This window comes from Pinus tabuliformis, chromosome 2_2 (assembly GCF_031772625.1).
Source record: "Pinus tabuliformis cultivar Carrire ecotype Pingquan chromosome 2_2, CPIR1, whole genome shotgun sequence".
Classification (NCBI taxonomy): Eukaryota; Viridiplantae; Streptophyta; class Pinopsida; order Pinales; family Pinaceae; genus Pinus; species Pinus tabuliformis.
In genome coordinates, this window is record NC_142300.1 from 160880351 (window position 1) to 160952439 (window position 72089).

Consider the following 72089-nt stretch of genomic DNA (forward strand, 5'->3'; position numbering starts at 1 on the left):
AATACTATTGTAGCCCTATATTGTTATTGTTGTGCCCCACAGAAACCCACTATTGTTATTGTTAATCCCTTACATTATTATTGTTATGTAGGTCCTGTTGTAACATTATCTAGTTTTGATAAGTTAGCATATTAGTCAAATAATTTTGAAAATGTTAAGATAGGATATGGATGCAAAAGAATGAAAAGTTAAAATGCTAGGAAAAATTGATGTTTTATAAGCATCCATATCAATAAAATGTTAGGTGTTAGCTGCCCTAAATAAAAAAGGCAAAGGAAAATAAAATGTTAGGGAAGCAAAAGAAAATGAAAGCTTCATTTTATGTTTTTGAAAATGCACAGGCTGCTAGTCTAAATGCGCCATAATCAAACATCCATTGTGTTTTCATGTGTAGAAGAAATTCAAAGAAGAGTGAAGGTTACTTTAAGGTTTATATGCTTATTTTGGATATTAACACTATCCTAAGTTTTTAAAACCCCATAACCCAAGTATTAATCCCATATTGCCCCTCTGCCAATCCATTCCCTTCATATCATTTCCCTAAGTTCATACCCCCTTATATTTCATATTTCCTGACATCACATTAAATGTCGATTCCCGACCCCACCAATCCATCCCGTTACATCACGTTAATTCTCTGCCATATCACTCTCCATATCCGCCTATCGCCTCTAATCCAACAGCGCTCATGCCATTTCGGCCCCCTTCGCCATCTAAGCTTTACCGGTGGGGGGTGTCCGAAATGGGCGGTATACCAAACTATGCCTGCCCCTACGTGGCAGATCCACAGCGTTTCGGACCCCCCATGAGCAAAACCACAAATTGCTCACCCCCCCTCCGAAAAGTTGAATTCCTCATTCCCGATACCACTTACCTGACCATTGAGCATCCGCCATTCCTCTAGTGCCACCTCATCCGCCTGTTAACCACACCAAATCATATTCATTCCCTCCATAATCAATCTGTTAAGCATTTAATTTGCTTAGTCGTTAACTCAATGGACCCGTGCCACCAACGGAAAACTAGAACTCCTATATAAAACTTCTTCTTATCGGTCTACAGGTTACAGAATTCTTGTTTTATTACTGCCATTGATTCGATTACAGGTTTCTCGCCAAATCCACACATTGTCAACTACCAGCGACACTACCTGTCTGATCATTTTCCAATTATTCCTTTTGTTCCTGGCCCAAAAACTTTTTGTCTGTCCGTGAATTGTCTCATTTCCAAATCAAATTTGCACTATTAGCCTTAGCAATCATGCCTCCCAAGGACAAAGGACTAGAGGAAATTATCAATCCTTTGATCTATCCTCCTATAGATCTTTACCATATCCCTATGGCTAATAGAGACTACAAGATCCACGAAAAACTCTATGAGCTCAACCTCTTCGAGATGTACCGTCGGCTCAAAGATAAATACATTGATAAATCATATGATATCCAGTTGTGGGAGTCAAACCTACCTCATTACATCTTTCCTCATACCCATAGCAAACCTGATTTCATTAGAAAATGCCATGCCTCATATTTGCCAAGCCAAAGGGCCATAGTCAATCTTAATGGACAAATTTTATTCACCATAACCCCTCAGGCTATTTATTAAATGATGCAAGCCCCCACAGTCAACAATGCTACCCCATTTTCCTATGAAGCTTTGGTTGAAATATACCAGAAATTAGACTTTTCTAAGAGAGCTCAAACTCTTGAATTATCCTTAACACAAGACGCTACATTACCAAAGAAAAATCCTCCTTATCCCTCATCCATATTCCCTGAGAGAGCCAAGCAGATAATCACTATCATTTCCTACCTCCTTGGCTACTACTCTGACCAATTGGTAGATGAGGCCATTATAGGATTTTTTTTCATCTTTTCTAATGATGCTAAGCCCTCAATTGTGTTCAATTTCAGCCATTTCCTTGCAGAGTCTATTCATCAACAGTTGGTCAAGTTTCCCACAGAGGAGGTATTCAAATATGTCTTTGTCTTAGTCTACATGTTCCTATACTTTCAAGGGGGACAACATGAACTTGTCATTTCAAAAGTTGGATGAGAAAGGAAACCAGCAGTCAGTCATTTTCTAGACCACTCTGGTTATGAAAGAGCAGAAAGAATATACTTACAAACAATTTACTAAGATGTTTGTTCATCCAGTGATAAGCCTCCTAAGTATCAGAATTGAACAAAGGATCAATGAAAAAATCAAAAAGGTCTTGCAATTGTCATAACAGGTACAAACAGGAGACTAGTACTTATATGAGAATTACACAGAGATAAGGATTTTTGGATGTGAGCTGCCACCATATAAGCTACCAAAATTCCTCCCAATGAGGATTTTTGCATTAGAATACATCAGTCAGATGACCAACATGGATGAATTCCATTTTGTTGTTGCTAAGAAAAAGTCTCAGTTTAAGATAAAAACGCAGGTTGGTCCATACATTTGCAATAGCAAGGCAGCAGGTCAAGAGGCTGATAAACTCCTCAGGAAATGCAGTTTAATCTTAGTTTTAATTGGTCCTATGATCCATTAGGGATAATTTCTAAATTAAGGGTAGAAACCAAGTCTACTCCTTATTTTCACACATCTAGGCCAGAGATAGAAAATATAAGAATGAGATAGAGTGGGTTGAGAACACATTATAGGAGGCAAAAGAACAACTAGTCTCCTCATCAACAGTGTAGACCTACAATGCAAGAGAAGACAGCCAAGAGGAGTAGAGAGGAAGAGTCTCCTTTAGGGACGGATATATTTAGTGAGAGATTTAAAATCATGTATAGAAAGAAGGCTAAGCTTAGCTCTAGTCTAAATCTTAGCAAAGAGTCACAGAAGCAAGCTCTCATCACCACTAATGAGCCTCTTGTATCTTCATTAGTGGGTGATCAGTCTACACAATCTCTTACCACCTCCACGACGTCACAAGATGCTTCATCTCATCACCACTAAAATCAAACAAAATATTTTAGATGCTTTGGCATAATCAATTGACCTTAGGTTATCTCAAAGGACAACATCAGAATGGCGTCGTTGCCGAGGAGAGAAGCACTGAAAGTTAAATTTTCCCTGGGGCAACGATTTTCCCTTTCCTTTAAGGTGAATAAAGGATAAGGTCATAGGTCAAAATCTTTCACCTGGCGATTCCACTGGTTCAAGATGGCTCCCTATAAGCATACAAGATCACGTTCTGATTCTGAGATTGTTAATCCTCTGCCAGACCCAGAAAGACTCATTAGGGGAGCCTCTTCAAGGAGAAGACGTAGAACACCTTCTTCTTCTTTAGCTTTACACCCTGAAGACATTCCATCTATAGATCCATTCTCATTTATACCAAATCACCCTAATTGGACTGAACTACCTCCTAGCATCTCTGATCTTATTTCTAGAGGATTCGACCTTCCATCAGCCTTTTTGATACAGTCACTTGAAACATATCAAGTTTCATCCATTCCTATCAAATCACCTTCATCTAAGGAAGAATTGGGTTTACATTTACGTGAATTCAAAACTCAAGATTTCATTACTCCAACTCCTTATTCTATTCCATCATCCTCAACTAATTTTGAAAGACATTTTCTGTCTACTCGAATCCTTTATTTGAAAATAAGGAAGACTTCACACCAGGAGCTCGGAAATTGGTTATTAAAACCCATTTCAAACCCTTAAATAGGTATCCTCCCTCTCCTCCACACATTAATACACCTACTGACTCATTTTCATCTCCTTCATCTTCATCGTCTTCCTCTTCCTCATCAACATCCACCCAGACACCCCATACTACTCATGTTGTCATGGATTTTCGACCCATTGTTCAAGCTAGTTATATTGCCCTAGTTCTCCCTACAAACTTGGGAAATTTTCTTGATGGATACTTAAAGCATTTGCCAAGATTTAATGGAGAAACAAGACCCCCAACAAAAGATCATGTGTTAGCCTTCTTAGATTTTGCTAAAAATATGAACATAGAAGAGGAAAATGTTTATATGAGACTATCTGTACAATCCCTAGAAGGAAATGTTAGGATCTGGTTTAGGCAGCTCGGAGATGACTCTATCAGAACTTAGAATGAACTCATAACCATCTTAAAAAACCAATGGGGGGTAAAGAAGGACATGTTTACTTCCTTACTGAATTTGAGGAATTAAAGAGAAACCCAGTAGAACCAGTTGTTGAATTCATTAAAAGAGTCAACAAACTCTCTCATAAAATGTCTGCTAATTGTAAACCACCAGTAGCAGCTGCAAAGGTCAGATTCTCTAAAGCATTTGATGATGACTTTGTAGTCATGCTAAGGGAAAGAGTTTCTAACACTTTATAATACATGCAAACAAATTCTATAGAGGTTGAAGCCAATAGGTCATCTTCTGGTAAACTTAAGGCTAAAGCAGAAAAAGAAGAAAGGAAACTAAAAGCTAGGATCGATGATTCATGCCCTTCCAAATATAAGCTTGAAGATCAAAAAGTTGATGAAATTACATCTTTGCTTAGTAACCTTTCTAATAGAGTTTCAAATATTGAAACTCAGCGTAGAGCTCCTCAACAAATTGTTGTTAGACCTCAAGCTCAAACTCAATTCAGAAGAGCTCCTCAAATGCAAATTTTTCAGAGACCAGGTTCTGACCAAAACATTCAACCACCGTTGCTTATTGATCATCAACAGTCACAAGACTCAGGCCCTTTAATAACTGAAGATATAAATAATATTGATTCGTCAACAATACAAATGGCCATAGTTCCTTCATCTTCATCTCAATCTTTTGAATTAGAAGTAGGAGATACTCAAATTTCCAGATGCCAAGCATTCTCTAAATTTTTAATTGCAGAATTGAATAAGAGGTATGATCTAAGACCTAAATCAGGTCTTGGTAGACCTCTAAAATCCACCACCATAATCGAACCTGCAACAAAAACCATTCAAACACAAACTCCAACCTCTCATATTACAGAATCATCCATTGAAACCCTTCCATTTGATAAGACTGTTTTGACTACTTCTAATATTGAAAAGGAATTGGAAAGGGTCAAGATTTCTATACCTTTAGATGAACTTTCCAAAAATCCTGGTTACAAAAATCAAGTGTATAAATGGATACAGTCTTTTAGTGTAGATGCTGAGGGAGATATTATTAGTTTGCATGATGAAAAACCCTCGGTTGTATTTGGCCCTAGTTCTGATATAATCGATGAAATTGTTCCACCATTTTATGTAACATTAAATGCTCATGATTTTCTTTTGTATAACTGCATGTCGGATTCTGGAGCCTCTCATAACCTTATGCCAAAGGTAATAATGGACCAGCTTTAGTTACAAGTCACCCATAACTATCATGACCTTTACACCTTTAACCAAAAGAAAGTACCATGTCTAGGATTGATCAAAGACGTAGTTGTGACCTTGGCTCAAATATCTGTCAAAAGTATAGTTCTAGACATAGTTGTCACTGATATTCCTACCAAGTTTGGCATGCTTCTATCTAGATCATGTTGTGCTAAAATTGGAGGGTCACTTCAGATGGACATGTCTTTTGCTATTATCCCAGTCTATGGAGATGAGCACTTAAGGCTATATAGGGAAGTCTATTTCCTTCATACTGTTTGTAGGTTTGATCAAGCCAAGAACCACCCTATCTATGCAATAGATCAGGATTTTGGTTGTTTTCACTTGTCTTCACAAAATGCATCAAACACTCAACTTTCCATTGAAAATATTGTTTCCCAGCCTAAAATTGTAGAATCATATATCTGGAAACTTTATTTTGATGGATCTTGCTCTATGGAAGGAGCAGGAGCAGGGATTGTTCTTATATCACCAAATAAAGAAAACATAACTCGGTCATGTAAATTTGAATTTCAAGTCACTAATAATGTGGTTGAGTATGAGGCTTTTCTTCTTGGTCTTGAGCTAGCTAGGAGTCTAAAGGTCCAATACTTGAGTGTCTTTTCTGACTCTGAGCTTATAATAAACCAGGTTAGAAATTTATGTCAAACTAAACACCTGAGGCTTAGATCCTACAGAAATGAAGCTTGGGACACAATTGAGAATTTCTTCCAATTTTTTAACATAAATTCTATTCCCAGAGATGAAAACATGCATGTTGATTCACTAGTTGTCTCGGCAAGCTCCTTCAAAATCCCTGAGCCAGTATCGTTAGAATACCAAATCCAAGTTAAGTATCAGCCATCAATTCCTGATAACCTTAAACATTGACATATTTTTGAAGATGATGAACAATTAAAATCTTTTCTTCAAGTCATTGATGAATTCTCAAATATGCAATTCGAAGAAGATCAACAAGTTGTCAAAGAATTGGATGAACAGAATCCAGAAACTTCATTCAGTCCTAAAATTCTTGATCATGATATCATCTAGTTATCTAATAATTTTATCCCTAAAGGATTAGTCCCATTGGAAAAACTATTCGATAATAATGATGTCTCTAAAAATCCTTTGTTTCACTCACCAAAAGAGGAAATCGAAGAATGTAATATTGGGACTTTGGATGGTGTGAAAAATGTTAAACTGTCTTCAACTTTACCTTCGGATGTTAAAGTCAAATACCTGAATTTTCTTAAGAACTATAAAGAAGTTTTTGCCTGGTCTTATAATGAATTGAAAACTTATGACACATCTTTGATTGAGCATAAGATTCCTTTGAAACCAGAATCAAAACCCTTTCAGCGAAATTTAAGAAGAATTAATCGCATGCTATTGCCAACCATTGAAAAGGAACTTAAAAAGATGCTTGATGCTCATATCATAGTGCCTTTAAGGTATTCTAATTGGGTAGCCAACCTAGTTCCTATTAGGAAGAAGAATGGTGAGATTAGGCTATGTGTAGATTTCTAAAACCTGAACAAATCGTCCTTAAAAGATAACTATCCATTGCCTAAAATGGACCACCTACTTCAAAAGTTTCAGGTGCCAATAGGATATCTATGCTAGATGGATTTTCTGGTTATAATCAGATCATGGTAAGTGAAGCTGACTAAGACAAAACTGCTTTCACCACACCATGGGGTACATTTATGTATGCCAGAATGCCATTCGGGCTAACCAACATTGGAGCAACTTTCCAGAGAGATATGGATTTAGCATTTGTAGGTAAAACATCTGAATTTACTATTATTTATTTAGACAATTTAACTGTTTTCTCTTATTCTGATGAAAGTCATGTATAACACTTGGGCAAGGTTTTTGACAAGTGCAGGAAATTTGGCATATCCATCAATCCGAAGAAATCTTTGTTTGTTGTGAAGGAAGGAAAATTACTAGGGCATATTATCTCCAAGGAGTGAGTTATAATTGACCCAAAGAGAGTTTCAACTATTCAGACCCTATCTCTGCTAAGGAATAAGAAAGAGATTCAAACCTTCCTTGGAAAGATCAATTTTCTTAGAAGGTTCATCCCAAATTATGTTGAGATAGTTAAAGATATAACAGATATGCTTAAGAAAAATAATGAAGTGAAATGTACAGTCCCTACTAGGTATGCTTTTGACTAGATGAAAAAGGCTATATATGAGGCCCCTACTTTAGCTAGCCCTGATTATTCTTCACAATTTAGCATATTTTCTTTTGCATCTGAGACAACCTTAGTTGTTGTACTTTTACAGAAGAATACAAATGGTGATAACCAACCCATAGCCTTCTTTTCAAAAGTAATGAAAGATTTTGAACTCAGGTATGATATTATTGAAAAACAAGCTTATGCCTTAATTCAAGCCCTCAAATCCTTTAGAACCTATGTCCTTCATTCACACATCACAGCTTATGTCCCTAATCATGTTGTTAAAACTATCTTGTCAACTTGATACTGATGGGAGATGAGGGAGATGGATTGCTAAAATCCTTGAATTTGACCTTGAAATAAACACCACAAAGCTGGTAAAAGGCCAAGGCCTGGCCAAATTGTTAGTTGAATACAATTGTAGAGTATTGAGAATAAATTTGGTTTCTGAAATGTCATCAGGGGAGAATCCACAAGAACCTTCCTTAACAACAGAGGAGAATCCACAAGAATCTCCTCCTCTTAGGGAAGGGGAGAATCCACAAGAACCTCTTCCTTCAGATCAAGCCATTCTTGTTCACATAGAACACAAATATCTACTCTCTGATTGGTATTATGATATTGTGCAGTTTCTTAGAAATTTTCAATGTCCAGTTGGGCTAAATTTGAAACAGTGCAAAGCCCTGAAGCTTAAAGCAGTGAAACAATGAACTATTAATGCTAATCTGTACTGGAAATACCCTCTTAATATTCTTCTTCTGTGCTTAACTGAAAATGAAATAGAAGGTATTATAGACCAGTTCCATGTAGGATTTTATGGTGGACACTATGCCTAGAGAGCAACAACCTACAAAATTCTAAAAGCATGTTTTTATTGGCCCACACTTTTCAAAGAAGTTGGAGCAAGAGTAAGAAGTTGCAAAGAATGCCAATTGTTTGCAAGAAAACAGAAACTGTCAGCACTTCCCTTGGTTCCAGTATCAGTTGATGCTCCTTTTCTTCAATGGGGACTAGACTTTATAGGGGAAATTCATCCACAGTCAAGCAATCAACAAAGATATATTTTAACTTCCACAGATTATTTTACCAAGTGGGTAGAAGCCATACCGTGAAAAATGCCACTGATACTGTTGTAATTAAATTTCTTGAAAAAAACATCTTGTCAAGATTTGGATGTCCTCAACGAATTGTTACAGATAATGCAGCAGCGTTAAAATGATTGAATTATGTCAAAAATATTCAATCCTTTTACACCATACTATCCACAAGGTAATGGGCTAACAGAGTCTTCAAACAAGAGCTTAGTTAAGGTCATTAAGAAGACTCTTGAAGACCATAAAAAGATTTGGGACAGCTATCTTATTCATTCCATTTGGGCAAATAGAGTTTCTCCTAAAAGAGCATAGGCAAGTCTCCTTTCCAATTAGTTTATGGAAAGGAAGCAGTTTTCCTACTCATTTAGCTTTGTCTGTTATGAGGTTCCTCCAAGAATATTATGAAGAAAAAGATGATTTCTCAAGAATGATTAATCAAATTATTGAGTTGAATGAAGACAAGGATGAAATTCAGTACAAGCTAAGGAAATACCAGAACAAGATGAAAGAGTTGTTTGACAAAAAGGCTAGAGAGAGAAATTTCAAGAAAGGTGACCTAGTGCTCAGATGGGATACAAGGAGAGAAGACAAAGGTAAACATGCAAAATTTGACAACCTCTGGTTTGGTCCATTCAACATTGCAGAAGTCAAAGGGAACAATACATTTATCCTACAGAATTTTGAAAGAGAGTATTCCTCATTGCCAGTTAATGGGCAATACTTGAAACACTGCATTTAGTATTGATTCTTCATTCATTTGTCATCTGTAAATATTCGGAGAGTTTATTTATTTTTGAAAAAAAAAAAAAAAAATATATATATATATATATATATATATATATATATATATATATATATATATATATATATATATCAGCAAAGATTCCATAGCCCGAGGAGAAGACACTTGGATCTTCTTGTTCTTTGCATCCCACAGGGGGAAGCAATCCCCAGCTGGAGTCGACGTTGTAACATTATCTAGTTTTGATAAGTTAGCATATTAGTCAAATAATTTTGAAAATGTTAAGATAGGATATGGATGCAAAAGAATGAAAAGTTAAAATGTTAGGAAAATTTGATGTTTTATAGGCATCCATATCAATAAAATGTTAGGTGTTAGCTGCCCTAAATAAAAAAGGCAAATGAAAATAAAATGTTAGGGAAGCAAAAGAAAAGGAAAGCTTCATTTTATGTTTTTGAAAATGCATAGGTTGCTAGTTTAAATGTGACATAATAAAATATCCATTGTGTTTTCATGTGAAGAAGAAATTCAAAGAAGAGTGAAGGTTACTCTAAGGTTTATATGCTTATTTTGGATATTAACACTATCCTAAGTTTTAAAAACCCCATAACCTAAGTATTAATCCCATATCACCCCTCCGCCAATCCATTCCCTTCATATCATTTCCCTAAGTTCATACCCCCCTTATATTTCATATTTCCTAACATCACATTAAATGTCGATTCCCGACCCCACCAATCCATCCCATCACATCACGTTAATTCTATGCCATATCACTCTTCATCTCCACCTATCGTCTCTCATTTGATGGCCCTCATGCCATTTCGGCCCCCCTTCACCATCCCATCTTTACCGCCGGGGGGGTCCGAAATGGGCAGTATACCAAACCGCGTCCACCCCTACGTGGCAGCTTCATAGCGTTTCGGACCCTCCATGAGCAAAACCACAAACCGCTCAACCCCCCTCCGAAAATTTGAATTCCTCATTCCCGATACCACATACCTAAATCGTTGCGCATCCACCATTCCTCTATTGCCACCTCATCCGCCCATTAACCCCATCAAATCATATTCATTCCCTCCATAATCAATCCGTTAAGCATTTAATTTGCTTAGCCGTTAACTCAACGGACCCGCGCCACCAATGGAAAACTAGAAATCCTATATAAACCTTCTTCTTATCTGTCTACAGGTTAGAATTCTTGTTTTATCACTGTCATTGATTCGATTACAGGTTGCTCGCCAAATCCCAACATTGTCAACTGCCAGCGACACTACCTATTTGATCATTTTCCAATTATTCCTTCTGTTCCTAGCCCCAGAACTTTATGTCTGCCCATGAATTTTCTCCTTTCCCAATCAAATTTGCACTATCATCCTTAGCCATCATGCCTCCCAAGGACAAAGGACCAAAGGAAATTGTCAATCCTATGATCTATCCTCCTGTAGATCTTCACCATCTCCCTATGGATGATAGAGACTACAAGATCCACGAAACACTCTGTGAGCTCGACCTCTTCAAGATGTACTCTTGGCTGGGAGTCAAACCTTCCTCATTACATATTTCCTCATACCCACAGCACTCCTGATTTCATTAGAAAATGCCATGCCTCATATTTTTCAAGCCAAAGAGCCATAGTCAATCCCAATGGAAGCCCCCACAGTCAACAATGCTACCCCATTTTCCTATGAACCTTTGGTTGAAATATAACAAAAATTAAACTTTGCTAAGAGAGCTCAAACTCTTGAATTATCCTTAACACAAGATGTTGCATTACCAAAGAAAAATCCTCCTTATCCCTCATCCATATTCACTGAGAGAGCCAAGCAGATAATCACTGTCATTTCCTACCTCCTTGGCTACTACTCTAACTAATTGGTAGATGAGGCCATTATAGGATTTTTGTCCATCTTTTCTAATGATGCTAAGCCCTCAATTGTGTTCAATTTTAGCCATTTCCTTGCAGAGTCTATTCATCAACAGCTGGTCAAGTTTCCCACAGAGGAGGTATTCAAATATGCCTCTATTTTAGTCTACATGTTCCTATACTTTCAGGGGGACAACATGAGCTTTTCATTGCAAACGCTGGATGAGAAAGGAAAACCTGCAGTCAGTGATTTTCTAGACCACTCTAGTTATGAAAGACAAAAAATAATATACTTACAAACAGTTTACTAAGATGTTTTTCCATCCAGCTATAAGCCTCCTAAGCAATAGAACTAAACAAAGGATCAGTGAAGAAATCAAAAAGGTCTTGCAGCTGTCAGAATAGGTACAAATAGGAGACTAGTACTTGTATCAGAATTACACAGAGACAAGGATTTTTGGATGTGAGTTGCCACCATATATGCTGCCAAAATTCCTCCCAATGAGGATTTTTGCCTTAGAATACATCGAGCAGATGATCAACATAGATGAAGTCCATTTTGTTGCTACCAAGAAAAGGTCTCAGTTTAAGATAAAAACGCAAGTTGTTCCATTCATTTGCAACAGCAGGGCAGTAGGTCAAGAGGTTGATAAACTCCTAAGGGAAATGCAATTTAATCTTAGTTTTACTTGGTCCTATGATCCATTAGGGATAATTCCCAGATTAAAGGTAGAAACCAAGTCTACTCCTTATTTTCACACACCTAAGCCAGAGAAAGAAAAATATAAGAATTAGCCAGAGTGGGTTGAGAACGCATTACAGGAGGTAGAAGAACAGCAGGTCTCCTCATCAACAGTGCAGACTCCTACAATGCAAGAGAAGACAGCCAAGAGGAGTAGAGAGGAAGAGTCGCCTTTAGGGACTGATATATTTAGTGACGGATTTAAAATCATGTATGGAAAGAAGGCTAAGCTTAGCTCTAGACTAAGTCTTAAAAAAGAGTCAGAGCAACAAAGTCTCATCACCACTAATGAGCCTCTTGTATCTTCATTAGTGGGTGATCAATCTACACAGTCTCCTACCACCTCCATGACCTCACAAGAGCAGCAGCAGATTATGCACACAGGTACATCTACTTCAAGCGAGCCAGAGAAGAGCATCATGGATATCTTCAAGGAAATAAAGGTCAGAAATGAAGCCTTGAAGATAAACACATACAACCAATTTTGGAAACAAACCTATAGTGCCCAAAGCAGGCTATTGTCAGCCTTTGACTCAGAGAAGGGGAAAATGCAGATGGCATTCCTTCAGGCACAAATTCCTCAGCCCAAAGGAGCATCAGATTATAAGAAGACATCTTTTGAGTTTGATGTCAAGGACATACATCCCATTGACCAAATGGAGATGCATAAACAGACTGAAAAATTATTTTCTCTACTGTAACTAGCACAACTATGACCTTATCCAAATTCCACGTCACACTAGCAAATGTTCAGTCACAACTAAAGATGGAGAAAGTTTCAGCTCTTGCCAAAGATACCAAGATTAAAACCTTGGAAGATTTGGTAATCAAACTGGGTTATGATCCTGCAAACATCAATTTTGCAGAGGAGTTGATCAAAAATAAGAATTTGGATATAGCAACACTAAGGAAACAGTTGAAACTCCCAGCCACTGAAGATCCTCTAACCAAGGATATTGTAGAAACAGAGACTGAAAAGGTAGACATCATGGAGCAGACTACTCAACTTAAGCAGATGGAGACAGAGATGGAGAAATTAATCAAGGAAAAGGAGAAGTCTGCTAAATGGATTGCTCCTTTAGAAGCACTTTCTATCACAGCCATTCCGACTACCATATCAGCTACCACCAGCGCAGGAGAGGCTGCAGACTAGTTGGCCAGTGCAGTTCAAAATAAGTCCCTGCAAACTGAAGAGATTAAGAAACTGCATAATCAAGTAAAACTACTAGAGGATCATCAAAAGAAGTGTGACATTTTTCATGCAGCAGAGCTTCAAAGAGCTCAGAATCAAGTTGAAGAATGGAAGAAGTCAGCCACTGAGTCTTCTATTGGCTACACTCTTGGTAGTGTCAAATAAATTATCTGGAACAACATCATAGAGGAGATTGATGAAATCTGGCCATCTATCCAGATTATTTTTTAGCAGAAGGAGTTAATGGAGAAGGCCAACCAGAGAATTGCCAATATAAATGCTCAACTGGGAGAGATGCCTTCTATAGCCAACAGCGTAATAAGGGTTCTCAATTCTAAGAATAGGTATGAACTGGATGATCTAGGAGTTGACGACAGGACTAAAACCATTTTGGAGGTAAAGAAAGTCTAACTAAAAATAACTTGGTAGTGCAGTTAACTGAGAAGTGTCACACTCTGGAAATTGCAGTCAACAGATTTTTCACAAGAATTGATGCATTAAACAAGAAGGGTCTTCCTTCACTGTTTGTCATCAATGATAATTTAATGACCAGGGAGGATTACTTGAAGAAGCTATAGGATATTGCCAAGGACACAACCAAGTCCTCCAACATCAAAGGTTCCATGATAGGCAGAGCATTCTACGAGGCCATCAGTAACATATGTTTTATTCAAAATGAGATAAAACATATTTTTACTGTAAAACCAACTTTTGCCAAATATACTAAGGTAGATGAGATCTACCGTAGAGTAACTAAAATATCAATTCTAGATGAAGAATGGTGGGAAAAGTTGTGTGAATATCAGGATTAGAGGACATATCAGTTTTTTCCAGCGCAGCACCAGAATAGTGGCCACTCAGCGACAGCTTTCCATCAAAATAGGACCAGATGTGCAAATTCATTCTTTTTTATTGAATTCCTTCCCTCTCTGTTAGTTTTAAGAAATAATAACATGCCTTCTCACTCAGGGATTTATTGTAATATTTTGTATTTTATTTAAATACTTCATTATGTCGAAGTATTCAGGGTTGCACCCTTGAACTAGTTACCAGACAGATTTGTACTAAGCTGGGGCATATTTTATTGAATAAAAGATTCTAGATTTACTTCATATGGCTTGTTTCTCTGTGAGTTATTGTCTTATGTTTTTTTTCATTATGTATTCCTCATATAATTTATTTCATTTACAGTCATCCGATTGAAAATTTAATTGAATTTCAATTTCATTTTGAATCCGTTGTGAAGTTGTAGTTTAATTAAGAGATTAATTTACAGAACTATCTGTTATTGTAAATTCTTCTTTGAATTTAAATTGCATAAGATTTTTGTAATGACTTGATTATACTTTGTTGCTTAAGAAAACACAGTTTTCTTAATTTCTGCTTGTAAATTGTTTCATACTCTGTCTGAATATTAATTCATTTATATTCCTCAATATTCTTCTTATTCATCCCACTTGAAATCAAAATAGCCATATGTATTTAAAGAACAGTCTTTTGTTTTATTAAAGATCTTTCTAAGTTTAAGGCACCTGTTAAAAAGCAATTCACTGGTCATCCAACCATTAAAATCAAAAAAAAAAAAAAAAGATGCTTTGGCATAGCCAATTAACCTTAGGTTATCTCAAAGGACAACATGTCCTAATTATATTTTGACTCTTTAGACTCATATATAGACCAAGGAGGTCGTGTCATTTATGTAATGTAAAAAGAGGTTGCCCCCTCGAAGAGGCTTATTTTTTCAAGTCGTTGATCTATCTTTTCTTCTGCTTTTGTGATCTGGTTACATAACATTTAGTATCAGAGATTTTGATCTTAGGGTTTGGCTGCTTCAAATAAGTCATCTTCGAATTTTCACTATTACTTTTTCTTTGCGAGGATTCAGAAGCTAAAAATTTCACTGCGTGGAGTCAAAATATTGGTTAAGTTCATGTAAAAATTTCGGATCTTGGTTCGCTATATCTTCAAATATATGGTCCAAAGAAATTAGGGTTCTGCATGTTCAGGAATTCAGTCTCAAACAGGTGACATAGGGAAAATCATCATAACCCTCTCTTTGAGCATCAAATTTGAATTCCATAAGAAATGACTGATATTGCATGAGATGTAGTTTATTGAGGATGAATTTCAGGGCCGAAGTTCAAAACATTGATACATGGCAGTCTGTAAAAGTTTGTTATACTGAATCAGTCCATAAATAGGGCATCATGGGAGATTTCGTGCAACTTTATCTTGAATAATCCAATTTCGCGTCTAACTTGTGGGGTTGGAAAGAAGATGCAAAAAGCTACCTCAGGACAAAGTTTCAGACCTTGGGAGGCCGAAATTACAAATAATAGTTTCAATATTGAGCTCTTGAAAGCAAGAAAAAGGAGTGTATTTTTTAAATTGGCAGAACTTTTGTTTGAAAAAACAGCGTGAAGTGATTCAAAGGGTGTTGAAGCATAGATTTCATTATTTAGTTCTAAAATGTTTTAAAACAAAAAAAATGGATACGCCTAGTAAGCCAATAGATAGCTCTACTATGACGCATGAAGAAGAGAAAGAAATGCAACATGATATATCAAGATTACGAGACTAAGTGCAACAAATTTTACTTTTGCAAAAAGTAACCAAAAATGAATTAGAAGCGATGATGAATGTTAAGATGGATGGTTTAAAAAGGGACGGGGACTGTTTGAATGATGGTTTAAAAGTAGAGATGGAAGGTTTGAACGAAGGTTTGACAAAGTTGCTACAAAAAATGCTTCCTAATGACAATAAAGTATTACATGAAACTCATGATGAGAACAAAAAGAATGTGAATCATGATTTTCAAGACTCTAACTTTGGGTTGAAGACAAACCACATTCGAAAGATCGATATGAATAAGTTTGATGGCAAAGATCCAGTAACATGGATACTACAGATGGAATAGTTCTTTAATCTACATGATGTGCAGCACACACAAAAGGTACACATTGCATCTTTATATTTAGATGCCAAATCAATTTGTATGGTATCGATGGCTTTGTTCTCGTAAGGCACCAATCACTTAGACAATTTTTATGAAGGAATTGATAGCACATTATGAAGATACAAAGAGCAACACCTTTTTTAGCCAAATGATAAATCTCAAACAAAAGGGGTCTGTTGGGAAGCATATTGAGGACTTCCAAAGATTGAATATCAAGGTAATTGTATTCTAGAGAAGTATCTAATTGATGTTTTCACAAGGACTTTTAAAGATAACATACAACATGAGATTCATCTTTGGGAACCTAAGTCATTGGAGAATGCATTCAGGTTGTAAAGAAAAGTTGAAAGCAAAATTATGGCAACAAGGAGACCTACCACTCACAACTATAAATATGGAAGTATTGTCGCTCCTAGCTTCCCACAACCTACAAGGTTGACACCACAACTGGAAGAAAAAAAGATAAAAAAAGACTTTGTTATAGTTGTGATAACAAATACACTAAGTGTGCTAAGAAAAAAATTATTTTACATAGATTGCGAAGAGGGAGAAGAAAATGAACAAGAAACATCAAAAGAGGAAGACCTACACCAGGAACCAACCACACGGGATGAAAAGAAAGAAATAAATATGACCATATCTTATAATGCATTGGTAGGAATTACCACTCCTCGAATTCTCAAGATAGAAGGATATATCAAAAAGAGAAGGGTAATAGTATTGATTAATTTAGGTGGTACCCATAATTTTATTCATTGTAAGATAGTCAAAGATTTGAATTGCTTTCTATATCCAGCACCAGAGTTTGAAGTGATGGTTGCAAACGGAGGAACTATAAATTGCTCAGGGAAGTGTCATAATATTAATCTAACCATGGGGGAATATGTATTGAATAGTCCAATGTTTTCCATTCCAATGAGTGGTGTTGATATTGTATTAGGAGTTCAATAGTTACAATCTTTGGGAACGATATCTTTTAATTTTCAAGTATTTCTCTTAAAATTTTTAAGAGAATGAAAGGAAATTGAATTAAGGGGTATCGCAGGGAAACCTAGGAAGAAAATCAACTCTAATGGCATGACAAAGCTTTTGAAGAATGAACAACGAGATGTAATTACACAATTATGCTCACTAGATGTTCAAATATCTAAGTCATCCATTTCTCCAGATCTCCAAAGAGTCCTTGACAATTATTCCAAAGTATTTGAGACTCCCAAAGGTCTCCCACATATTCGCGATCATGACCATCTTATTCACTTGATTCTAAGAAGCGTTCTCCAAACATTAGACCTTGTGGATATTCCTATGCCCAAAAGAGTGAAATTTAACGTATGGTTACAGAAATGTTAATGGCATGTATAACTCAACCTAGTCAAAGTTCTTTCTCTTCTCCAGTGGTATTGGTGCACAATGATGGACCATGGCATATGTCTCTGAATTATAGAGAGCTCACTATTAAAGATAAATTTCTCATTCCCGTCATTGATGAATTGTTGGATGAACTGCATAGAGCAACTTACTTCACCAAGTTGGATATTCGCTCAGGATATCATCAAATTAGAATGAAGATAGAAGAAATTTTGAAAAAAACATTCAAAACTCATGAAAGTCATTATGATTTTTTGGTCATGCATTTTTGACTTACTAATGCACCTTCCACATTTCAAGGTTTGATTAATTCCATTTTCAAACCCTTTCTTAGAAAATTTGTGTTAGTATTTTTTGATGATATACTAATCTATAGCAAGTCTTGGAAAGATCATGTTCAACATGTCGATATGGTGCTCCAACTATTAGAGAAACAATTGTATGCAAAACCCTCCAAATGTTTCTTTGGGGTACCAGAAGTGGAATATTTGGGTCATATTGTATCTCATGAGGGTGTTAAAGTAGACCTTAAAAATTAAATCCATAAAGGAATAGGAAATGCCCACAACCTTAAAGGATCTTTGAGGATTTCTCAAGTTGACAACTTTTATCACAAGATCAAAAAGTATGGAAAAATAGCAGCACCACTAACAACATTATTGAAGAAGGATGCATTTTTGGGACTCCAGAAGCAATTGAGGCTTTTGAACATCTTAAAGAGACAATGTGCTGAGCTTCGGTCTTAGCTACATCAGACTTCACAAAAAAAAATATTGCAAAATGTGATGCCTCATGAAATAACATTAGTGTTGTTTTAATGCAAGAAGGATGACTCGTTGCTTTTGAAAGTCGTTCAATCAAGGGAAAGTATTTACACACTTATTTATGAGAAGGAAATGTTGGCAATACTACATGCCCTGAAGCAATGACACCCTTACCTAATGGAAAGACGCTTTAAGGCAAAAACAGATCATGATAGTCTTAAATAATTTTTGGAACAAATATTGTCTTCATAAGAGCAACAAAAATGGGTCACAAAAATGTTGGGTTGTCACTTTGAAATCATCTACAAAAAAGGGAAGCAAAATGTCGTTGCAAATACACTATCAAGAAGGGATGAGGATGTGGAAGCATTGCTCTATGTCATTTCTATTATCCAACCCGATTGGATAATTGAAGCAAGGGATGAATGGAACAATGACAATGAGGTGTAGACACTCATTCGAAAGTTGCAGCAAGATCACAATACATCTGATACATTTATCTAGAAAAATTATTCATTATGGTACAAAAATCGATTAAATCTATGTAAGAACTCCCAACTCAAAAAAAAGGTTCTTTTGGAATTGCACATCTTTCTTATAAGAGGGCACTCAGGATTTTTAAAAACCTACCACAGATTCAAGAGAGAAACTTTTTGGGATGCATTTAAATATGATATTCAGAGGTTTATGCAAAATGTTTGGTCTATAAACAAAATAAAGTTGAGACAATTAAGATCTCAGGTCTTTTACAACCATTATCCATTCCAAGAGAGCATTGGGAGGATGTCTCAATGGATTTTATCACAAGTTTACCCAAGTCTAAAGGAAAGTGTGTCATCATGGTGGTAGTTGGTAGACTTACCAAGTATGCACACTTTTGTGCATTAACTCATCATTTCAAAGCTTGTAGTCGTTACTACATTTGTGGAAACAATTCAAAAGCTAAACGGAAACCCCAAGATTATTGTAAGTGACAGAGATCCCATTTTCACTAGAATTTGTTTAACATAATTATTTTATTGTCTTGGTACTCGAGTAGCTCATAACTCATCCTATCATCCTCAATCTGATGGGCAAACTAAGATACTAAACAAATATTTGGAAGGATATTTTTGTTGCTTTGTATATGATAAACAAACACAATAGGTCAAGTGATTACTTCTAGCAAAATGGTGATATAACACTTCCTTCCATACTGCAACTTTATGGCACTTTATAGATATCATCCACCATCCATCATATCATCTTTAAGAGACAATTCTAAGTTTCAAGCAGTGGAAGATCACATCAAACATCAACAAGGAGTTCTCCAAATCTTAAAGGATAACTTAACTCTGGCACAGAATCGAATGAAACAACAAGCTACAACTACAACCATACAAACAAATGTCCCTCGAGCAAACTAAGAATGATAATAAATTCATCACCCAAGTATTATGGCCCTTAGAAGGTGTTGCAAAAGATTGGTACTATAGCATACAAATTGGAGTTGCCTACATCTTTGTGAATACACCAGTTTTCCATGTTTCATGCTTAAAGAAGGTTATAGGTGACAAGCTCCCAATGCAAACTATATTGTCAGAACTTGACGAGGAAGCAAAAAGCATATTGGAGCTTGAAGCAATCACGGAAACAAAAATCTAACAGCTACAAAATAGATCAATTTCATAGTATCTCATCAAGTGGAAGAACTTAGCTGTTGAAGATTCCACATGAGAGAATGAGTATTTCATACAGAAACATCTATAATTTCTCAAGTGTTGAAGACAACACTTTTTTAAAGGAGAAGAGCATGTTAAGTCCCTATAATACTAGTACAGCCCTATTCAAGTGTTGAAGACAACACTTTTTTTAAGGAGAGGAGCATGTTAGGTCCCTATAATACTAGTGTAGCTCCATATTGTTATTGTTGTGCCCCATATAAACTCACTATTGTTATTGTTGAGCAATTACATTATTATTGTTATGTAGGCCTAATTACATTTTGACCCTTTAGACTCCTATATATACCAAGGAGGTCTTGTTATTTGAATGATCCAAGATTTGTTCATTTATGTGATGTAAAAAGAGGTTTCCCCTCAAAGAGGCTTATTTTCAAGTCATTGATCTATCTTTTGTTTTGTTTTTGTGATCTATATAACAAGTTGTCATAATAAATGTGGAGAAAATACTGAAATTCGGTATGAATAATGTGTAACCTATAAAAAATCATTTAGCCTCCATTTTAAGTTTTCTTCAATTTTGTCCTAGTAGTAAAAAAAATTATATGTTTGCTCTACCATATGCTAATGCAGTAGGAAGTTTGATATATGTGATGGTATGTACTAGACCAAATACTCAACATGCAATTGATGTTGTCACAAAATGGATGGAATATCTAAGAAGAGAGCATCGAAAAGTAGTGAAATGGATGCTTCAATATCATAAAGACACAAGTGATTATTGCCTCAAACAATGTAAACTTTGAAACGGGAACTGTAAACTCAAAACGAGAACTCTAGCCAAAAAACCCCTTAAAAACATCAAAAACAGTGCTAAAAACAAAAAGTGTTGATGTTGGAATAACACTTATTTTTTTCTAGGGTAAATTTTGAACATATTTTAAAAATGGCAGTGAAAACCAATTTTTTATGCAAAAATTGTCCCAAAAATGCCCTCAAAACAAAAAGTGTTAACGTTGGGATAACACTTTTTTTTTCCTTTTTTTTCAAGGGTAATATTTTAACATTTCGAAATAATAGCGTAAAATATTTTATCATGACCCTGAAAAAAATTAAAATTTCAAACAAATAATGAAGACATAAAATAAAATTAAAAATTAAAACAATGAAAAAACACAAAACAAAAAAAGTTTAAAAATTAACAAAACCTAAATTAAAGCATATACTAAAAAGAAACATTAAAAAATAAATAAATAAATAAAATAAAATAAAATCACAAAAATGTCCAAAAAAAACTAAAAAACACTTAAAAATTATAAACAAATAAATAGTAAAAAAACATATTTAAAAAAAAAAAAAAATAAATAAATAAATCTTGTAAACAATAAAAAAGATTGTCAAAAGAAAAGAAATATATATATATTTATATATGGAAAAGAAAAAAAAATTAAACAAACTATAAAATTTAGGTAAAAATAGAAAAATTTAAAAAACATTATCAAAAAACTAAAAAAAAAAAATGAAAATTAAAAACAAATTTAATTTAATAAAAACATAGAAAATTAACCAAAAAATAATAATTTAAAAACTACTAAAATTAAGATTAAAATGTTAATTACTTAAAAATATATATATTAAAAAAAAATTATCTCATAAACCATAAAAGAATTAGGAAAAAAAAAATATATATATATATATATATAATTAAATAAATAAAAACATTAAAAATAAAAAACAAAAACAAAAAATCCATAAAAATAAAAATAAAAAACTAGTAAAATTAACATCAAGAACATTTTAAAAAAACTAAAAAAATAAAAATACAATGAAATTAAAAAATTAAAAATATGCCTTTTCAAAAAAAAAAATTAAAATTTTTAAAGGAACATTTATTTATCTATTTGCAAAAAAAAAAGAAAAAAAATTAAAATCTTTTAATACATATTGTTTTTTTTTATTTAGAAAAGTATAGATTAGAAATTTTTAAATTAATTGATAAACAAATTTGTTTTTTTTATTATTTAAAAAAAAACAATTATTACGCCGTAAGGCGTTTCCCTCTGAGATCGATCCCCCATTTTGCCTACGTGTCCTCCTCTGACGCCGTACGATGAAATGTTAGACGATTACAAACACCAGAACCGTCGATCAAAAATGTCACTGAGACGGTCGGGGTAATGAAGAGCGCGGAGTGCCAATCGCCATTCCACATACCGATATTTCTTCCTCTGTTACTCCGGTTTATTGTGTAAATAATATATTCTTCCACATTCTGCGCTGAAAATGGTGTCAAACGACAAGGCCTCCGTCACGAAGGAGCTCAACGATAAGCACAGAAAGGTAAAGCTTCAAGGTCTCATGTTTTTTCTTTGAATAGTTCTGAAAATGTAGTGTGGATTTTGATTTATCTGTAAATGGGCCGAAAGCCCTGGAATTTGCCATCTTATGAAGGATTAATCGGCTGGGTTTATTAGAAATCAAGTATTTTATTGTCGCCGACCGTAATTTTGAACGGTCTTTGTCGAATTTCGATAATTTAGGCCATAGATCTTCTCTTAGATTCCCGGTCTCGACGATCCTGGGCTCAAATTCTTCTTTTTTGGGAGGATTTCTGTTATCTAGGGCCTGAAATTGTGTTGTTAGGGTTTCTTCTCATTTAGGTTTGTTTCTGTCGATACGCGCACTTCCACGGAGATTGCTTTTGTGCCAAAGTAATCCGAATAATATTTCATTGGAATATTAGGTGGTCGTCGTCATCTTTTTAATTGTTGGTTTTGGGGTATGCATTTCCGCCATGAGTTGTCCCTTTGATCACCCGCGTGATCCGTCTCTCTTATGACTTTCTTCTTGGTTAGTTGGACGAGGATCAATTTAAGTCATAAACTTAATTTCAAGTGTAAGCGTGGTTGGGAAATTGACAACTTTTGACTGGAAAATTTGTTGGTCAAAATGTTGAGTTTATCGGAACGATTTCATGGCAAAAAATGTCGCTGGAGAGCGGGTTAAGTATACATCTCAGAAGCTGTGCCCTGACAGGATTTTTACACATTTTGGAATCTGATTCCTTTGGACAAAGCATGAAGAATTGTAAAGTTCCATTTTAAAGAAACGCTTCAGGTCATTCTTTTTTCTTTCAATGGAATCAATCAATTTTTATTTGCTAAGCGAAACAATTTTGTTCTGTTTTCATACGATTTTAAGGCAATTTCAATTCTTGTTCTTGGCAACTGTTTTAAGGCAATTTCAATTCTTGTTCTTGGCTCTTGACAAATACTTATACCTCTGGATTTTGAGTAGACCATACTCTTCAGATCATAAAAAAAAATACTTTTAACAAATACTTATGCTTCTGGATCTGGAGTGACTTACGTATTTAGAAAAATAAACTCTTAACTCATATTAACCAATCAGAAGCAAAATCAAAACCTATTCTGGGCGTACTCGAGTTTAGGGAATTCGTGGAATAACATTTATATGTGTTTATTTATGAAATTTTAGAAACACATACTTCAGCCATTTCTGGCTTGTGGCATACCATACAACATCCATTTTTCTTTACAGTATGAAGCTTGATCGCCCTTCTCATAGCATAAACATCCATACATCATACTTCAGAAATCAGAAAGATTTATTTTTTGGAAATATGAATAATATTAGTTATCACTTGTGTTATTTGGGAATGTAGGTGAAATAATCACTATATACCAAGAAAACCATACCATTTTGAATTATCTGCTGTGATAAATGGTTGATAATGGTGTGTAAGAAGCTGAGTTTTAACTCTGCTGATGATTTACAGTAAGGAGTTAGGCTTTAACTCTTGACAAATACTCATACCTCTGGATGTTGAGTAGACCATACTCTTCAGATCATAAAAAAAATACTTTTAACAAATACTTATGCTTCTGGATCTGGAGTGACTTACGTATTTAGAAAAATAAACTCTTAACTCATATTAACCAATCAGAAGCAAAATCAAAACCTATTCTGGGCGTACTCGAGTTTAGGGAATTCGTGGAATAACATTTATATGTGTTTATTTTTGAAATTTTAGAAACACATACTTCAGCCATTTCTGGCTTGTGGCATACCATACAACATCCATTTTTCTTTACACTATGAAGCTTGATCGCCCTTCTCATAGCATAAACATCCATACATCATACTTCAGAAATCAGAAAGATTTATTTTTTGGAAATATGAATAATATTAGTTATCACTTGTGTTATTTGGGAATGTAGGTGAAATTATCACTATATACCAAGAAAACCATACCATTTTGAATTATCTGCTGTGATAAATGGTTGATAATGGTGTGTAAGAAGCTGAGTTTTAACTCTGCTGATGATTTACAGTAAGGAGTTAGGCTTTAACTCTTGACAAATACTTATACCTCTGGGTTAGGCTTTAACTCTTGACAAATACTTATACCTCTGGATGTTGAGTAGACCATACTCTTCAGATCATAAAAAAAAATACTTTTAACAAATACTTATGCTTCTGGATCTGGAGTGACTTACGTATTTAGAAAAATAAACTCTTAACTCATATTAACCAATCAGAAGCAAAATCAAAACCTATTCTGGGCGTACTCGAGTTTAGGGAATTCGTGGAATAACATTTATATGTGTTTATTTTTGAAATTTTAGAAACACATACTTCAGCCATTTCTGGCTTGTGGCATACCATACAACATCCATTTTTCTTTACAGTATGCAGGTCATTTCAAAAGTGTCTATTGCAGGAGTTGCTATTAAATCTATTGTGTTTCCTTGCAGATTTTATTAGATGACAGTCACTGGAATATAGCCACAGGAAAGCGTGTAGGCCTGCAAACTGTATTGGTAAGACTATATCTTTCTAAATGGGATATGAGGCTTTTGTAAGATCGTTTAATTGGTCCAATCTTCTCCAAATTCAATATTGGTGTTCACTGTCATCATCAGGTGTGAACTTCAGTCCGAACAAAGGAATCATGTTTTTCCCTTGAAAGTATTCACAACAACATTAGAGAAGCCCTGCCTGAGATATGGGAAGAAAAAGATGTAGAGAGCACCAAAAATGTTGTGCGTTCAAGACTAGCAAGTGCAACTATTGAAACTGTTGTCACTGCATAATCCATACCCTCATTGAATAAGGGAATGGTCGACTCGACTAATCCCTTTGGAGCGTTTGTCTCTGGTTAGAGGAAACTCCAATTATCGGTAGTCTTTAAGTTTAAGATTAAACCAGACCCTGTGCTGAAGAACTTGTTATTAAGCATGCCTGAGAGGAAAATTGTAAGATCATATGGATCCCTTCAAATTCTTTATATGATGATAACACATGATGAAGTCGTAGTTTTATTTGGAAATATATAAACATACTTCTCAACCTTTTGTAACTTTGTTGTGTAAAACAGATATTTACAAACAATGAAAAAGTTCATGTTAAAGGTCCTTAACAAGCTAGGGTTGGATGATTACTTTGAAGGCATAATATGCTTTGAGACACTTAACCCTCCTTCAGAAATTACTGAAAGCAATAACGACTTGGATATGCCCACTCATAACTCTACAACCCGGAAGGCACCCATAATTTGTAAGCCCTCAAAAGAGGCCATGAAGCAGGCTCTTCACCTTGCAAATGTTGATCCACAAAGAACGGTATGGGACTAAATATTTTGATGGCCATTTTCTTTCAGCTATCCCTCTTTTCATGAAAATGAATTATATAATCCATTAGCAATCAATATAGGTCTAAATTAAGATTGACTCATCTAGGTAAAATAGAAATTTTATACCAAACCTCCCTTGGTACACAAATAAGGATAGCTAGCATCTGTGCTTTGGCCCAGTGTGAGGGCCCAGGGTTATCTATATGTTTTTTAAAATGGCCATCTTGGCTAAGATCTGCTTTCAACAATTACCACAGAGAGTGGATACACCATCGATTATGTTAAAGACAAATGGATTGAAATGAAATACAAAACAAGGAAGCTTGATCGCCCTTCTCATAGCTTAAACATCCATACATCATACTTCAGAAATCAGAAAGATTTATTTTTTGGAAATATGAATAATATTAGTTATCACTTGTGTTATTTGGGAATGTAGGTGAAATTATCACTATATACCAAGAAAACCATACCATTTTGAATTATCTGTTGTGATAAATGGTTGATAATGGTGTGTAAGAAGCTGAGTTTTAACTCTGCTGATGATTTACAGTAAGGAGTTAGGCTTTAACTCTTGACAAATACTTATACCTCTGGATGTTGAGTAGACCATACTCTTCAGATCATAAAAAAAATACTTTTAACAAATACTTATGCTTCTGGATCTGGAGTGACTTACGTATTTAGAAAAATAAACTCTTAACTCATATTAACCAATCAAAAGCAAAATCAAAACCTATTCTGGGCGTACTCGAGTTTAGGGAATTCGTGGAATAACATTTATATGTGTTTATTTTTGAAATTTTAGAAACACATACTTCAGCCATTTCTGGCTTGTGGCATACCATACAACATCCATTTTTCTTTACAGTATGCAGGTCATTTCAAAAGCGTCTATTGCAGGAGTTGCTATTAAATCTATTGTGTTTCCTTGCAGATTTTATTTGATGACAGTCACTGGAATATAGCCACAGGAAAGCGTGTAGGCCTGCAAACTGTATTGGTAAGACTATATCTTTCTAAATGGGATCTGAGGCTTTTGTAAGATCGTTTAATTGGTCCAATCTTCTCAAAATTCAATATTGGTGTTCACTGTCATCATCAGGTGTGAACTTCAGTCCGAACAAAGGAATCATGTTTTTCCCTTGAAAGTATTCACAACAAAATTAGAGAAGCCCTGCCTGAGATATGGGAAGAAAAAGATGTAGAGAGCACCAAAAATGTTGTGCGTTCAAGACTAGGAGTTTTAACTCTGCTGATGATTTACAGTAAGGAGTTAGGCTTTAACTCTTGACAAATACTTATACCTCTGGATGTTGAGTAGACCATACTCTTCAGATCATAAAAAAAAATACTTTTAACAAATACTTATGCTTCTGGATCTGGAGTGACTTACGTATTTAGAAAAATAAACTCTTAACTCATATTAACCAATCAAAAGCAAAATCAAAACCTATTCTGGGCGTACTCGAGTTTAGGGAATTCGTGGAATAACATTTATATGTGTTTATTTTTGAAATTTTAGAAACACATACTTCAGCCATTTCTGGCTTGTGGCATACCATACAACATCCATTTTTCTTTACAGTATGCAGGTCATTTCAAAAGCGTCTATTGCAGGAGTTGCTATTAAATCTATTGTGTTTCCTTGCAGATTTTATTTGATGACAGTCACTGGAATATAGCCACAGGAAAGCGTGTAGGCCTGCAAACTGTATTGGTAAGACTATATCTTTCTAAATGGGATCTGAGGCTTTTGTAAGATCGTTTAATTGGTCCAATCTTCTCAAAATTCAATATTGGTGTTCACTGTCATCATCAGGTGTGAACTTCAGTCCGAACAAAGGAATCATGTTTTTCCCTTGAAAGTATTCACAACAAAATTAGAGAAGCCCTGCCTGAGATATGGGAAGAAAAAGATGTAGAGAGCACCAAAAATGTTGTGCGTTCAAGACTAGCAAGTGCAACTATTGAAACTGTTGTCACTGCATAATCCATACCCTCATTGAATAAGGGAATGGTGGACTCGACTAATCCCTTTGGAGCGTTTGTCTCTGGTTAGAGGAAACTCCAATTATCGGTAGTCTTTAAGTTTAAGATTTAAGTTTAAGCTAAACAGTTTTTGATAAAAGAAAAATTACAATAAATTCCATTGATTTGACTTGCATTGTTTACGTTGTTTGGAATACCATATATTGCTTTTGGTAAAAAACAGTGTCTTTCTTCACCCACTGGAATCAAATATTTCTTATACAACTTTTTTCATGGAGGATTTCCATATGAGAATCTTAAACCAGACCCTATGCTGAAGAACTTGTTATTAAGCATGCCTGAGAGGAAAATTGTAAGATCATATGCATCCCTTCGAATTCTTTATATGATGATAACACATGATGAAGTCGTAGTTTTATTTGGAAATATATAAACATACTTCTCAACCTTTTGTAACTTTGTTGTGTAAAACAGATATTTACAAACAATGAAAAAGTTCATGTTAAAGGTCCTTAACAAGCTAGGGTTGGATGATTACTTTGAAGGCATAATATGCTTTGAGACACTTAACCCTCCTTCAGAAATTACTGAAAGCAATAACGACTTGGATATGCCCACTCATAACTCTACAACCCGGAAGGCACCCATAATTTGTAAGCCCTCAAAAGAGGCCATGAAGCAGGCTCTTCACCTTGCAAATGTTGATCCACAAAGAACGGTATGGGACTAAATATTTTGATGGCCATTTTCTTTCAGCTATCCCTCTTTTCATGAAAATGAATTATATAATCCATTAGCAATCAATATAGGTCTAAATTAAGATTGACTCATCTAGGTAAAATAGAAATTTTATACCAAATCTCCCTTGGTACACAAATAAGGATAGCTAGCATCTGTGCTTTGGCCCAGTGTGAGGGCCCAGGGGTATCTATACGTTTTTTAAAATGGCCATCTTGGCTAAGATCTGATTTCAACAATTACCACAGAGAGTGGATACACCATCGCTTATGTTAAAGACAAATGGATTGAAATGAAATACAAAACAAGGAAGCTTGATCGCCCTAGGAAGCTTGAAATACAAAACAAGGAAGCTTGAAATGAAATACAAAACAAGGAAAGCCCCAGGTGTGATTACTTGTTAACATGTCTGAAGAAGTTCTATCTACAAGAATTTTAATTTGCGGCAATGGCCTGATATTAACCAAATGTATATTGATAACCGTTAACATTGAGGGAGCCCCATTGGCCTTAAGCTATACAGGCTGAGTTTATTTGGAACTGAAACTGCCCATAACGGGTTTATTCTATTATGCTTCTGTATAGATTCTGAGTTTTGTTTCTTGATTATTGAATATACTTAAATAGGATTTCATCCTTTAAATTATCACAGTTGAAAGGCACTTTGTCTATGGTTTATGCTATGCTCATAAGGAAAAATTAGTCTTCCATTTCTCTTGATTTAATGTAGTATAACTATCTTGTTTCTGAAATTTTCACCTTTTAATAAACATAACTCTGCTATTTTTCCTTCCAGTCACCGAGGGCAATGGAATGTCGTGGTGGCAAGTCTTCAGCCCAACCCACAGCATTTCAGTTCTTAATTCAAACTCACATAATCATTTTTATACTGGGACCGACTCTATGCTGGCTCACAAATTTTACGCACAATTTTTGGAACAGGATTTTATGGTCATGTTTTGGCTGCAAAACAAGCTGCTCAAGAAAATCATTCCCTGTTCTTTATTCTTGAAACTCCACATAGAGACGGTCAAGGTGGTGAATTAGGCACCAATAGTGAACATGATTCCAAGCAGGATGTACCAAATAAAAGTGCCATAAAACCCTTAGCAGAGATAGCTCAGGGCAGTGGCCTTTTGGGAAAAATGACACCATCACCAGGTGACATGGCTTCAAGTGTTCCCATGGGCTCACAGAGGCATATCTTGGCCAGTCCACTTCACTCTTCTGCCCTAAAGGCTTTAGCCTCATCGGCTTTCACATCGCAAAATTTATTGGCACTGGATTCGGGATCAAATTGTGCTTCCACTGCAAGTTCTGCCTCTTCTTCTGCAGGTTGTGACTTCCGTGATGTGGATCAAATTCCTGCGTTTGCACATTCTTTCTATTCCTTACTTGTAGATTTGCATGATATGTTTAACAATCTTCCTGCCCTAGAAAGGGCATTAGTTTGTGTTCGGAAGATGCTTCTTGAGGTGGAGAAAGGCAAAGAGGTGGATTGCGAAGTGTTATCTCATGTTAACAAGTTTCGGATTGCTGTTGAGGGACTCAGAGTTGCTCTGAATTCTAAGGCACGTAGTCCTCTTAAGCAAGAGCAAAAGCTCCCGAAAGATGCAGACTTCTATGAGCTTCCTTATGAAGACAAGTGCCATGCTCTGTTTGCCCAAGCCCTGAAAAGACAGGCTAAAGATTTTGGAACAGTAGTTGCAATTGTCGACGCCAGTAGCTTCGCTGGAATTAGAAGTTATTGGAATACTTCTTTGCCCCGAGACGTGGCCGACTTAGCTGACAATTGTTTTATATCTGATACTTTTGACGATGCTTCTGAAGGGGAAGATCCAAAGAGAAGAAATGTGCTTGGAGGAAAACCTGTAGTAGCAGTCGGTGCAGGAGCAGCAACTGTTGTGGGTGTAACCTCATTTTCAAAAATTGTTCCTGTTTCAACTATAGCGAAGATGGTCACCTTTAAAGTTCCTACTATTGTGAAATTTGGCCTACTGCAAACAAAGAGAACTGCAGCTGTTACCTTAGGAAAAGTTTTCACTCCTGCTAAACTTCTAGCTCCAGCTTCTAAGGGAATTATTCCTGGGAAAATAGGCTTTGGTTATGGAGTTCATGTTCCTGCTACTGCGAAGACAGCAGCTGCAGCAGAAAAGCTCCGAGCTGCAACTCACAGTGTTATAGCAGCTGCTGAACGGTCGAGCTTGTCAGCTATGAGAACAGCCTTTTATGGTATCATGCGTAAAAGACATGGAAAGGCAACTGGAGGTACTCCTTGGGTAAGCTTTGGTGGCAGCATTCTGGCTTGTACAGGGCTTTTAGCTTTCGGGGATGGGATAGAATGTGCTGTTGAATCTGCTCATGCAATGCCTACAATAGCCCGATTAGGACGTGGCCTTGAAAAGTTGCGACATGCATCCCAAGTTGTGCACCAGATGGATTCTGCACAGGCATGGGAAACAGTTTACAATTCATTGTATAATCTTCATAACAAGAAATGATCTGTCTGAACATATTCTTACTTAAGATTACCGTGAGACTGAAACAAAGCTTCGTTCTTTATTAAATGTGCACAAAATTCATACTCTAGGGCAAGCTATATCTATGGTCAGGTGGGGAAAGTGGAATAAAATGGCAGCAAGGGATTAAAGTTAATACTATTGCGGCAATGATTTCCAACCTTGGAGTCTATTAAATCTGTCAAATACTGTAAATATACGAGGCTCAGAATTGATTTTGAGAAAGCTTGAAGTGACAATAAACTTGTGTATACATGCTCTTGGAGGTTCTGAAACTAATGCAACAACAGATATAACTAGCATTTTTGGCCCTTGCGTATGTTACTTAAGAACATGCTGTGACATGTGGTGCGTCTGCTAAGGCAGAGATGTTTATGGTAATGGAGTGGCGCTTTTGGAATTACTTGCCACCTCTGGCAAGAAGTCTTTGGATCCATCGTTTTCTTGCTATGGGAATAGATGCAACATCATTGCTTGGGCATGCATGCTTGTTAACAAGAATGGGATGGGATAGAATGTGCTGTTGAATCTGCTCATGCAATGCCTACAATAGCCCGATTAGGACGTGGCCTTGAAAAGTTGCGACATGCATCCCAAGTTGTGCACCAGATGGATTCTGCACAGGCATGGGAAACAGTTTACAATTCATTGTATAATCTTCATAACAAGAAATGATCTGTCTGAACATATTCTTACTTAAGATTACCGTGAGACTGAAACAAAGCTTCGTTCTTTATTAAATGTGCACAAAATTCATACTCTAGGGCAAGCTATATCTATGGTCAGGTGGGGAAAGTGGAATAAAATGGCAGCAAGGGATTAAAGTTAATACTATTGCGGCAATGATTTCCAACCTTGGAGTCTATTAAATCTGTCAAATACTGTAAATATACGAGGCTCAGAATTGATTTTGAGAAAGCTTGAAGTGACAATAAACTTGTGTATACATGCTCTTGGAGGTTCTGAAACTAATGCAACAACAGATATAACTAGCATTTTTGGCCCTTGCGTATGTTACTTAAGAACATGCTGTGACATGTGGTGCGTCTGCTAAGGCAGAGATGTTTATGGTAATGGAGTGGCGCTTTTGGAATTACTTGCCACCTCTGGCAAGAAGTCTTTGGATCCATCGTTTTCTTGCTATGGGAATAGATGCAACATCATTGCTTGGGCATGCATGCTTGTTAACGAAGGTAGGGAACATGAGGTTTTCACCCCTGGCTTACGGGACACAGCGCCTCGTGAAGATCTCAAAATCACTTCACCTTGCTATAATGTGTCCTGTAGATATACTTTCGGCTTCTCCTTCACTGAGGCAACTTGTGAAGCGCTTAACACAATTACAACATCCTGCACTGAGCTAGTCATGGCCGTTCCATATTTTTTTCCGAGTATGGAATTCAAGGCTGAGAATCCAGTCCTTTCAATTCTAATACATCCAGTCTCCTGACCAAACTTGGGCTTAATTTTTTCAAATGATTGGAGCAGATGCTTTAAAGATATGAAAGCTCCTTCACCAGTTTCTTGAAAATCATTATACTTGGCGATGCTTACTGGCTATAGTACCTTGCACATGTAATGAATCAAAATTACGAGCAATCTACTCCTCCTGTTTGGTGTTACAGTTGCCACAGAGGGTTTCTTTTAGTGTTTTTATTCTCTTCCCAAAATGTCCATGTTTTTGAATTCCCAAAGAAAACATACCATAAGGGTGCAATTGTTCATAAGTTTATGTCCATCCCAGTTTGCCCCTTTATAAAATAATTAATGAATGAAAAGCTGCTAATCTTTTGGATACGTGAATGTCTCATATGGATGTGCTTCTACTGTTAAGCCTGTTGACCCATAGGCTTTTGGTCCTATTAAAATTTAAAACCCATACATATGAATTCTCAGCTTAGGAATTATGAGGTTGCATGACTAGATTTCTCTTTATTTGCATGCAAGCTGCATTGTCAAATTAAATGGATCAGTTGCATTGCTTAGTGAGCTCTAATACTGTAGACAGTAATACTTAATTACAATTGTTGGAAATACTGAGAGATGGGGTTAATCAGTGTTTCATTACAATTAACAATTTTTTACTTAGTGAACTCTAATACTGTAGACAGTAATACTTAATTACAATTGTTTGTTGGAAATACTGAGAGATGGGGTTAATCAGTGTTTCATTACAATTAACAATTTTTTAGCTTTGAAAACATTTAATACACCTAAATTATGAAACAGATATAATATAAGAAACACTTAGAATGCTTTTCAAAACAGTCTTCAACTTATTTAATACACCTAAATTATGAAACACATATTTTATAAGAAACACTTGAATGCTTTTCAAAAACAATCTTCAACTTATTACAACACTTGTGAGGACACCACTCCTCTGTAAGCACCGACTTACAAAATTAGCAGATCCAACCTGTCAAGAAGATGAGGACACCAATCCTTAGTAAGAACCAATTTACTATTTTTGTAGGTACCAACCTACAGGAGACTCCAATCTCCTCAGCTGAGCACCAACTCAGCGATTTGTAGGCACTAACCTATTTTTTCAAAATATTTCACTTTTCCTGGTTCCCACAAATTGCCTTTCTTTACTAAGGGTTGTCACCCAACAATGCCACTCTCAAGTTTGCACCTTCAATCCTGGTCACAGCCACTTGTCCTTCTTCTTTGTCCTGCTTTCTGGTCCTTGACTTGTCGTTAATCCTTGTTTTTCCTTCTTGTTTCTGATCTGTTCCTCTTGACCTATTCAACCCCAATTCTTCTGCCCTAGTCACCATGAAGTCTTCACTTCATCCACTTCTGCGTGTAACACACCTGCCTCATACTGAAACATAACTCGGACTCCTCAACTTTACCTCCTGAACAGAACTCGGCCAGACTTTGCCCTCTTCAACAGAACTCGGGTAGGACAGCGAACTAGCCTCCACAAAAAGCCAGAACTCGGCCTGCAACTAGCCCTTAAAAGAGACTGAAACTCAACAACATCTGGACTTGAACTACACAGGGCTGAAACATGGCCTCCACAGGGCTAAAACTCGGCCTTCAAAACAGAGTTCGGTCTCCTAAATATCCAGCAGAAGTAACACTGAATTTGGCCTCAGAACTGTGCTATAGAAAGACCTCCAACAGGGCTAGGGCTTGGTTTCCTTAACTGCTGAACTTGGCCCTAAACACACCAAAACTTTAGCCCTCAAGACAGGCCTTCAAGATACCAGAACTCGCTCTCAACATTAGTCCCTGAACTTGGATTCAATAGGGCTACAACTTGGCCTCATCAACAGGCCTGAGACTTGGACTGAACAAGGCTGCATCTTGGCCTCTTCAACAGGCCGGAAATTTATCCTTAACAAAACTGTAATTCAGCTCTTAAGATACCAGCACTCTGCCCTTAAAACACACTTCAAACAACCAGAAACCCGTCCCAAAAAATTATGCTAAAAACCTTCCCAACTCGGCTTCCTTGCTACTCCTCAAACTTGGCTCTCCTTCAGTTCGGATTTGTGGTCTGTCTCAGACCTAATTCTTCACTCAACCAAGTTTTCCAGCCTTAAAATGAGCCACACATGTGGCCTTAAAAAGACCTCCAACAGGGCTAGGGCTTGATCTCCGTGACTGCTGAACTTGGCCCTCGACACATCAGAACTTCAGCCCTCAAGACAGGCCTTGAAGATACCAGAACTCGGCCTCAACATTAGTCCTTGATCTCGGCTTCAACAGGGCTGCAATTTGGCCTCTTCAACAAGCCTCAGACTAGCCCTCAACAGGGCTGCATCTCAGCCTCTTTAACAGGCCTGAAATTTGGCCTTAATGAAACTGTACTTCAGCTTTTAATATGCCTGCACTCTGCCCTTAAAACATACTTCAAGCAACCAGAAACCCTTCCCAAAAAATTATGCCAAAAACCTTCCCAGCTGGGCTTCCTTGCTACTCCTCAAACTTAGCTCTCCTTCAGTTCGGATCTGTGGTCTGTCTCAGACCTAATTCTTCACACAACCCAATTTTTCAGTGTTAAAATGGGCCACACATCTCGCCTTAAAAAGATCTCCAAAAGGGCTAGGGCTTGGTCTCCTTAACTGCTGAACTTGGCCATCAACACACCAGAACTTCAGCCCTCAAGATACCAAATCTCGTCCTCAACGTTAATCCCTGAACTCAGTTTCAACGGGGCTGCAACTTGGTCTCTTGAACAGGTCTGAGACTTGGCCTCAACAAGGCTGCATCTCAGCCTCTTCAAGGGACCTGAAATTCAGCCTTAACAAAACTGTAATTCAGCTTTTAATAGACCAGCACTCTGCCCTTGAAACTTGCTTCAAACAAGCAGAAACCCTTCCCAAAATATTATGCCAAAAACATTCCCAACTCGGCTTCCTTGCTACTCCTCAAACTTCAGTTCGGATCTGTGGTCTGTCTCAGACCTAATTCTTCACACAACCGAGTTTTTCAGCCTTAAATGAGACATTGACTTGCTCTTGCGGCTCAACCGAGGACATAGAAAGCAGGATGCATAGTTGGGGTCACCAATTTGGATTCATCTCTCTTAGGAGCTTCCATGTCTAACACCAAAGTAAGCCCAATGACAAGATAGAGTTTGATGGTTATTAGTTAGGAGGATGACCATCAATAATTTCCACCATATTCTCATTCCTAGGGCCAGAAGTGAAAAGGTATCACCTTATTCCTTTTTGTCTTGTGAAGTAAATATTTCTATTCCCTGATAACATAGGGTTACATTTTAGTGTTGATACAGTCTTCCATTGGACAGGCCCAACCAGATACAAAATTTCAGTCTTTTCAAAAGAGTTTTAGTCCAAAAACTAGCCTTGTTGACTATATCTAGAAGTCTAAAAAATGTAACTAGGCCTCTAGGGCCTGTAAGGAACTAAAAAAACAAAAATGTTGCATGAGGATAAACAAACTAATTGAGAAAACCATCATGAGGAGTGATTAGATTCAGTGGCTTTTACTTGTATGGGCTACTTATTGCTGCCGAGAGAGCAACTTGGTTTTGGAGGGATGACCATGTGCCTTTCAATGTGTCAAAGCCTTTGATCTATTGCTGCCAATTGTCTTTGCATACGATCCAAGGAGAGAAGCTTCCTGGAGAGCAGCCTGGTTCTAGAAGGATGCCCATGTGCCTTTCAATTTGTCCAAGCCTCTGAACCATAAACACTAATTGTCTTCGCATACGATCTAGGGAGAGAAGCATGTCCTCTCTGGTTGCACTTTTTCAAGGAGAACCCTACCAAGGAAAAATTTCAGGTGCCAGTGGATGTCCACAGTGTACATATATTGGTTGTATCTTCCTCGAGTATGACCAATGTTGGTCATCCACTATGCAACCTCAGCGAAAACTTCGGAATCAGTGAGGGTGCACTGCTCATTTTCCAACTCTCGTTTAAGCTGAATCAATTCATCTTGAATTGGCTGCAGTGTAAGTTCCCTAAACCTGGCTGCTGAGCTTTCTACTCTCGTTTGGGCCTTGGCGAAGCCACGCTCCTGGTAATGAGTCGCACCTAAGCGGACTGAGCATGTTGATGCAGCATGTCTTGCTGCTCAAACAGAGTAGGGGAGTCTGCTGGAATGGAAAGTGTTTTTGACTCGAGGTTGGACCTCCCAGAGTGTCTTGGGATGGGCTGTGAAGATCCAAGGATGATCGTCATTGGCTTGGGCGGGGGGCGAAGGGGAGCTAATAGGCCCATATCTAGGGGCAAGCCTTGTGCTACTGCTAACCCCTTAACTGAAAACTACAGACCACTCAAAAACGACCATAGTGAGAATTTAAAAAAAAATGCCGTAAAGAAAAGACCCTAGACCTGCAAAATGTGGCATGAACACATTCCATCATTGGAAGAGAGTGAAATTTGGAATGAGTGCTCCTACTGGCATGGCTAATTCCATCCCCTTCCTCACTGAGATTCAGGAAAGCCTAACAATGGACTAGGAGGTCACTAGGGAACCACTGAGGCAGGCTAGAGGTCTCAGCCTAAACGTCTGACTCCACTGCCAATGTGTGCATTATCCCAAAATAGCCACAAGACACAAAACCGTAACAACATAATCCCGAATTCGCTCTCCACAACAACTAGAAGACAATGAAATTGCAAGAGCCAAGGACGAGCATTTTCTTGATAAACATCCCGAGACTTGAGAACTGTCTAGAGGCTTTCCAATATACAATGCATAATAAAAGCTTGGAGAAAAATGCAAAAGCTAAGTGCCTTTGCCTGCCCTTGAATAAATGTTGAATTGATGGGGCAGAGCAAAATGACAAAGCTCTTGATTGAGCTGAAATCCATCAAAAATACAAAATCAAGTTGGATGGTGCTACGTCTCATTGAGCAGTGTATGGTGTAATGAGGGAGGAGCTTCATGTGTGTGTTGGAACTCCCTTGCTTGTTCCATGTACCTTTCAATCCTCTAGAGGGGTGTGCTCCCACGTCCCCTGCGCGTGTTGATTGGTGGGATGGTGGCATCCCATCCCCCACCCTCTCATGCTTCTGGCATCCCATTCGGGGAGTACTACCTTATTCCTTTAAGGTAGTCGTGTATCATATTTTGTCCCAATAAAATTTTATTGTTAAATAAACATAGTTTTGAAGTCTATCTTGCAAGTGCATTACTAATTAATAAATGATCATAGTTCCAAACTTGCATGCATCAACTGGGAAATGGTGTGCAACTCCATTACATCCATATCCTTGAGAGCTTGTGTTATCCATGTTGATGTAATTAGATGTAGCCTTAAACCTATTTATTTAAGGAGAAGCGCCATTAGGAAATTTTAGGAAGCTTCTCTCAAGAGTAGTAAGTTCCCACAAATTCTTTTTTGTATCATTTTCGAATAAGAATTGATGTTTATCTTCTTTTTTTATTTAATGACCTTATCTTCTTTAGCACATCTCTAAACATACTTAACTACTCTCTAAAATATCTTAATATGTTGTTAACAGGAAATCTATATAAGATTCTTTATAAAAGTTGTTACTACACTTTTCCCAAGCTACCTTATCCTGTTCATTAGCAAGCATCTCTTTTGTAACATTGAGTCATTTGTGGACATTAAAAGCATTTTCCTCTGTCTTTCTTTCTTTGATATTAAGTTTTTTCTACTGATTGGAGATCATATTACATGATGCATGATTAACAAATGCCTCTTATTTGTACGAAAAATACACTGGAGATATAAAAGACTTAAGACACATGATAAATGAAGAGTTTGGTTTTATTTATCTAGATCACAATATCACGCATATGAAAATTATTTCACCATTTGAAAAACTTCTTATTTCTTTATCCACTCACTATATGAGTTCCATTGGGAATGTAGAGCCTTACAACAATAATATATTAGTGCAATTTTCAAAATTTCATATAATCTACTAATTATCAGCACTAAACTCTTTATAAATGAAGTTGAAGCACTAAAAAATTGTGCTTGCCTTTTAATTTAAAAGAGAATTATCATGGTAAATTGGTATAAGAATATTAGTAGAAAAAATCACCTAGCCTAAAAATTGGCAAAGGCTAATTCTTCATGTGGCATGATCAATTAACCATGTGATCTTGCTACATGATGCAAAAAAAATGACCCATGGATCCTAATACTTTTTAGGGTTCTTTTTCAATTCAATAGGCTTTTCTTCTTCTTCTTCTTGAGATGGTAAAGATAATGACTCAAGAATGACTCTAACCTTACTAGATAACCAAATTCTCAGCATACCTTGCAATTTTCACACTAGCCACTTACGGATTTTCAATCAATGTTTAGATAGTAAATAATGGATGGGCATAAAAAAACATAAACATTAACACCAAAAATAATAATAATCACATGAACCTACTGAGAAAGTGGAAACACATAAGATATCATCTTCACATTGGATACTTTGGAGAAAGGCAATCTTGAGTACCATTATCAAATAAAGAAACACGGAAACACATAAGATATCATCTTCACGTTGGATACTTTGGAGAAAAGCAATCTTGAGTACCACGATCAAATAAAGAAACACCAGACTACGGGAGAAGTGAGTGTTAATTTTTAAAATTTTGATATAAACATTGGTTTTCAAGAGAGATTGCAATTAATAATGTACAAATTAGTGAATAAATAATTACCAATTAAACTTTTAAGTCACGTTTTAAAGGTGCAATTAAGTTGAGCTTTCATCTTGTCATTCAATTGAAAGACATTGAATATTAAATATAACATAAATATATAGGAGTAGCATGTGAGTGTCAGCTTTATAAAGAAGATTCTTTTTATTATTAATAAAAATATAGATAGTCAGTTTCATTTTAAAGGGTTATAAATATGAGTTATAAATACAAGACTTAAAAGGTTGTAAATATTTAAAGGGTTGTAAATATGAGCTATTAATTGTTTTTACTCAAAACCTGATAAATAGCAATTTAGCAATTTCTTTTTAATTGAGTGACTCAAATTCATGTTTCTTTAGGTTGAAGGTAAACCCACTAAAGTGGAAAAACTGTGATGCCAATAATTAGAGGGATTGTCATCATGGGGTGATAAGAAATTTAATATTCCAAGAAGAGGAGGTAGTAGTAGATTCTAAATAAATTAGAAATGCAACAACATAAATGTTTGCAACAAATTTAGAGAGATCCACCTTGTTGAATAATGCACACATTACATGGATGATGGATTTCCGCACTTTATGCCTTACGGCGTTTTCTTTGCAACATCTGGTGCAAATGCTAGTTAAATTTTTTTTAAACAACGTTGTTTGTTTTTTTTTTTATTATTTAAAAAAACAAAAACAAAAAACAAAAAACAAAAAACAATTATTAAAAAATTTATGTTTTTTTAAACAACGTTTTTTTTTATTTAAAATAAATATTTTTAAATATTTTTTATTAAAAAAAAAAAAAAAAATTGGGCCCTCCGGGCGGCCCGCAATGGCGCAGCCCCGGGCAGAGGCCTACGGCAAGACCTCCACCCGGGGTCGCGCCACCGCGGGCTGCCCGGAGGGCGAAGGGGCGATTCCAGGCCTCCGCCCGGGGCCGCGCCACCGCGGGCCGCCCGGAGGGCGGAGGGGCAATTCCCGAAATCACCCCTCAGCCCTCCGGGCCAAAAAAAAATCATTTAAAAAAAAAAAAAAAAAAAAAATCAATTAAAAAAAAAAACGTTGTTTAAAATAAAAATAAATTTGTTAATAATTGTGTTTTTTTTAAATAATAAAATAAAATAAAAAAACGTTATTAAAAAAAAAAATTAATAATTGTTTAAAAAAAACAAACAAACAAACAAAAAACGAAATTGTTTATCAATATCAAATTTGTATAGAAAAAAATTTATATTTTTTTATAATTTTTTTTTATGTTTTAAATGAAAAAGATAAGTTTAAAAAATTTTAAATTTTTTTTATTTATTTATTTTTTTGTTTAATCAATTTTGTTTTTTATTTTTTAAATAGAAAATACATGATTCTTGAAAATTTTAATTTTTAATTTTAAATACATGTTTTTTAAATTTTTTGTTTTTTAAACATATATTTTTAAAATTTCTATATTTTTATGGCTTTTTTTTTGTAAATTTCAGAGTATTTTTGTTTTTTTAGTTTTTTTTTAAATGTTTTTAATGTTAATTTTACTAGTTTTTTATTTTTATTTTTGTTAATTTTCTATTTTTTTTTAATATAGTTTGTTTTCATTTATTTTATTTTTTTTTTTCTTGTTTTTGTTAATGTTTTTTTAATTTTTCTATTTTTACTTACTTAATTTTTTATATATATATATTTTTTTTAAATTGTGTTTTTTTTCCCAAATTCTTTTATAGTTTATGAGATAATTTTTTTTATTAACATTTTTTTTGTATTATTTTATATATATTTTTATATGATTTTCTTGAAGCAATCAACATTTAAAAAAATAAAAATAAAACAACTTAAAAATTCTTTAAATAATCATAATTTTAAAAAAAATGGACATAATAAATTTTAAAGTGTGAAAAATAAGTCTTCTAAAAAAAAGTATGATGTATAACGCATTGCATCAATACGTTTCAAAATCAGCATAAAAATCACTAACATTTAAAAACGAATATTTATATTTGATACATAAGAATATTTAAATTGTCAAAAATATGCTCCAAAAAATAATTATTGTATTCTGCATCACCACTTTTCAAAATCGGGTCACATTTTTACTACCTCTATGAAACGGGTAATCGTATCAGTTATTTAAAGTGCCAAAAACTATGTTCTAAAAAAAATGTGTATTCTGCATCGCCCATTTTCAATATCGGGTCAATTTTTTGCTATCTCTACGAAATGGGTAACAGTATCAGTACCCGTTTCAAAGTTTACATTGATCTCATCTATAATGGTTGTAGTGATTCTATCTGTAGTTATGTTGATTCAGAGTTTGCGAGGGATTTGGACAACAGAAGATCTACTTCAAGTTATGTTTTTATTCTTGTAGGAGGATTTATTAGTTGGATGTTAAAGCTTCAATTAAATTGTTGCTTTATCTAATACTAAGGTAGAATATGAAGTTGTCTCACAACATGCAAAGACATAATTTGGTTAAAGTCTTTTGGGTGAGAAGATCTATTTCAAGTCATGTCTTTATTCTTGTAGGAGGATCTATTAGTTGGATGTCAAAACTTCAATAAAAGTGTTGTTTTATCTACTACTAAGGTAGGATATATCGTTGTCTCGCAACATGCAAAGACGCAATTTGGTTAGTCTTTTGGGTGAGTTAGGAAAATGAAGAAAAATGTATATGTATTGTGATAATCAAAGTGTTATCCATTTGCTACAAATCTAACTTATCATAGTAAGACAACATATTGATATAAATACTATTTTGTAAAACATATTATTAATGGAGGTGGAGTAGCTCTTAAAAAAGTCTGTACTCAAGAAAAGTGTGCATACATGTTTGCAAAACTTGTAGTATTAGAGAAGCTACAAAAGTGTTTAGCTTTTCTTGGCTTACAAAATAGGTAATGAATGGACTTGGTCAAGGTATTAGGTGAATTGTTGTCAAAGTGGAGATTGTTGGAATCATGACAGTAATTAAAAGAAATTATATTGTAAAAAACAAAATTTACTTCAAAAATATAGTTGGCGGTTTGTATACTGGGTGGTAATTCATGTAACGCATTTAACAGTGCCAAGTTAGATATAATGTAACCCGAGAGATAGAGCATGGTTGTAACCCTAGTTGTAATTTTGTTGCTTGAACAAAAAGAATAGGGATACCTTACCCCATGGATGTTTCCTTAACACACTATTAGGGTTTTACCACGTAAATATTTGTGCTATCTGAATACTTCATTATTATCTTATGTCATTATTTTTCTACAATTAATATTGTATTCAAGCTCGTAAATGCCAACAATATCTCCATGGTTTTGATGTCATTTATGCAGAACCATGTCACATAATACCAACAAAGCATAAAAGATATCCAAGTAACTCACACTCTGGTTCATAAAGGTGTCGTGAATTGCATAGAGTACATGTGTTTACAAAAGTCACTTGTCTTTGTGTTCATCAACAGTTTACTATTTTTAGTGGCATTCCTCTATGGTAGAGTCATGAAATATTCCTCAAGGCATTCCTTACACCTCTTACATACAACACCTTCCCTTAAAATATACTCTAATGATGTTTTATCCATATGTAGCACTTGATTCTCTCTGTTCACTCATATTCTATTTGTCACAATCTTAATTTCATGGCTTCGCTATTCTCTTATGTCCAATGACTTAGTTTCCACAAAATTCTAATATGATTCACACTCTTAAGTGGTCAACATCGACCAACTCAGCATGGTTTTAAGCACAGTGACCAGATTCATCCAAACTGGATGTTCAGGTAAATAGAGATCAATGGAATTATATGCCTAAGTGAAAATTCAGTAAAGTCAACAAGTCATTGGAATCAAACCAAACTGACACTAAATTTTACAACTAAAATTTATAAAATTTCATAAATTTGCCAAAAATGTTTTTGTATTAGTGAGATGTATAATCCGAAATATTTTATATTCTAGATTCTCCCTTGCAATTTTTTCCAGATCATATTGTATACATATTCTTCCAACATCTCAATTATTTCTTTTTCCTTGGTTGGGATGTCATTTATTCCTCTTGAAATTTCTCCAGTTGCCCTCTTGCTAGCATTAAAACTAACAACCAATCACTTTGGACTTGTTGCCCACCAAAATGGGTAACCCCTAAGAAAACATTTTTCCTATTCCTAACACTTGGCCAGCTAGCAACCTTTGACAGCCACCACTAGTTGATGATATCATCGATATGTTATTTTCTCCGCCACTTGCATCATGCATATGCTTCTCAGTCATTTGGCAAAAAGCACATGGACAAAAGTGTGCTTCCTATTAAAAGGTACTTTAATCATTTTGCAATTGGGTACTTATTCTTGTGTGTGTTTGGGCATTTGATATGGATTATGGAGTGACCTACAAGAAGGAAGGGTTTCTTGTCGTGATCTTGTTCTCTCGCCTTAAATGGGGGCTTAATCTTCTATCATAGTCTAGTGGGACCTCCCCTAAGGGCCCAATGGGTATAGGAATGGCACTATTTGGGAAGCCCTGATTGAGATCATGTAGTTCCATCTATCCCTATATCATACTTAACACTTTCCATCATACATTGCAAGCCCTTCTCTCGCCTCCATTCGTTGGGTTCCACTGACCATTGGTTCTTTGGGATTTGGCACCCATACATCCTCATACCTGAGTAGTGCCCAGAAACATTGCCCTGAGAGGTTGATGCAACTAAAAGAAACAAAAATGACACATCATAGCCACAAAATAAAATCGAAAGAAGGAACCCTTGCATGTCCCAACCCTAATGAGCGATGAATTAACTCATCATGAAGGGGTAATTAACTGTTGTATCTTTCAAAGCAAGCTTTAACCCGTGAGTTATGAGCAGTGATACAAGGAAATAATCAAGCAAAAGTAAAAGGCACAGAAGAGGGGCGGAAAAAAAAAAGGCTAAGTTGGTAACTTGTGCATCCGCGATTGCTCCCTCATCACATCTATACACTCAGGATGTGGATCCCCATCATGCTGGTCCCTTTGACCATGGAACTTGGCCATGAAGTCTTCTCCCCTTCGTACCATCATTATTATTCACTAACACCTAGCAATTGAAGGGTGGACTAAGAAAATGTTACTTTCTCTTCAAGGCTAGAAACACCTAATAGGTTTGTCCATTAGCCACTCCTACCTAGGGAGAAACACCACTGCGAGTTCAATACCTTGATTTCGGAAGGGAATCCTTATTTGAAGTATTAAATAGCCCATTACATTCAAACTTGGTTCACTTACATGCAATGATGGTTTGTCCCTAATGACTAGTTGCTTTCACTAGAATCTATGTTGTGATTGTTAGATGGTTCAGCAACAAATGTCTTGGGCACCTTACCCACATGTACCCAGGCCATTAGAGGAGTATATTAGCACGAACAAGTGAAGCGTTGAGAGCCTTTGGCCTCCTAACAACAACAGCACATCACACATGAACCTAGCCACCTCGTGCACCCATGACATTTTGCCAGTTTGCACTATTTGATGATTCTTCAGGATGACACACCTAGACCCAGCATGCCCCAAGTCAGCATTAGCACCATATGAGGGTGGAAGTTGGTTCACGGCCTAGATGAGGATGGTCTCACCTCAGAGACCTAGGAGGGCTAGTAGCACCTGGAAAGCTCTCAACGTTGGAGCAGAGATGGACATTATGAGTAGTCGGAGACCCATGGAGACTACTATGTGGTGCCCCAACTGGATCTTTGGAGCACAAAGAGCCATTGAGGTGGATTTGAGGGCCAACCCCTCAAATCATGATTTTTACATGCTACTACATCACACTAAGCACCTTATAGCACCAACACATGGCATTTGGAGCATAATTCATGCATGACATTAGCCCTAGAAGGCTAGCAGCTCACACGTGTGGGCTTATTTGAGCATTTATGATGAAATCTAGCGGGTTTGCTCGTAACCCAAGGATTTCTTATGATTAAACTTGTTATTACAGGCTTTTAGGCTAATTTTAGAGTTCATTCTCCTCATAGAAATAGAGGAGAGGATCATTGTTATTCATCATGATCACTTGGACTAATTCGGCCTCTCTTGGAGAATTGCAGCCTTCTTGTACCTTTGGAGAGATGTGATCTATATTCTTGTCTTTGGAGAAGTTATCTTGGATAGAAGTTGGATTATTCATGCATCTCATCTTGTAAGTGAGCTTTATTATTGGAGAATTTTTTATTTAATGTCTAATGCATGCAATGTAATGGTTATCTATGGTTTTATATTGCACCATTGATTATTGAAGATGAATTGTATGGAATCTAGATAAGCATCATTGTATGCATTACTCATATATGAAATGTGAATGGTAATCCCTTGGTGAACTCTTGTTGTAGCTCTCCCATGTATATTTGATCCCTCACAAAGGTAACAATTAGGGTTTTGGTGCTAGAGCATCAAAATATCCTTACTCATTTGCAAGTTTTAGCTAATATATCAATCCAATAGACTCCATCCACCCAAGGACTAGGTATTGGCCTTGTATAATAGAACCTTTATTCCTATCCATCAATTGCTTTTCGATCTCTCTCTTTCTCTATTTTCAGCCCTCTTAAGGATAAGTGGCCTCATCTAGGGCTCAGTGGGAATTGGACTAGGAAGGAAATTTTGGGCATTAGAAGGATTCAACATCAAGAGTGGTAGTGGTATCCTTAAAATTATTCCTCTTGGTGGCTAATCTCTCCATGTTTCAACTTGAGGGCTTCTTGAAGGTATCATGCACCTTTTCCTTGATATTATTCATTGTTAAAAACTTTTTCCTAGCACCTTGACCTTAGGCCATTCCATTTCATACGCTATTACTCAAGCCCTAGGTCTAGACTCTAGCATGCCCTAGATTGGCCTCTCTAAGGGATGTGAATTGCCTCTTTTAACATTGTTTTGTCTTGTACTTATGTTGAGCCATCCTTGCGAAACCTATTGTGTCACCTTAAACCTTTCAGCTTAGAATATCTATCATAGGTGACGCATATACTAGGACTCTTCCCATTTGTGAAAATCCATAAAGAGCAAGGGGTAGGCTATGGTGACGGTGGGCCACACCTCATTGTTGTCACTTAGTCTAGTGTTTGCCTTGTAGGGTTCTCCTCTACGAGACCTTCTATATTTTGCAGCAACAGGACTCACATTGGACTAATAAGATCTAAATTCCTGTTATCGACAAATAGTTTCGATCCAATTGCTTCAGCTTATCTGAAGCTTTCCCCATTCTTGTAACATAAGATAGATGACTAATCTTGATTGAAGGTAGCTACCGCCAACTAGCCTTTCCTAGGTTTCATTAAGTTCACATTTGTTTCTAGTTATGCCACTAGGCCTGCATTTACAAAATATGTATTTAGCAGTAAAATGTACTTGAGAATTGTTGATTAACAACAATAATACCAATGGCAAGTCTATTTTGTACCTTAAATAACGATAACATATTCATAACACTAGGCATACCCATAGGAATGGAACACTGACTAGATTCTCCCTATACATGCATGAGTATTGAACAAATAAGATGTCTGACAACAGGTTTATGATTAAAATGGTTAGATGAAATGCTGCAAGCCAACCAGTTTCAATAGACCTTGAATACACTGCAGAAACTGGAGATGCTTTTCTCTAGGAATCCCTCCAACACGATGACCTGAAGCCCAATTCCATAACCTCCTCAGAACACAGGAGCTGCACGAAAGTTTATGTTCCATTCCCTGCATTTTTCTGAATGGCATGTGTCAGAATCAATGCTGCAATCAAACCATCTTTGCCATCTCGAAACCTGTATGCATCACTGCCCAGCATCTCTTAGATGGTGATTTTTTATGTCTTTTGGCAAGGTAGCCTTGTTTCTCAAGCAACAGTTGAACCATGATTCCTGTCACAGGTTCTCCGACCGTGAGAACAAATCAGCAAACTTTTATAAAGAATTGCAAAGGAATTGATAATCCACTGATGAGACTTTGTGGTGAAAAGAATTAGCAATTGCTTAAAGGGTCCAAAATGAAGCAGCAATAGGAGAACAAATCCAAATAGTCTTCAATGGAAATTGGGTACAAGAACAAACCTGTTATTTTGTATATATGTACCTAATAACACAAAGGAGGTGGTTGGCAAGGTGTTTACACGACCCTTATCACAAGGAAATACTTTGCTCTTATACCCTATTGAACAAGCAACATGACATCAGGAAGTTCTACAGATCATTTTGCTGCAATCAAATCATCTTTTCCATCTCCAAACCTCTCTGCATCACTGCCCAGCATCTCTTACATGGTAGCTTTTTAAGTCTTCTGTCAAGGTAGACTCATTTCTCAAGGAAAAGTTGTAACCATGAAATCCCATCACAGGTTCTCTGTCCAGAAGGACAAATAAATTTTTTTTTATGAAGAACTGTCAAGGAATAGATAATCCAGTGATGAGACTTTGTGGTAAAATAAATGAACAATTGTTTAAAGGGTTCAAAATGAAGCAGCAATAGTAGATCAGATCCAAATAGTCCTCAAGGGATGTTGGGTACGAGAACAAACCTGTTATTTTGTACATATGTGCTTGATAGCACAAAGAAAGAGGTTGGCAAGGTGCTTACACAACACCAATTGCAATAGGAAATGCTTTGTTCTTCTAAACAACATGACATCAGAAAGTTCCATGGACTATTTTCCTGAAACATCTATAAAATGAGACAAAACATTAGACCAGAACAGGCATATCCATTAAACACTAAGAACATTAGGGACACACCATGTTTAACTAAAGAAAAGAAATGAGATTTCACCCATTAAAGTAGTGGAACTAGATATTTGATACGCTGATTCTTCATGTTTTTTATTGCACCAAGATTGTTCTTGGTCATATATATGAGGATCTCAGAACCCATCCAGTCGTATGTTAAAAAAAGTGTTCCACAGAGTAAAACATGATCCTATAGTAGTACCTGGATAGTGGAGTCATCATAGGATGTTGAACAGTGCTGCTGCAAGCAGGAAAAATAAATGAATATTCAATAACTATTGATCTGAAATTGTAAGTGTTAAAATATAGAAGGAAAGGCATTTACAGGGAGACTTGTGGCATTAAGTAATAAAATGCAAGACAGCATATTAAATAAGCTTTCTGAAGAATTATCTGCTCTGCTCAGTTGTCAAGATATGCATCTGTTAACACATGTACCCAGCTACAGACCCAAAACTACAATGAATTTCTCTCCACCTGTACCTATTCTTGTACAGCCTTATTATCTAAACTCAAACACTGCTCCTCTTCCAAGCCTGCAATTAATCACAGACCTAATTTTACTTGCCATAATACCAACAGCAAGGAATATACAAGAGTGGCCCATAACCTTCATTTCACATTTTCATTCTATTCCAGGGAGACCTTTTCCGTTTGTTAAAGTATGTCATCTTCTTTGCATGGGCAGAAGATGCAACCTTTATAAGTGATTGGTGCCTGAAACATGCCATTCCATGCCCATTACATTTCAAAAAAAGGCCTGGAATTGAGAGGCAGTTTGATCAAAGCTACCTTGCAGCAGGCAGGCAAATCCAAGGCAGAGTCTCATATACACGGTCAGAAGATGCCTTTTAAAAACATCCAAACAAATTAGGCTTGCATCCTTGTGATTTATGCATTCTTCTCCTTTGAACAGCTATTAGAATGAACACTGTACTTACAATTAGTCTGACATACTATAGAAATATCTTTTAAAAAACCACAGTAATTCCTCTTTTCTCAGATATATGTCAAATTTGTGGGAAAATTCGGCAAACCAAATACAAGAAAACTGCCCTGCCAGATGTTCTTCTCACTCAGTAATTATTAGTATTTGAATAAATATATGAAGCACCAAGATGAAATTGCTCATTATTGAATTTCCTGTGAAAACCTACAGAACTGCCAGAAATCAGTCTTTTGGTAATCACATGTACAGCTGCCCCTCTTGTTACCAAGGTTGAAGCTACATATTAAAATGCCAAATGCCATGTGACCACGCCAATTTCACATGAACAACAAATATACTTGCAGCACTCTTTGCATCGCGGAATAGGCACCAAAGCTAATGTCAATCTTCCATCAAGATCAAAGTCTTCATGAAAAGATGATGTGTGAATATAAATATATAGGCATCTGTAAGGTCTGAATCCTATAGTCTGGAAAGCTGCACCAAACGCTTCTGACGGGTTGGGTTCAAACTCAAACCACCAGATTTATCCCTGTCAGATTTTAATTGCACATCTACATCTTTGATGGTAGTTGACCTTTCTTTAGTTTCTTTACTCTTAGTAGTAGGTGAATTGAGCTGAGAACATATTAGTGATAAAGATTGCAACCATGGAACCAAAATGGGCTTCCTTACAGCATCATCCGAACCTGCCACAAGATCATAGGCCTGACCAAGTAACATGTTGCGAACATATTCTGGCAACCCAATAATCAGTTGAGCGAGAAGTTTCAATAAATCAGGAACTACCTGTGCCAGAAAACTCAATATCAGAAATAATATGAATAATCAAGCTTGCAGCATTGCTTGCGCTATGCAGCCAGTAAAGTTGGATAAGACATATATCTAACTTCCAAGTTCCATGTATGATAGGAACATGCAAAATACACTGCCGTGTGTGGATCCTGACATGGGATGAACCTCAGAGGGCAATCATGTTCATGTAGTATATTTAGTTCCAAAAGGCTAAATGCAACAAATGTGAACTACATGATCAAGTTAACTCTTAGGCACCTGTATATCGACCAAAAAAATAAGATGCAGAAGAAGCCCTTGCAAATTTTTGGCAGGCTCTGTTTCTCCCTCAACTTCAGCATCATGGCCAATATTAGATGTGGAATTGGCATTATATAGACCGTGACTCTTTTGCACTAAGCTACTTATGCAAAAAACTATAGCCGGACTTCCTGCAGGAAGGTACCGTACCAAGGCCTGCACTCCCGAACTTAGGCCTTCAAAAGGAGTCAGGCGTGGATATGCCTACACATTAGACAGATGTCATTATAATGCCTATAAATTAGAAAGCATTACATTTACACCGTAGATTCCAAGGACCAAAACATTGTCTAATAATGCTCGCTCTGCTGCAAGATACTCATTTTGAAGCAAAAAAGCATATTGTCGAATGACTATCTACATTTTCAAAATTCATACCTCTAAAGCTCTTTGTATATAATATACAACAAGTTGCTCCTTCAATGATATTGTATCATCTTTCTTATTATGCGAGGAATCCATGCTCAAATTGTTGACTGAAATAAATGTGACAAATACTGCATGTGATCCACGCGCTATATTTTGGTCTGGATGTTGCAGGTATCTAAACATATTATAATTAAGAAATACAACAGATGTAGAACTCGTACGGCTCAAACAACAATGTCTAGATTTTATCAAACAGCTTGTACAAAAGACTCTATGACAAATTACCAACATTACTGGTGAAGTACAGAAGGATACAGAAACATCAATGGAGCTAGTTCCATCCCAAATACTTCATCAGGAATTCTCTTCAAACAAATTGGTAAGATACGCAGATAAAAAAAGATACGTGCAGTCTGTACCTCATCTTTATACCAACAGTATTCCGAACAGCATAACTTTGAAGGATCTAATAACAAACGACAAATCAACATTAGTCAGTTCAGAAAAAAACAAAAAACAAAAAAATTCTAACAAGAATGAATTAATCATTCAACTGCTATTATTAAATAAGCCCTAATTCTTTCGAATAGGCTATATTGTGCATATGGCTACTAGCTACAAAATGAAAAATAAGTCTAATCATCAATCCTTGACAGCATAACGATACAATTAAAAAACAAAAGAATACACTATGAAGGGTGTACAGTGTTTCTTCACTGTTTGGAATCTGGATAACTTCTGAACGATGGTTAATAGTTGATGTAGAGAACTCAATTTTACAATTAATTAGATGTTTTGTAAATTCAATGCTAATGTTTGATGGGCATATTTTCTTTTCTTTTTTTTCTTCCCTGATTTTGAGCTGGAGAAATTCCGAGCTCAAATGTAAGTCCATCCTGCCTACGAAAATATGTTCTAACCCTAGCTTGGGAAGTTTGGACCAGCTGTTTACTATAACCACTAAATAACCACCGGGGGATAATTCACAAGCTTAAAAGTTGGCCAATCCAGTTGGGTTACACACCTCACTTTTTAAAGCAGCTTGTAAAGAATAAACATGTGTACCTCGCCACTGGGTCAGGTCGTCGTAAGAGGGCAGCCGACGAACAAGAGAGACACAGGCTGAAGCACTCTTAGACACGCATGAAACGGTGCGTTTAACCATGTCACTGTATTCCTGAAGTTGCGTATGCCGGAAGCATTCCACACAAGAAAGGGCATCCAGTGTAATGACAGAAAGCTGCTCCTGAAAGTCATTGGAGCTTGCGGAAAAGTCATTTTTTGTAGCAATAGATAAAAACATCACAAGCATGAAAAATGCATCTTCTGTTATTTTCTTCATTGCGTCATGATATTTACGGTTTCTATCCTCCATTTGCTGAGATGCCTTTAACCTGATCATGAAGATCCGATGCTTCCCATACAATACCTGCGAAAATTCCCACATCAGATGCTGAACTAACTGCTTTAAATCCCTAGACGCTGAGCAGTATTGATTGCACATGACCCTAGTCATGGCCCCAGCTTCCTTGAACAATATACTGCCGAAATGTTTGCCCAGTTTCTCCATCTCTCCTAATGCTGAAATATCGGGGAAACTCATAATTTCGGAGGAATAAATCTCTTGCAATGGGAAAGATTCTGTTAACAGGGAAACTACCAAGCATTGCAGGATATTGGCATGAAAGGAAATCCTTTGGCAACGAGATACCGCCACTGCCACGCATTGCAGGATAGGTCTTGTTGCGGGAGCAAGGCCAGCGGCACCTTGTTTTCCAAAAATCCATTCAGCAAATTGTACAGGATCAGTTTCCAACATCAAATTTCCAGGGCTGTCTGCTATCGGCCTAAAATTGAAAACAACATTTCCTGCTATGGTAACAATGGTCTCTTCCATAGACGAGTTTAGCTGTTCCAGGAATGCAAAATCCTTGGACGATTTATTGTAGGAAGCCCTAAGTAAACCGCCGGAGGCCATGACAGCCGTAAAAGCCAGTGCAGTTACCCCTAACCTTGCCATTTGCGTGAGTTTGACACCAAACGCATTCATCTTGTCAACCACAGAAAATTCCAGCATCATCCCACGGCTCGCAGTTTGTAATTTGATAAGATTTAAGCCCGTCCATTCCATGAGATGCAGAAGCATCAGACCATGAGGAAGGCAGGCATATAACCCATCATGGGCAGTCCACAGAGAAAGCAGAGACTCCAAAATAGACTGAAAAAGAGAAGCATGGTAACAGGAAAAGAGAGCATAACCTGCACCTGCGAGAGTCTCCGCAAGTCGACCCTGCGACATGACGACAATAACCTCATTCTCCTTGCCCACTAAGTCCGCCAGCACTTCTTGGCAGAGCCTTCTGGAATCCGGGGAAACAAGTGAGTCAGCCGAGAGACAACCCAACAGCAAAATTCGCTCGGCGACAATTAACGATTGATTATCCGTTGTTAATTTACAGGCCACATCTACGGCTGACTGTAGGAAGACCTCATGGGATTGGGATCCTCTGGAGGATTTGCGAACCCAAATAGCGAGAATTAGCATAGATAGAGCGCGAGCCCGATCCAGAGTAGAGGGGTCGGAGGCCGTCACGTGGGCTGAGGATAGCAATGATATGAGCAGCTTGGCTTGGGGGTCGGCTACATGGAGGGAACGCCTGCAGTCATACAATTTTTGCAAGGCAAGGAGATGATCGGCCCCCACAACTCCTCCGTGTCTCTGGAGGCAATCCCTTAGAACGCTCCACGATTGAGCAATGTCCCTTGCGGTTACTGCCGTAGTTGTTGATGAAGAACGCCCAAAACTAATATGCTGCAGCCATTCCTCCAGCGATTCCAACCCATTACCCTCCATCCCCGGTTCCCTTTCCTAATTCTGTTCTCCCAGTGTTCAAATCAAATCAGTGCGAAAGATTTCAATTTGAGAGAACTTCGCACCTTCAAATCAGTGCCAAAGAATACAATTTGAGAGAGTGAAAGATTTCAATTTGAGAGAACTTTGCACCTTCAAATCAGTGCGAAAGAATACAATTTGAGAGAACTTTGCTTTCTATTTTCTGATTTATAGCTTTTCTAAATAATAAATAATAATTAAAAACAAAAAAACACGAGTCCTAAATGCAATAATGATAATGAAATATTCTCTTTTTTTAAACCAACTTGCTTCCCTCTGGTTTTGGTGTGAATGGATGCGAGTTTTTCATGGTTGTGTATGGTGGATGGCGTTCACCAGGGTGAGTGTTAGGGATATGGTTTTTAAAAAAAAAAAAAAAAAATTAAAATTAATAAAAAAATTAGATTTTAAAATTTAGAATATTGAAATCATAATATATGATTCATAATTGGATAATGGGTTGCATTTCATCTATATTTTTTGTTGTCTTAATCAATGGTTCAACATCTAAATTTTTTCATGTTGAGAGGGATTGCACCAAGGATGTTGCCTGCCTTTTTTACTTTTCTTGTTGATCATGGAAGACCTTAGCAGATTGGTTGGTGAAGCAAAGAGAAGGGGCATTTTGAAGGGTCCTCTAATGGGAGGTGATATTTTTCTAACTCATCTATTGTTTGTAGATGATGTTCTCATATTTCTTTATAGGTCTTGTAGAGATGTTGTTACATTTAAACATGGGCTCAATCTTTTTTGCAAGGCTACAAGTGTGGAAACAAATCATCAAAAGCCCACCCTATTTGCAACGGGTTGTTCTAGGGATTATGACTTATGCTCTTGGTTAGTTCCTTTTCCAATCAATAAAATTTGACGATCAGCTTAAGTATCTAGGTTTTCATCTAAAACTGAATGATTACAAAAAAGAAAATTGGTTGTGGTTGCTAGCAAAAATTGAAAAGAGACTTAAAGTCTGGAGTCACAGGTGGTTATCTCATGCAAGAAGGTTAGTTCTTATAAAATTTGTGTTGAAGCCATTCCTATTTTGGATGGCATTATCATGGATCCCAAAGGGTATTTTTGAACCTTATCTAAAAGAGTTGTTGTGGTTATTTATGGTGAGGACCAAAAGAAGGTTAAACTTTTGCTTGGGTTAGATGGGATCAGATTGCTTTACCCAAGAATGGGGAGGCTAGGGCATAAAAAAATATTTTGTTTCTTGTAAGATCTTGTAGCCAAAGTCGAATGGTGGTTAATTACTTTTGACAGTTTTTGGACATAAGTGGTAACTAGGAAGTATATTTTCCCACTTACGGTGGAAGAATGGATCTGTTTACATAACAAAAGTAGAGCAAACATATCGACGATCTGGAAAGTTGTGGTGGATTCTTTCTACATCATTAGATCCAGTCTTGCATGGAGAATTGATTCAGGTGAGCGGGTGCAGATAGGGATCGACCCATGGTCTGGTTGTGGTGACATGTGCATCCTTCCCATTGACTTAGTGACATTTCTAGCAGAGTGTGGTATGAAAACTTTAAATCAAGTATTGCATCCGAAAAATCCTTCATTTGGGGTCAGTGTTGGTTATCTGCTCAAACATTAAACTTGTTATCTCATTGGCACCAAATTTGGAATGACTACACAAATGCCTTAGCAAATTCTCATATCAAAATTATGGAAAGAGGGGATGAACTCCTATATGGATTCATTCTAAAAAGGGGATTTATAATCCAAAGGAAGGTTACTTATATGATTATGCTTCTAAAGAGCCTGAGGAGCAGTTATGGGGTGGAAGCTCATTTGGAAATTAAAAAGTCCACCAAAAGCAAATTCGTTATTGTGGTGCTTAGTCTCAAATAAAATTCCTACACGAGAAAATCTTAAAGAATATTTTTTCAAGGTCCTTCATAGTGTACATTATGCAACAAGGATGAGGAATCGATTGACCACTTGTTTATGTTGTGTCCTTTTGCTTCTCAGATCTGGAATCTGATCTATCATGCCCTTGACATTCGCATTAGGTGGTAGGGTGAATCCTTTAATGAAGCATGGAAGAATTGGTGGAATGAGGCCATCCCTAAAAAACTATGGAATATTCTTATGCTCGCATGTTGGGGTATTTGGATTGGAAGAAATGAGGAAATTTTTCGGGATAAAAGTCTACCTCTAGATTGGATCGATGCAAGGGTCTTAGCAATTTTTGATCTCTTACCTGAAGAAGAAGAACGATCTAATACCCGTGTTATTTCCACATAAACCATTGACCAGCCCATGCCATGGACCTATTTTGATGGATCGGCTCAAAATGGCAGGTGTCGTGGGGGTGCAGTTCTCTACCTCAACAACTCTCAACTTTTCAAGTTGATGTCTCGATTGGGCCTAGGCACTAATAATTTTGTAGAACCTTTTAGTCTGAATTTACTCCTTTTATTTGACCTAGAAAGAGATTGTCGATAGCTACAGGTCTTTCGTAATTCCATAGTGGTTATTGATTGGTTCAACCAGATATCTAATTATCACAGTCACACACTCGAGATTGTTGGATGAAATTTTGATGTTAAAAGCACAATTTGATTACGTTTCTTGTCAACACATTTAGAGGGAAAGGAATTCACTTTCCGATCATATATCCAAAGAAGGCACGCAGCAGAACCGTGGTACTTGGCTAATAACATAACACAATGGACCGGAGCATTCTCAGTATTATCATCACCCTTTTATCTATCACATATAGGGGAATGCTGATATGGAGTGACTTTTTTGCCTACTTTGATGGGATCATGGACAATCATACATATATAGCTGATGATTTTTTGATAGCAGGCTTTATGACTGGATTCTTTCTATTGATGGATTCTATGGTATATATTTAGATATTGATGGACCGATACATTAGGTGACTTATGGATATGGACAGTATTACTCTTGAACTTTTCAGATGATTGTTGAGTGTTCAACAGTCAAATTTTTTTAGATATGCATTACAACATCTACAACATGTAATTTTCACTATTTATTGATGAAAATTACAATTTTTCCTTGGGGAAAATAATTATTCCAATATGAATAAGTATTGGAAAACTTATTATACTGTAAATGTTAATTAACTTAATAAAAAATTCAAATTTTAGAATTTAGAGTATTGAAATTATAATATATAATTATTTTGATATGAATAAGTATAGAAAAAAATATTTGTAATGTGAATATTAAAAATTCTAAAATTATAGAGGAAAGGTGTACTCAATAATCATATTTAACTTTAAGGGAACAAAAGTAATCACTTTTATATGGAATTTTGGACATGTCATTGACAATACAGTGGAAGTTTTTGTGCTATAAGTTTAATATCTTCATTGTAATTAGGGACTTGGCCCTCATCATCCATGATACATAAACTTTGTTCCTTCTGACTACCTTCTAAAATTAATCTCGGATGGAATTCATTGTGAGACTCAATCCTTGCACAAGATAACCTTTTACCATGTCCTTTAGACACCAAAACAAGAAAGCGGATAGCTTTGCCAACCTAGCAATGATTAAAAAAATGGGGCTTTATTAATCAACCATTACTCTATGAAGAACATGTTCCTTAAGATTTCCACCCATTGCATGAATTTGATCTTTACACATGGCAACTCATTTTGAAATGTATTGCATATATAGTAGAGGCTCAATAAGACCTTCCCTTAGCCTTCTCATGATTTAATCTCCTAGCACTCTTGTTAATCTTCCTCTCGGTACTGCTTGCTAAGATGCATTTGAGACTTTAGTTATGATAGGAAACTTTGCTCCCATACTCCCCTTCACAAGTTGTTTCCACCACCTCACTTCCTTTGGTTCTACTTTCAATCTCAATCTCCTTTGGTTTAATCTTCCTAGCCACCTATTTCGCTAGAATTATTTTCTCCCAATTCACCTCTGATGTCTTGGTTTTTTGTTGTGACCACTAGCCACCACCACATTCTATTTTTCTTCGGAGCCCTCCCCCTTTAAATTTTTAATGAAAGGTGGCCCAATTTCTAGGATGTGCTTGTCCTTGTCTTTCAAGGGGGCTCGTGCGAGTGATCCTTCTATCTAAAAGCCCCAATTATCACAGAATCCATAAATTGGTCCTCCCCAACCTCTCTCTGGACTACTATATGCTACTCTATCAACAAGACTTGATGGAGATGGAACTTCTCCAATCCACGTCGGCGTAAAATGTCAATTCACCAACACCATGGATTACTCTTACCTCAAGAACACAAGTCAGACCATAAAAATTCATGAGGAAAAATTAAACAACTTGGACTCTTAATTAGACAATATTGTCACAAAATTCAAAGCCTAATTCACCTCTTTTTCTCTCAACGACAGTAAGAGCTCATGACAAATGAAATTGCCATGAACTCTCTTAGTTTTCATACTTAACAAGTTTCAATTTAGAGAAGGATTATTGGAGCAACATTTTGAGTACAAGTTTTGGGATCTGCATAGAGGAGCACCACGCAAAAAGGTTAGCCCAGGGTCACCATTTGGGAATGCAGAGAATAAGGAAAGCCATTAGGATTAGGTTGTAGGTTTTTACCCATGGTAATCTTTATCGCCCATGGTAAAAAGGGGCTTTTGGGTCGGCTTGCGCCTAAATGTAAAACTATAAATAGATAAAGCCATGATGTAAAAGATAAGCTTGAAGGATGTTATTAAAATATGTTTTTAGAATGTTCTAGGTTGGTCTTTGGTGTGTTAGGATATTTTGACACATAGGAAATAGTTAAGTATAACTTGGTCTAGTGTAGAGTTAGGTAAAGTGTGTTTCTTTACTATGTACTTTTGTAACGTACAACCCGACGGTCACAATATGTAGTGATCCGATGGTTCATTCTCTCCTCGGTATTATCGACACTTGATTCGTGGCTTAACACCCGATTGGTCCATGATCTCTATTTAAAGAGCATGGAGGGTCATTTGTAGGGTAACCGTTCATGAGAGAAGCTTATGTAAATTTTCGTTCTTTTATTAATAAATTGCCTGAAGTGGTCGCGTTGGCTCAGGCCGTGGACTATTTCCCTCTTTGAGGGTTTTAACCACGTCAACAATATTGGTGTATTGATCTGTGATCTGTTTGTGAGCGGTGTCCTTTGGTGTTCTGTCTGAGGAACTTACCCCGTAAATTCCTACATGGTATCAGAGCTATTTAAGGGTCGCTTCCATTGGTGATCCAAATCTGAAGCCGGTAGAACTGCATCTGATTGTCGTTTCCTAGATCTATTGTTACTGACTACTTTCGGGCCAAGAGGACTACTCTATTGTGTTAGGAGCATCTGTTCCAGTGAGGAAACCCTTTCATTTGATGCGCAAAGGTTTCCGGTAGTTGTAGCTACGTCATTTTTAAGATCTGGAGGTATACAATGTTTATTTGCAGTTTTTAGTTATTTTCTCTCTGTTTATTTCAGTTTATTTAGCTCTTTGTTTTTTTTATTACCGAATCTATACCTTTCATTTCTGCGTATGCTCTTTGCCCTGCAACTCTGTGCAATCTGGGCAAATCAGAAACAGAAAGGAAGGATTTTTCTCATGCGTATGCTCTTTTCTGCCGCGCCTTAGTGTGATCTCGGAAAATCAGAAACATTGAGGAAAATATTTAGTTTCCGGCTAAAGCTAACTTCAAGGCGTACGGTTTGTTTTTTTTCTATATGTCTGTGTTGGGTTTTGTGTTTTTTGTTTTGCAGGCAAAAAAAAAAAGAGCTTTCTCAAGTAAGCACACACCCCAAAGCTTCAGTGACTAAAAAAAAAAAAAACCCCTTCCTCTTTTCCAAAAATTACTAACCTTTTAATATAGCTCACTTGGTCCAAAGCGACCAAAGCTACTTTATGAGAGTAGAGGTTTTGAGTTCAAGTCTTTCTTTTTGTTGAGCTAATTAGATTAAGTTTGGAAAGGGAGCGAATTTTTTTAAATATAACATTATCATTCATTTCTGCACATTCCTGCACTTCGTCGGCATCTTCAACAACTTTTCTTCAAAAAGCCATAACTTCTTCATCCGGAAGCCATTTTTAGAGCCTTTTTTTTTAATCAGACTAATTTTTCAAGATCTTTCCATTGGAACACTTAGTTTCAGCATCTATAGCTTCAATTTATGTTAAAATGGAAAGTCCATGCCAAGTTATTTGACAGCACCAACTACTTCCAATGGTGGTCCTACATTGTGGATTTACTTAGAAGTAAAGGTCTTTACAGAATAGCCTCAGGCCAAGAAACCAAACCGAAAGATGAAGATAAGGTATCCAAATGGGAAAATAGGCAAGATCAAGCACGTGGGTTGATAGGGATGTCTATTTCTCCAGATCTTAGATTCCATATTGCAGAACTTGATACTCCTAATGAAGCAATGAAACAGATCACTAAAGTTTTTGGAATTAAAAATGAACTTAGAGCCCATCAACTCGAAAATAAGTTGCTTACATTGGACCCCAATAATTTTTCTTCCATTGAAGATTTTTTGTCCAAGTTCAAGACCCTTAGACTTCTCTTGGAAGGTGTTAAGGTTAAGAAAGAAGATGGTAACCTTATCTATTCCATTCTTACTAAGTTGGGACCAGCCTACTCTGTGTTTGTTTCCACCTTCCATTCTACAAGATAAGCCTTCATTTCTCAAGGACAAGACTACAAGCCCCGTTCCTTTGATTCCTTTTGTGATTCTTAGAGAACAAGAAAAAATCTTACATCTTGGTCTTCTTAATCTTGGAAACTCTTCTAAGAAAGCCTTAGCCACCTAGTAGCAACCAAATTCAAAGAATCCTAAGAAGTCGCATCCTAAAAAGAATGGTCCTAAACCAAACAAGGGTCCTAAGCCATTTCAATCTCAAAATGAAAAATCACTTCAACAAAATGATAAGGCAAATAAAAACAAAGGGAAGAAGACTGATAGACATTGCCACTTTTGTAATCGAGATGGCCACTTAGAATCCAAATTCTTTAAGAAGATGGAAGCCTTGGAAGTAGCAATGAAGAAGCATAACATCCATTTGGAGCACTCAACAACTTCAACTTCATCTTCAGGAATAACACTTTTTGCATGTGGTTGTCAAGTATCTCGGTCTGGATATGCATTAAATGTATCTTTTTCTTCTCATTCTCATGAGTGGCTCATTGATTCTAAAGCTTCTTATCACATGGCCAAAAACAAAGCCATGTTTTCTTCTTTAAATGATTGTAACACCAAAAATATATATGTTGGTGATGATAGATCTCTTAGTGTTGTAGGGACTGGAACTGTTCATATAGAGAATAGTCAATTCAATTATGTATTATGTGTTCCAACCTTATCCTACAACCTTCTATCTGTATATTAGATAACTCATTCAGGTGAAGGTAAAATCGTTGAATTTTCACCCCACGATGTTGTAATTAAGGACCTAAGAGATCCTAGACAGATTTTAGCTACTGGCATTGCTGATGATTCTACAAGGTTGTATAAGTTTAACAACTTTGGGTCATCAAATCTTCCCTCGGTATTTGTTGCTCATAATGATGAAGTGAGCAAACTTTGGCATGAGCGATTTGGCCACTTAAACTATCGCTCCCTTCAGAATCTATGTAAAGAAAATATGGTCACTTAAACTATCGCTCGTAGGCCGATATATGGTCCCTTCAGAATCTATGTAAAGAATCAGTTCGATAGAGCCTCTTCTTTACTAGCTCAAGCTTCAACTAATTATGATCCTGACACCTTTGCAAAAGCTTCAGGCCATCCAGATTGGGACGCAACTATGAAGAATATCGTTCATTATTGGCAAATGATACATGGGATCTTGTTCCCCTTCCACAGGGACGAAAACTTGTTAGATGCAAATGGGTTTACAAAACCAAGTATGGACCAGATGGAAAAGTTGATAAACATAAAGCTCGTCTTGTTGCTAAGGGTTTTTCACAAGTTGAAGGCATTGACTATATTGAAACCTTCTCCCCTGTTGCCAAAATGAACTCTATCCGCCTTGTTCTTTCCCTTGCTGCCTCTTTCAAATGGGAAGTCCATCAGATAGATGTTAAATCTGCCTTCTTGCATGGGAACTTGCATGAAGAAATCTATATGGAAAAACCTACTGGCTTTATACAAATAGACTCCAGCCTTATATGTCTGCTTAAGAAATTCCTATATGGTCTCAAGCAAGCCCCTCGGGCTTGGTATGCCAGAATGGATAGCTTTCTTTTGGAAATTGGATTTTCTAGGTGTCATTCTGATAATATTGTCTACACCAAGAAAGTGGGCAAGTTTCTTATCATTCTTGTTCTTTGTGTTGATGATATTATCTTTACAGGTAGTGATCCCAACCTTATAAACCATGTGAAGTCCAGCCTTAAAAAGAAGTTTGAAATGACAGACTTAGGACACTTGCATTATTTTCTTGGTCTTCAAGTCTTGCAATCCAAGGAAGGTACTTCCCTTTCCCAGTCCAAGTATGCATGTGATCTTCTATGCCATTTTCACATGGAAGACTGTAAGCCATCCCCTTCTCCCTTTCAGTCTGGAGCCAAACTTTCAGTAACTTGTACTTCCCCTAAAGTTGATGCTACCTTATACCCTCAACTTGTAGGAAAACTTTTGTATCTGACCCATACTCGTCCTGACCTTTCATTTGCTATTGGCCTTATTGCTCGGTTTATGCAAAACCCACATGAAATTCATTGGAAAGCAGCTAAAAGAATACTTCATTCTGTTCGAGGTACAGTTTAGTTTGGGATTCATTACAGTGCAGAAGCATCTCCTCTATTGGTTGGTTTCACCAATTCTGATTGGGCTAGTGACCCTGATGATCGGAAGTCTACTGTAGGCTATGTGTTCACTCTTGGTTTAGGACCTATTACATGGGCTTGCAAGAAACAAAGTGTCATTTCTATTTCTTCAGCAGAAGCAGAGTATCATGGTGCCATAGAAGCTAGTAAGGAAGCCCTGTGGCTTCGTCAGATCCTGTCAAAGTTTGGCTTTCAGCAGCAACATTCGACTACACTTGGTGTGATAATCAAAGTGCCATTCAACTATGCAAAGATCCAGTCCATCATTAGTGCAACAAACACATTGAATTGCACATGCACTTCATCAGAAAGCTCATTCACGACCATGTTCTTGAAGTGCAATATTGTTCAACAGATGATCGAGTTGTAGACATCTTTACAAAGGCTCTCACAGAGGCGAATTTTATTCGATTTATGGTTGGAGTTCAGGAAGTTGTCACTAAGGGGGGATAGGCTCTAATGCCTCCTTCCTTCTCCTATTGTGTCATATTTGTACATCCTTCAATCCTATCCCAAGTTGTTCTTAAGGGGGGATGTTAGGATATTTCGACACATAGGAAATAGTTAAGTATAACTTGGTCTAGTGTAGAGTTGGGTAAAGTGTATTTCTTTACTATATACTTTTATAACTGACAATCTAATGGTCACGATATGTAGTGATCCGACAGTTCATTCTCTCCTCGGTATTACCGACACTTGATCCGTGGCTTAACACCCAATTGGTCCATGATCTCTATTTAAAGAGCATGGAGGGTTAGTTGTAGGGTAACCGTTCATGAGAGAAGCTTATGTAAATTTTCATTCTTTTATTAATAAATTGCCTGAAGTGGCCGCATTGGCTCAAGCCGTGAACTGTTTCCCTCTTTGAGGGTTTTAACCACGTCAATAATATTGGTGTATTGTTCTGTGATCTGTTTGTGAGCGGTGTCCTTTGGTGTTCTATCTAAGGAACTTACCTTGTAAATTCCTACATGGTGCATACTTAAATTTCTTTCTACATTGTGAGGAGTTAATTTATTACGTTGGTGAGTTGTGATAGTTGGGATTGTCATAAAGACTTTGCAGTAATAATAAATGGATTTGTTTGGGTGTATTTTCTATGTTTGCACATTATGTGTTGAATTGTTTGATTCTATGTTATGATTATGTTGAATATTTGTGAATAATGGGTTTACTATGCAGAATAGGGGCATAACTCAATTTATTTCATGAATAATAGGAAGTAATGATATGTTGAGTATAATAGTGATAGTGTAGGATCTATGTCTCTTTCATCACAGAGGAATGCGATGGTGGATAACTTTGCCCAGATCCTTTGGCGGTTACCCACAGGTGACGCATCTTCATCCAACAACCACTCTGGAGGTGCCATTCCTTTTAAGGTACAAGTTAAATTCAATACTCCCATATTTAAGGTCCAGATAGATGTAGACATCATAGATAAATGGTTGAATCTGTTGGAAGGATATTTTTCAGCTCATGACTTTTCCAATCGGGAAAATATTACTTTTTCACTTCTCAAAGCCGCCCCACACGTAAAGGATTGTTGGGAAACCTACTCTGAACAAAAGGGCAAGAGGGAATCCTCACTGTTTTCAGCTGCACCCACTTGGGATTCTTTTTGAGACGCCATCAAGGAACAGTATTACCCTATTAGGAGCTATGAAGATAAATACATAAAGTGGACCATGCTACGGTGGGGAAGGGACCAAGATGTGCCGATGGTCACAAATGTTTTCCATACCCTCTGCACAAAGTTGGGTATCAAGGATTCTGCATGGCATTTGGTACTCAAGTACTGCGGGGTTCTACACAAGTACATCTAGGACGAGATGGAGTTCCTGGGCATCTCCTCGCTCAGCACAACATACCGATACACTGCCAATATTGAGCAGAAGTTTAAACAGGAGAAGCGAGACTTTGGATCTGTGAATACGTAACAAGGAAAATATGCCCCCAAACCATAGAGCAAAGGCCAAATCCAAGGTGGGGTGACCTAAGACAACCTGTTAAAGCCACAAGTAAAGAACAACACCATGAAGACAAAGAAGGACATGGGAAAATGGTGTGAATTCCATAAGAGTTCCACTCATAACACAAGTGACTGTCGAGCCAAGCAATCACTAGTGGTCGAGCTAAAGGCTTCCGAATCAGATGCATGTTCCGACTCTAAGTCAGAACCCGACAAGGGGAATGACAAAGGGAAGAAGATCATTGATGTGGAGCCCAGTGCCACCATGGCCACCACCAAGATCAGAAAGAATGAGCCTAAATATCTAGAGGAGGGGGAACACCTCTTCCACTCACAAATGTGGTTGAAAGGTTCTCTGTTGTAGTTCATTGTCGATAGTGGGAGCCAAAAGAACCTCATTTCAGCAAAGGTCATGAAGCAGTTGGGCATATCGATGACAACACATCTGCAGTCGTACACCATCGGGTGGCTTCACCAAGGACGAGATCTTCGCGTCAACCAACAGTGTTGCCTTCCCCACAACATCAAGCCCTTCACAGATGAGGTATTGTGTGATGTTTCTCCTATTGAAGTTTGTGATATATTATTAGGACAACCGTACTTGTGGAAGCGACATGTTGTATATGAGTCTAGAAATCGCTCTGTGATTATTACTTTAGGCAATAAGTTGTATAGGATATCGAAGATATCCCCACGTACCGTAATGTCTTTGATCACTGCAAAGAAATGTAGTAAGATCATTTCCCAGACCACGAAATTTGTTTTCCTTATGGTTCGCCCTTAGGGAAAGAAGAAGGTTGTGGCCACGAATTCTAGATAGGGCTCCTCTGCTCAATAGCAGTAGATGGACAAGGTCGTGAGGAGTACAAGGACATTTTTGCCTCACTTATAGGGGTACCTCTACACTTTCAGGTCAAGCACTCCATCAATCTGACCTCAAGCATGCCGCTACCCAATGGACCGATCTATTGATGCTCTATTATGAAGAATAATGAGATCAAGAGGCAGATTCAAGAGTTGTTGCAGAAAGGGAACATCAGGCCAAGCTCATCACCCTGTGGGAGCCCGATTGTATTGGTAAAAAAGAAGAACAGGACTTGGAGGCTCTATATTGACTATCGGACGCTGAATAATATCATTGTCCAGAATAGGTACTAAGTTGCATGGATTGATGACCTCCTAGACCAACTTAAGGAGGCTAAATATTTTAGCAAGATTGACTTGAAGTCCAGTTATCAGCAAGTGTCTATCGAACCCTCCGATGTGTGGAAGACTACCTACAAATCCAAGAAGGGGCTTTTCAAATGGTTGGTCAGGCCTTTTGAGTTGACGAATGCCCCGGCAACCTTCATGAGATTGATGGACGACATCTTGCAGCCCTTCAATAATGCATTCATGGTGGTGTATTTAGATGACATCTTGAACTTCAGCCAGAGTTAGGAAGAGCACCTCCACAATATTCGATAGGTCCTTCAAACCCTGTGGCGACACAAGTTGTGTTCCAATTTGGAGAAATGAACTTTTGGCATGACCCAGGTTCAATAACTAGGGTACATCATTGATGAGTAGGGTGTGCATGTGGACCCAGCCATGATACAAGTCATTTGGGATTTGCAAGCCCCAACCACTCTAACAGAGCTCCACAACTTTTTGATTCTTGCCAATTTCTACCAGAGGTTCGTGTTGGGGTTCTCTCATATCACTTGGCCTTTAAGTCAAGTCACCAAGGGGAGAGTGAAAGAAAAGATTTTTTGTTCTGAAACCCAACAAAAGACATTTTCTGAGTTGAAGCATTGCCTTTTCTCTGCACCAGTGCTCACATTACTAGACCTACAACAACCATTTGAGATTGAGGCAGACGCCTCCGACTATGATATTGGTGTAGTCTTACTTAGCAGGGGTATCTAGTGTCTTACCACAATGAGCCACTTTTAGACACAATCTTAAAGTATCCCACTTATAACAAATAAATGTATTCCATTGTGTAGGCAGTCATCAATGGAAGCATTACATTCTTGGGAAGGAAACAATCATCCACACAAACCACCAACCCTTGCAGTTCATATTGACACAACGAAAGTTGTTGAACGATTGCCATCAGAAATGGTCCACATACATGCAAAAATTCCATTTGAACATTAGGTATAAGAAGGGAAGCACCAATAATGTTTCCAACTGCCTCAGCCAACCACCAGCCATGGCATTGATCATTGTGCTCGACCCTATGGGCACGAAACTTCGAGATAGTTGCATCTTTATGAGAGTGATATAGAATTCGGTAGCACATACCAGACACTACTCGACAGTAAGAAAGTTCCAAATTTTCACCTCGAGGATGCACTGTTATGCCACTTGGGACACATCTGTGTTCCTTCAAGAAAGTGTGCCAAGATGATTTGGGAGGTGCACTACAGTCGGGTCATTGGACATTTCGGAGTAGAGAAAACAGTGGCAGTACTGCAAAAGTATTTTTATTGGACGAACCTTCGTCAGGATGTTGGGAGGTGTTATCCATGATAACCCCTAGAAATAATTTGTTAGTTTGATTAATCATTTGCATCTATTTGTTGCTTTTCCGAAAAATGTTGTTGTGCTTTGAAAATTGGAGATTAAAGAAGGACTGGTCTTGTCTAATTTTTTTTGGAGAAATTCCCATATTCTCTAAAAACCCCATTTCTTTCACAAACCCCATTTTTCCCTTTGTATATCCCTCTAGCCACATTTCCATTTTGTTTATACATTGAAACTCTAGCCAAAATCCATTTAATATTCCAACTCTAACCGTATTCCCCATTCCCCTTATTTGTTTTTCATAAACCATGCCCTATTCTTTTTATTATATATATTGCATCATATATAACATAAACCCCGCACCACTCCAGTTGCAATAAACTGGGCCCATAGGCCACGTATCGACATATCTTATAAATCAATATAACAACCATCCATCTCCCCTTCCCTTTTGCAATTGCGATATCGTATATCGCAAGTTCCTCTACCGATATCGCAAAGTTCTATTCCGCCTACCGATTGCAATAAGTCTCCCCTCGCCAATCGCAAAGTTCTATCTCCCGTCGCCGATCGCAAAGTTTTGTCTCCCCTTGCCGATCGCAAAGTTCTGTCTCCCCTCGCTGATCGCAAATTTTTGTCTCTCCTCGCCGATTGTGATAGTTCTCTCCCCACCGATTACGATAAGTCCCGCTCGCCGATTGCGATAACTCCTCCCCCCACCAATTGCGATATTGCAATCATGGATCACTTAAGTCACAAGTTCCTCCTCCACCAAAGCCCCTTCTGACTTGCGATTGTGATGGATGTGATATTTTATATATTGCAGTTTGTTATAGTTTCGAGTCTAGCCCATCAGCAAAACATTATGGAATATGGTAAAAGGCCCCCCTCCCGTATTGCTATTGCGATACAACATTCCTAGATCAATGGCCCAGATTGAATCAACCCGGAACAACGGCCCAGATCAACGAACATTAAAATATCCATTTCGCTTCTGCTCAGTGGGACAACGAGGGTGTTTTTTGGCATATATCCAGCAGCATGGTCATCAAACAGAATGCAGAGAAAAGAGGACAGTGAAGACACTTTCAAACATGTTTTAATTAGCAAACAGCACACCTACCAGCAGGAAAAACAACAATTCTCATTTAAAGGCCCATAAATAGCACCGCAGGATTTGAAAGGCCGGATGTTATGAATTTCCACAAATATAGTGCCAACATTACAAACAATTGCAATTTTTTCCTAAATTATTGTAATAGTTAGATAAATTTTGTTTAGATGTGACTCGTATTTGTATTCAAACTCTGTTAAAACATAAAATCCCTATGAAAACTCTGTTAGTTAGAAGAAAAGCAGGAATAGGTCTCTAGAACAATGAATCGAATTTGGCCCAGGTGGAAAGATATGTAAAGAGATATTTTCTCTATAAATAAGTAGATTTTCGACTCTGAGAAGGATGGATGGAGAATGTGAAGAACTGACCTTCTGTAATATTTTGATATTTTAATAGAAAATCTGTAGTAACTTTGTTTTTGTACCTGAGATTCATGTCATGGATTTTATGGGTTTTTATCATATTGTTTCAAGTTTTACATAGTATCTTGATTACTTGGAAATCTGTTAAACTGCTCCAATTTCCTTCATTTACTGTGTGTGACTGTGGGTGTTCATTTGTATCATTTTCAAATCCATAGATGCCTCAGCTTCCGTTAAACACTATTGTTGATAGCAACAATTTGTTATAAATTGACTCCATGCCCAATGGTGGCAGTCATCACATTTTTCTTCACCTACAAAATCACAAAAAGAGATCAGAGTTAGTCATTTGAATTTTGAGTTTGTCAATCATCTATAAATATTTTGAGAGAGCCCTCTCAGATTGGAAGGACTAATTTCCAGTCAAAAGTTGGTTTGAAATAGTTACACTTGGTTGAAGGTTGATACAACCCAACCCTTTCCAACCCAATGATAACATTTTGGTGCGTCTTTCGGGAGTCTGAAAGTTATATCATCATGGATGTTTCATTTTAAAAGTCAAGCTCTTCAAGGTAGCCGGAGATCAGATTGTTCGAGGCTTCATTTCTACCTTGGCGACTTCACTGGTACTCTCAACTTAAAGGTGGCTTCCAAGAAGATTCATACGAGGAGCAATCCAGACCCCAATCCACCAGAAATAGTTGATGATCCAGAAAAAATTCTCAGAAAAGATGCTAGCTCATCAAAATCAGGTACTTCATTTCTCTTAAGATCTACCTCATTACCCTCTGGAGATATTCAAGATATTGAAGGTATTAGATTTGATGAAGAGTATAAGCCTATATTACTCAGATCTAAATCAGAGAATGATTTACCAAAACTAGAGTTAGATTCTATTTTTGAGGTTCCTAAAGAAGTTAAAGATAGGTTTTGGGAAATTGTTGCATCAAAATTGTCACTTGAACAAGAGTCTTTAGAAAAACTAAAAGAATTTGATCCTTTTGAACTTTTGTCAAGAAAATAAATTAGTTTCCCTTTACTTGAAAGAAGTACCTTTACTTCGAAAACAAAAGTCTCTGTCACTCAAGCCCCTTCGAGTACATCTGCTTTCATCACTACCCCTACTAGTTTCATTTTTACCCCTCCTGTTGGAATTTCTACTAGTACTTCTACTATGGCAGGCCCTGCTAGATATGCTCCTCTTGTTTTACTAGTCGTACTTCATGACTTACCTCAAGGGTACTCCACTAGAATAAAAAAATTTGGAAGTGAAGAGGGAATAACTAGAGAACAACATGCTGATCAGTTTAGTGACTTTATAGACTTGGAAGAGGTAGATTATGAAGATGTTAAAATAAGGCTGTTTGTACAGAGTTTCATTGGTGAGGTGAAAAAATGGTTCAAAGCTTTAACCCCTAGAAGTTTACATGATTGGAATGAATTAGAAGACACTTTCCTAAGGAAATGGGGAAGTAAAGTTAATCTTGTACAAGCTTTGACTGAATATAACAATTTGAAGAAAGCAAGCCATGAATCAGTACAAGATTTTTCAAAAAGATTCAATAAAGTCTATAATTCCATTCTTGCTCACATTAAGCCTCCCCTAGGAGCTGCTCAGTTACATTATGCTGAGGCCTTTGATTATGAGTTTTCCATCCTATTAAGAGAGAGAGAGAGTCTGCTACCTTAGCTGACATGCAGAATGATGCTGTGAAAGTGGAAGTTAATATGGCTGCAACAAAGAGGTCTAAAATTGGTAAAGGAAAAGTAAGAGAGGAAGAAAAACCTTCTACATCTTCTGATGTTAAATTTGATACCATCATGAAAACAATGGAAAGGCTCATGGATAGACTGGCCCTTGGGAATAATCCTCCTATTGCACAACCCAAAACACAAGTTAGAAATCCAAATTTCAGAAGGGTTCAAATTCAACAGAGGAAAAGAGAACAGAGAAATTAGCCTGACCAACAAGTTAGGCCTCCTTTCCATCAAAACATGGTAGATGATGAGGAAATGCAACCAGAGATCCGAGAAGATACCATTCATTGTTTAGATGAAGATGAAAAAGGAATGTTTTTAACAAAAGAAGAACATGATGAGTCTAATAATGACTTGGGTGGTGATGAAATTGAGTCACAGTCAAAATACTTAGAAGGCTACTTAGAGATGCAAAATAAGTATAATCTGAGAAACAAAAATGTTCCTATAGTTGCAAATAAAAATAAGCCTAAGAAAGATGCTCCAAAGGTTACAGAACAAAAGAAAGAAACCCCTGCAAAGGAAGTTGAGAAGACACAACCAATTTTAAACTTAGAGAATGAAATCGCAAAGATAAAGACTAATGTCCCCTTTGGAGAAATAATAAGGGATACAAAATATAGAAATTTTCTTGTTAAAATGCTTAACACTGAAGCTGGATCATCTAATATTTTGAATTTGCAAGAAGATCATCCTACTGTGTTCCTAGGGCCAAGAGCAGAAGATGAGCAAAATGAAGAGGTACCACCTTTCTATGTGAGTTTAAACATCCATGACATGACACTACATAATGCTATGTTAGATTCAGGGGCATCACACAATCTTATGCCTAAGGTCATCATGGAGAGATTGGGTTTAGATATAACCAGGCCATACAAAGACTTATTTTCTTTTGATTCAAAAAGGGTAAAATGTATAGGTCTAATCAAAGATGTGGTTGTTGGTTTGAGTCAAATTCCTGCTAAGACTATACTGATGGATATTATTGTGGCTGATATTCCACCAAAGTTTGGCATGTTTCTATCTAGATCATGGGCTACCAAAGTCAAAGGAAACATTCAAATGGATATGACTTATGATACTATCCCGGTTTTTGGTGAACAAAGGAGATTATACAGAGAGTCTAGGATGGCATATATGATCAGCAACAAGGACAAACCTCAAAACTTTCCAGTATATGCAATGGAGACTAAATTGGGCTCATCTATACTCTTCAATGAAATCACCAACAACACGATGTTGTGCTATACAACAACCCCCCCATTTCAATTTTTAAATCTTAGTCTTATAATGCCAAATAAGAAATGGGTCCCCCTTTTCTTTTATTTTTTCTTAACACAGTCAATTACTTTTTATATATTGCAAAAAAAAAAGGGAAACGAAGCTAGTTCCTTGTACATTCAGAGGAGGGCTGGTTCAAAAGTAGTGTGCAAAATGGGAACGCAGTCCCCACAACTGCTTTTACAGTCCTATTTATATAAACTTCAAAAACTATAGTGCTGGTGTCATGGTTCCGAGCTATGGGGTAACTTTCCAAATTTTGACTTGAACTCCTTAAGCCTCGCGTGGTAACCAAACCCGCACTTAACTTTGGATAAAGCAGACTTAACCATAAACCTTTATCCTCGTATAGTGGGAATATACACAAACACATGGGAAATAACATTTTCCGCTTTTCCATAGCCTTGGCACGATTTTCAATGCTTACCTTTATTAGGCTCAATCTCCACCGTAGATTTTCCTCTGTCAGATCTGACAGACACCTCCGATCGCCGATCAACCAACTTGCACATCACTCCACCACTGTTGATACACTCGCGATAGATCCAACGGCTATCAGGGATTTCGGGTGGGCAAATCGCGTGGAGAATGCCTGCCCGATAAAGTAGTATTCTCACTCCACCCCCTTGATACGTGTCCATCGGTGAGTGGAATTAGGTGGTTCCCCCCTGAAACCACTTACTGCTTATTCTAATCTCAAAATACCATTCTTGCTTATATTCCCTCCTTTTCTCTTTGACTAACTCTCGAGCATGTTAGCGCCCGATGGTCGTAGATCTGCCACCATCGACGGCTGCAACAGCTTCTCTGATTTCCTCTTCCACTACTACTGAAGTCAATCCTCGTCCGTTGATCTCCGAGATCCAACGGTTCTTGTGCAATGATTCTTCATCTGTCTCCTCACTCTTACTTTGCGGCATTTCTTCAGTGTTTTGTGGTTTCTGTTCCTAATTTATTGGTCTTTGTTGAGGAGAGACCTACTGTTGTTGATTTCCATACTGTCTTGGGTTGCCTGGGAGCCTGCGCAAGTGTACGTGGAGACCTGACTATTACTTGCAATACCATTACGGTCCAGGCGTTCGTGATTGACATGACTAATGTTGTCTTCGCCCAGGAGAGGAGGACAATTGAAATCTTGATTCATCATATAGTGTAGCTTTTTTGGGATTGTGAGAATCATGTGCTCTGAGCAAGGCTGATTATAGTTTAGAACCTCTGCTGACATATATTCCCTTTTGTCCTCATGTAATCTCCTTCTTGAATTGATGTTTTGATTCTTCTTTTTTATTTTTTGCCCCCTGTAATATTTCTTGTGATATTCTTCGGATCTATATCTTCTTTCTCGACTCTCATACTGGGTGAGGGGGTCATGGTATGCTTTCTTCA

The 72089-nt window shown here is 37.0% G+C and overlaps 2 protein-coding genes across 10 annotated transcripts; one reads left to right on the top strand and one right to left on the bottom strand.

Annotated features, from left to right (window-relative positions):
• The first annotated feature begins 27085 nt into the window (after positions 1-27085).
• Positions 27086-31074, top strand: LOC149191921 (uncharacterized). 2 transcript variants are annotated; one of them, XR_016254303.1, is made up of 2 exons: positions 27086-27270; positions 27373-27711. XR_016254303.1 is itself a non-coding variant. In XM_089404412.1 (2 exons), exon 2 carries the CDS (start codon positions 29426-29428, stop codon positions 30779-30781), a length of 1356 nt encoding a protein of 451 aa, XP_089260538.1. In that variant the 5' UTR covers positions 27185-27270; positions 29077-29425; the 3' UTR covers positions 30782-31074. The 2 variants fall into 2 exon arrangements, 1 of the variants encoding a protein (XP_089260538.1); XM_089404412.1 differs by lacking the exon at positions 27373-27711 and adding an exon at positions 29077-31074 and having other exon boundaries at positions 27185-27270.
• Positions 31075-47121: 16047 nt separating this feature from the next.
• On the bottom strand, positions 47122-53071 carry LOC149191922 (obscurin-like protein). 8 transcript variants are annotated; one of them, XM_089404420.1, is made up of 8 exons: positions 51099-53071; positions 50349-50499; positions 50043-50208; positions 49623-49868; positions 48104-49358; positions 47823-47861; positions 47416-47558; positions 47122-47278 (listed from the first exon to the last, which is right to left on the bottom strand). In XM_089404420.1, the coding sequence occupies exons 1-5, from the start codon at positions 52885-52887 to the stop codon at positions 49032-49034; spliced, it is 2679 nt and encodes an 892-aa protein (XP_089260546.1). In that variant the 5' UTR covers positions 52888-53071; the 3' UTR covers positions 47122-47278; positions 47416-47558; positions 47823-47861; positions 48104-49031. The 8 variants fall into 8 exon arrangements, with proteins under 8 accessions (XP_089260546.1, XP_089260544.1, XP_089260545.1 ...); XM_089404418.1 differs by having other exon boundaries at positions 47946-49358; XM_089404419.1 differs by having other exon boundaries at positions 47416-47861.
• Positions 53072-72089: the final 19018 nt, after the last annotated feature.

Excerpts from the sequence above, each read along its gene's own strand:
- LOC149191921 (XM_089404412.1), top strand. The coding sequence starts at position 29,426 with ATGACACCATCACCAGGTGACATGGCTTCAAGTGTTCCCATGGGCTCA.
- LOC149191922 (XM_089404420.1), bottom strand. The coding sequence starts at position 52,887 with ATGGAGGGTAATGGGTTGGAATCGCTGGAGGAATGGCTGCAGCATATT. Across the intron at positions 50,500-51,098 it reads CGACCTGACCCAGTGGCGAG|ATCCTTCAAAGTTATGCTGT; the intron begins GTACACATGTTT and ends GTTTGTTATTAG. Across the intron at positions 50,209-50,348 it reads CTAGCTCCATTGATGTTTCT|ATACCTGCAACATCCAGACC; the intron begins GTATCCTTCTGT and ends TAATATGTTTAG.